General features: G+C 43.9%; 2 protein-coding genes across 3 annotated transcripts in view; both read right to left on the bottom strand.

The window, feature by feature from the left end:
- The window catches only part of LOC139392312 (peptidyl-prolyl cis-trans isomerase FKBP9-like), a 29,395-nt gene extending 25,799 nt beyond the window's left edge, over positions 1 to 3,596 (bottom strand). The window contains exon 1 of one of the 2 annotated variants that reach the window (XM_071140212.1): positions 3,486 to 3,596. Coding sequence is in view for 1 of the 2 variants with exons in the window: in XM_071140211.1 (XP_070996312.1) it covers positions 2,651 to 2,859 (209 nt within the window). In the remaining variant the exon portion in view is untranslated. Of the gene's footprint in view, positions 1 to 2,650; positions 3,014 to 3,485 lie in introns of those variants that run through there. The other variant, XM_071140211.1, reaches the window with a different exon arrangement.
- Positions 3,597 to 26,391: 22,795 nt separating this feature from the next.
- Positions 26,392 to 45,735, bottom strand: LOC139392416 (sushi domain-containing protein 5-like). The gene is made up of 6 exons (XM_071140390.1): positions 45,642 to 45,735; positions 44,153 to 44,330; positions 32,680 to 32,789; positions 30,393 to 30,581; positions 28,332 to 28,532; positions 26,392 to 28,202 (listed from the first exon to the last, which is right to left on the bottom strand). Exons 1-6 carry the CDS (start codon positions 45,733 to 45,735, stop codon positions 26,392 to 26,394), a joined length of 2,583 nt encoding a protein of 860 aa, XP_070996491.1.
- Between the last annotated feature and the right edge of the window lie 7,243 nt (positions 45,736 to 52,978).

Genomic DNA, 52,978 nt, shown 5'->3' with positions numbered 1-52,978 from the left:
TAGAACTAGCTGGTCTGTCATAATAAAGTAGAGACAGTAGATCTAGCTGGTCTGTCATAATAAAGTAGAGACAGTAGATGCAGCTGGTCTGTCATATTATAATAGAGACAGTAGATGCAGCGGGTCTGTCATAATAAAGTAGAGACAGTAGAACTAGCTGGTCTGTCATAATAAAGTAGAGACAGTAGATCTAGCTGGTCTGTCATAATAAAGTAGAGACAGTAGATGCAGCTGGTCTGTCATAATATAATGGAGACAGTAGATGCAGCTGGTCTGTCATATTATAATAGAGACAGTAGATGCAGCTGGTCTGTCATAATAAAGTAGAGACAGTAGATCTAGCTGGTCTGTCATAATAAAGTAGAGACAGTAGATCTAGCTGGTCTGTCATAATAAAGTAGAGACAGTAGATCTAGCTGGTCTGTCATAATAAAGTACAGACAGTAGAACTAGCTGGTCTATCATAATAAAGTAGAGACAGATGATCTAGCTGGTCTGTCATAATAAAGTAGAGACAGTAGATGCAGCTGGTCTGTCATAATAAAGTAGAGACAGTAGATCTAGCTGGTCTGTCATAATAAAGTAGAGACAGTAGAACTAGCTGGTCTGTCATAATAAAGTAGAGACAGTAGATCTAGCTGGTCTGTCATAATAAAGTAGAGACAGTAGATGCAGCTGGTCTGTCATATTATAATAGAGACAGTAGATGCAGCTGGTCTGTCATAATAAAGTAGAGACAGTAGAACTAGCTGGTCTGTCATAATAAAGTAGAGACAGTAGATCTAGCTGGTCTGTCATAATAAAGTAGAGACAGTAGATGCAGCTGGTCTGTCATATTATAATAGAGACAGTAGATGCAGCTGGTCTGTCATAATATAATAGAGACAGTAGATGCAGCTGGTCTGTCATATTATAATAGAGACAGTAGATGCAGCTGGTCTGTCATATTATAATAGAGACAGTAGATGCAGCTGGTCTGTCATAATAAAGTTGAGACAGTAGATGCAGCTGGTCTGTCATGATATAATAGAGACAGTAGATGCAGCTGGTCTGTCATATTATAATAGAGACAGTAGATGCAGCTGGTCTGTCATAATATAATAGAGACAGTAGATGCAGCTGGTCTGTCATATTATAATAGAGACAGTAGATGCAGCTGGTCTGTCATATTATAATAGAGACAGTAGATGCAGCTGGTCTGTCATAATAAAGTTGAGACAGTAGATGCAGCTGTTCTGTCATGATATAATAGAGACAGTAGATGCAGCTGGTCTGTCATATTATAATAGAGACAGTAGATGCAGCTGGTCTGTCATAATAAAGTAGAGACAGTAGATGCAGCTGGTCTGTCATATTATAATAGAGACAGTAGATGCAGCTGGTCTGTCATATTATAATAGAGACAGTAGATGCAGCTGGTCTGTCATAATATAATAGAGACAGTAGATGCAGCTGGTCTGTCATATTATAATAGAGACAGTAGATGCAGCTGGTCTGTCATAATAAAGTAGAGACAGTAGATGCAGCTGGTCTGTCATAATATAATAGAGACAGTAGATGCAGCTGGTCTGTCATATTATAATAGAGACAGTAGATGCAGCTGGTCTGTCATATTATAATAGAGACAGTAGATGCAGCTGGTCTGTCATAATAAAGTTGAGACAGTAGATGCAGCTGGTCTGTCATAATAAAGTAGAGACAGTAGATGCAGCTGGTCTGTCATAATATAATAGAGACAGTAGATGCAGCTGGTCTGTCATATTATAATAGAGACAGTAGATGCAGCTGGTCTGTCATATTATAATAGAGACAGTAGATGCAGCTGGTCTGTCATATTATAATAGAGACAGTAGATGCAGCTGGTCTGTCATAATAAAGTTGAGACAGTAGATGCAGCTGGTCTGTCATAATATAATAGAGACAGTAGATGCAGCTGGTCTGTCATATTATAATAGAGACAGTAGATGCAGCTGGTCTGTCATATTATAATAGAGACAGTAGATGCAGCTGGTACCTCATAATATAATAGAGACAGTAGATGCAGCTGGTACCTCATAATACAATAGAGACAGTAGATGCAGCTGGTCTGTCATAATAAAGTAGAGACAGTAGATGCAGCTGGTCTGTCATAATAAAGTAGAGACAGTAGATGCAGCTGGTCTGTCATATTATAATAGAGACAGTAGATGCAGCTGGTACCTCATATTATAATAGAGACAGTAGATGCAGCTGGTACCTCGTAATATAATAGGAACTGTTTTCTCTGAAGTGATATGTTAAATCCAGGTATTATTCAGTTCAGGCTTGGAGACTGAAGCAGAGTCTGTCTCTCTCTGAACATCTCTCTCTCTCTCTGACTGAACTGCTCTCTCTCTCTCCCCCAATTCAATTCAAAGGGGCTTTTTTGACATGGGAAACATTGTTTACATTACCAAAGCAAGTGAAATTGATAATAAACAAAAGTGAAATAATCAATCAAAAATTAACAGTAAACATTACAATCTCTCCATCTCTCTCTCTCTCTCTCTGCCTGCGTGGCTGTTTGGGCGACCCGGTAATAAAACGTGCACATGAGTTTATAGACGTGCACGCCACTCACTGCATGCAGGAACTGCAGGAAGGTAGAGGGAAAGAAAAGAAAAAACGATACCTGGAGTCAAACTTCTTTCCATCGGGGAACATGCCGTTATAGTGGTAACGGACATAGTCCCCTACTTTCACAGCGCGCCCGCACTGCTCCGGCACGAACGTTTTCTCAATCACGATGTCATCTAACGGTACCGGAGGTGCGTCACAGGCGGCAAACGCCACCAGAACCGCCAGATAGATCATCCCGTGCACGCACTGGTTCATTTTCATAGCACTATCCTTAACCAACAAAAATTAAGGTGGATAACCGTGACTTTTACGGTTGCTATTGGTCTCTTTTTCACTCTCGCAGGTTGTTTCGGTTCCTCTGATCTTCTTCTTCCCGTTCTGTCTTCTTCCCTTGAGCCCAGTCCGTTCTTGGTTTAATAGAATTGGCGCAGGCGCAGTAGCACACAGCAGATGTGTTGACGTGGAAACGGAGGGCCCAGTAGTCAGGGCGGCAGACCAAATAGACTGCATCACTACTGCAAGACCCCCACAAGACCACCACAAGACCACCAGACACAAATGTATTACTGTAGAAGTTTACATTGACACATGTAGCCTATATAGGCAAATACAGTTTGAGGGGATATTTCATGCTGGGCTATGACGGGGTGGGGGTGTGGTGGTGGGCCAGTGTGTAAGTATTTTTCAGGGGATTTTTCTCCCCCCCTTTAGCTCTCTGGAATGTCTCGACGTGGCAGGGGAGAGGGAAAGCCGCAGACTACAGGCACAATTCGAATTAGTGGGTGATAGAATATGCTACTTTTCTAACATATAATCTATACTAAACATATAGCCGAACACAACCGAACAAGCAATTTCATGTTGCCTATTGAAAGTTGTAAACTCACCATTCACCTGGCCACTTCTCATTGTCTCTGCGTGAAATCAATCACATTCCGTTGTGTGGCCATTTGGCATTTGGTTTGGTGCAATAATGGAAAACACTTCATATGTGACTTTGTGACACTCATTTACATAGAGGTTAATAAACTACGGGTTAGTGCAGTGGTGTGGTTTTCCCCAACCAGTGTTACTGCAGTAATTAGGGGAGGTGCACGGAGCCCTGCCCGGAGTAGTCCGGGGAGGGAGAGTTGTGTCGGGATAAATGGTAGGGGGAGAGGCGGTCCTTGTCCCACGCAAGGCACAGAGCAGAATAGAATAGAGACGTAGATTTAGGCCATCCGTCCAACCTTTACACATAAACTAAATACGGCAACCTCCAGCACTCTCTCTTCTTTTCGCGTTTTCAGTTAATACGAGAAATACAGCTTTACGAGTTTCCCGCGACATGACGGGTAGACTCCGCGTATAAATACTACGCTGGATCAGTACACCGGAGAGAAATGGCAGGAGACAGTAGACTACCTCGAGGTGTCTCTCCGGTTGTACCGACTGCTCAGGGACAGCGAGGCCTTCTGCCAATTCAACTGCAGCTCCGTGCGGCTGGAGAACGAGGATAAGTTTACCGACTTCCCAGAGGTGCGAGTGATCGGTAACGTTATGAAGAGGGCGGGCGCAGTGACTGAAGCGGTGTAAACAGCGGCTGCCCGCCTTCAGACAGACCATGCCCAGCCGGGACACCGTGGAAGCGTTCGAGAAACGAGAACCCTATAAATACCCGCAGTTCGCCTACTTCAAAGTGAATGAAATCAGTGCTGTTCTCTGCTGTATGGAACAGAGGAGCGCTGATCTCAATCTGTAGAGCTGCCTGTCTCTTAACTAAAAAACAACTAGAACTGAATACATTTGGTATATAAAAAAAGTCGTTTTTAAATTGTAGGTTATATATTTTTGAAATGAAGTGTTTTTCAATTACTTTTGGAACCATGTAGATGAGTGTACACTCTTACAAAAAAAGGGTTCTGGATAGAACCAAAAAGGGTAATAAGGTTCTAAACTCAGCAAAAAAAAGAAACGCCCCTTTTCCAGGACACTGTCTTTCAAAGATACATCGTAAAAATCCAAATAACTTCACAGATCTTCATTGTAAAGGGTTTAAAAACGGTTTCCCATGCTTGTTCAATGAACCATAAACAATTAACGAATGTTGTTAAGACACTAACAGTTTACAGAGGTAGGCAATTAAGGTCACAGTTATGAAAACTTAGGACACTAAAGAGGCCTTTCTACTGAAATACCAAAATAAAGATGCCCAGAGTCCCTGCTCATCTGTGTGAACTTCATTTGGGTTTGCTTGTCGATATTGATTTGACGTATGTGTGTGTTTTAGGATGCGCTACGGTTCTTCAACCAGACCACCATGCAGCTACAGATGCTGGAGTTCTCCAGACAACGCCTAGCGAGTGATGAGGTGCGTGTGTGTGTGTGTGTGTGTGTGTGTGTGTTTGAGAGAGAGAGAGTGTGTCTCCATTTGTGTCTCTACTATCACTGTTGTTGGTTCTTAGCACGACATCTGTCCACAAGAGTGTCTTGGTTCTTAGCAGGGCTCTCTATGTAATATTTCTGTAAACTAGGGAGAAACCCCAGATTCCTTTCAGATCACATGACCTGTGTCCAACGGTACAATGTGACCAGTGTTTACCAGACTGCTGTATTAGACCTCACCACAGGGTGGCGCTGATCACTCAAAACAACACAGACATGTCTAATAACCATAGATGGCAGCATGACTAGTCTAGGTCAGGTGTGGCCAGCCCTCCTCCTGTATAAAGCTACCCTACTGTGTGATTTTTCTCCAGTCAAACTGTAACACACATGGTTAAGCTAATGAGCTGTTCGTTAGTACTTTGATGAGCTGAATCAGTTGTGTTAGAGCAGGACTGGAACAGAAGCCTGCACACCCAGTAGTTCTCCAGGACTAGAGCGGGAGGCCCAGATTGGAGGCTCTGCCTGATCAGAGTGTAGTTAGTCTTTATTTACATATTCATCAGGAAACAGCAGAGAATGGTTTCCCCCAGTTACAGGTTTCCCCCAGTGTTCAGGTTCAATACTAACTCTGTGATGTGATGTGATGTGTGTGTGTGTGTGTGTGTGGGGGGGGGGGTGTACAGGGGTAAGTGGAGTTTCTAGATGAGTTCCTTGATGCTTAGGATCAGTAGCACGTACTGAAAAGAAAGAAAGAGGAAAACACTAAACTAAACGACAGAAACAAGCGAAGACAGGAGGTTTTCCCAGCATGCAGCGGGGTAATATGACATTTTAAATAATTATTTGTATATTTCTGGATCATGAGCACTACCGTACAGTACAGAGGTGTGGCAGTGAGTGATACTGTGGTATTAAATTGATGATGATGATGATGATGATGATGATAATAATGTAGCCATTCACCTCTGCTCTGTCTATTGCCCATGTTTTTAATCAAACTGATCACTGCCTTACAGGGGAGGCTGGTGAGGGGAGGACGGCTCATAATAATGGCTGGAACGGAGCGAATGGAATGCCATCAAACGCATAAAAACCATGTGTTTGATACCTTTCCACTCATTCAGCTCAAGCCGTTACTACAAGCCCGTCCTCCCAAATTAAGGTGCCACCAACCCCCTGTGCTGATTTTACAAGCAAATATAGAAATATATTCACATGGTTCTTTTACAATAAAATCCCATGGTGAAACCCAGCCCCCCTCCAGTGGTCATTGCTGTCTGTTTGGTATTAAAGTCACAGGGTCCGATTCAACCATTCCTACGCAAGCCATTCATACCCACTTCTCTGTACTTGCTATTCAGATTTACCGTATACAAGTGCGTAAAGGGCCTTGCAGGCGTGGTTCCCTTTGCGCGCGGAATAAAGTTCATTCAACGGTTAAAAAACCCTCCCACTTGCTGGCCAACTGTTTTTCCCCGTGTAGTTTTCATTCAATAGGATATTCAGTACATTTATCTATAGCCATCTGTCACGTTCTGACCTTTATTTCCGTTGTTTTGTCTTTATTTAGTATGGTCGGGGCGTGAGTTGGGGTGGGCAGTCTATGTTTGTGTTTCTATGTTTTTTCTATTTCTGTGTTTGGCCTGGTATGGTTCTCAATCAGAGGCAGCTGTTTATCGTTGTCCCTGATTGAGAACCATATTTAGGTAGCCTGGGTTTCACTGTTGGTTTGTGGGTGTTTGTTTCCGTGTGTGTGTTTGTCGTTTATTGTTTTTGTATTTCATAGTGTTCAGTGCTTTTCTTATTAAAATCGTCATGAACACTTACCACGCCGCATCTTGGTCCGATCCTTACTTCTCTTCAGACGAAGAGGAGGAAATCTGCCGTTACACCCTCCCTTTAAATGTGGTGTACCTTTAATTATATATATCTCCACAGACTCACTAGAATATATTGAGAGAATGGGTTCAGAATATTAGAGATCAATGTAAATACAGGCCATGTAAATACACACCATTAAAATACAGGCATATTCATCTCATTTTCAGCATCAATTGGTAGATTTTTAAAACATTACTCTGATCTTGATTTCTGAAAAAAAAAAGTTGAGAGCCTTTACGCACAAAATATATCGGTGAATCAAAAATACAGTAGTTTGATTCATCCTGAAAGTTGCCATAATGCATTTTTCAAACCATTAAATATTTGAAGGAGAGAAAAGGTGTACAATAAGAATTTAACAATTGTCCTATAAATCTACTCTAATAATCCTCATTAATCACGGAACTGTGATGAAAACCATCGTGAACCACGCACCAGGCTCCGGGTTTAAACTTATATTTATAGTCTGTGTTACATAATTATTAAAATAGGCTGCATTTCTCAAATGATTGCACATCTTGTAATGCATTAGTCTAATATTGATCCACTATTGCTAATGATCCTCAGCAACAACCACACGAACGTGACAGAAGAAAGAAACTTATGATGCAACGGAATGACGCGAAATGCAAGGAGACTAACACTAAAGTCAGTGAACGTTATACACGTGCAGTTGAAGTCGGAAGTTTACATACACCTTTGCCAAGTACATTTAAACTCAGTTTTTCACAATTCCTGACATTTAATCCTAGTAAAAATCCCCTGTCTTAGGTCAGTTAGGATCACCACTTTATTTTAAGGATGTGAAATGTCAGAATAATAGTAGAGAGAGTGATTCATTTCAACTTTTATTTCTTTCATCACATTCCCAGTGGGTCAGAAGTTTACAAACACTCAATTAGTATTTAGTAGCATTGTCTTTAAAACTTCTTATGGCTCAAATCCCGTTACCGGGATCGATTTGACAATAGCCAGTGAAAGTGCAGGGCTATATTGTCAACCCCTACTTCCTAGTAGGCTCACTACAGGAAAAATAGGGATACATACACTAAAAATCCCAGACAACATATCAACTACCTCAGTCCAAAATTCTTCGGGGCTCTGAAGTCGGTCTTTAGGAGCTTTCTGGTAAAATCAAGACACAGTTTTGTGCGTCTATCAGCTGCACAAGTGGAGGGTATGGAGTACCTCTGGGTACCCCTCAGCGAAGAAGACTTCCTGACTAGATTGGTAACAAACACACATATTATACACACATATTTCAGCACAGATGCGCACACACACACACAGACAGACATACTGTAACGTCTGCTTCCAGCTCACACTCTCAAACACATAGATCCCCTGAACGCAGCTCACTCTCCAGATCCCGATCACCTGAATTATGATCACCTGTTCACACACCTGTATGTCATTATCACACACTATTTAGTTCAGTTCTTTGCAACCCATCATTGTGAGGTATTGTTTGTTTTGATACACAGTCTAGTCGTAGCGCTGTTTATTTCCGTATCAGTACTCCCATGTATCGTAGTTTTTGGCCATCCGCTGCTTTTTTTGTTGCTTATTTCTGCCTGTACTTTTGCCCATCAGATTTCCTGTCATCAACCTCTTGCCTGATCTCCCGGACTACGTTATTAGCCGTTCCCTTCCTGTACTGTTACCTTTTTGGAGTCCCTGTGTATGACCTTCTGCCTGCCCCTGGACCCAGCTACCTGCCTCCTCCTGTGTATGACCTTCTGCCTGCCCCTGGACCCAGCTACCTGCCTCATGTGTATGACCTTCTGCCTGCCCGTGGACCCAGCTACCTGCCTTAATGTGTATGACCTTCTGCCTGCCCCTGGACCCAGCTACCTGCCTCCTCCTGTGTATGACCTTCTGCCTGCCCCTGGACCCAGCTACCTGCCTCATGTGTATGACCTTCTGCCTGCCCCTGGACCCAGCTACCTGCCTCATGTGTATGACCTTCTGCCTGCCCCTGGACCCTGCTACCTGCCTCCTCCTGTGGTCCTTTACTAATAAACACCTTCTGGGCTTGAAACCAGCACTGTGTCTCCCATCGTACTCATTACACGTACAGTGCATTCGGAGAGCATTCAGACCCCTTGACCTTTTCCACATTTTGTTACGTTACAGCCTTATTCTAAAATTGATTACATTTATATTTTCTAGACTTCTTGGGTATGACGCTGTAAGCTTGGCACACCTGTATTTTGGGAAGTTTCTCCCATTCTTCTCTGCAGATCCCCTCAAGCTCTGTCAGGTTGGATGGGTAACGTTGCTGCACAGCTATTTTTAGGTCTCTCCATAGATGTTTGATCAGGTTCCAGTCCGGGCTCTGGCTGGGTCACTCAAGGACATTCAGAGACTTGTCCCAAAGCCACTCCTGCTTTGTCTTGGCTGTGTGCTCAGGGTCCAGTGGTCCAATTGTCACACTTTCAAATTACTTATATTATGCAGACGGCACAATTTTCTTGTTTTTTAAATTCACAAATAGCCATGGGCACACTCCAATAATCAACATAATTTACAAACAAAGCATTTGTGTTTAGTGAGTCCGGCTGATCAGATGCAGTAGGGATGACCAGGGATGTTATTTTGGTGTGAATTTGACCATTATCCTGTCCTGCTAAGCATCCAAAATGTACCAAGTACTTTTGGGTGTCAAGGAAAATGAACTCAGCAAAAAAAGAAACATCCTCTCACTGTCAACCTCGTTTATTTTCAGCAAACTTAACATGTGTAAATATTTGTATGAACATAACAAGATTCAACAACTGAGACATAAACTGAACAAGTTCCACAGACATGTGACTAACAGAAATGGAATAATGTGTCCCTGAACAAAGGTGGTGTCAAAATCAAAAGTAACAGTCAGTATCTGGTGTGGCCACCAGCTGCATTAAGTTCTGCAGTGCATCTCCTCCTCATGGACTGCACCAGATTTGCCAGTTCTTGCTGTGAGATGTTATTCCACTCTTCCACCAAGGCACCTGCAAGTTCCCGGACATTTCTGGGGGGGAATGGCCCTAGCCCTCACCCTCCGATCCAACAGGTCCCAGACGTGCTCAATGGGATTGAGATTCGATCTCTTCGCTGGCCATGGCAGAACACTGACATTCCTGTCTTGCAGGAAATCACGCACAGAACGAGCAGTATGGCTGGTGGCGTTGTCATGCTGGAGGGTCATGTCAGGATGAGCCTGCAGGAAGGGTACCACATGAGGGAGGAGGATGTATTCCCTGTAATGCACAGTGTTGAGAATGCCTGCAATGACAACAAGCTCAGTCCGATAATGCTGTGACAACGCCCCAGACCATGACGGACCCTCCACCTCCAAATCAATTCCGCTTCAGAGTACAGGTCTCGGTGTAATACCCTGACTACACCGCGAGCGTTGCAGGCGTTGCAAAAATAAATGTAGGAATATATGTTATTCAATTATTGCACCCACACTGCTCATGCGCGGCAACGAGCGTGCAACGATTCCTATTTCTGACGCAGATCGCGCTGCAAGTTCTGCCTCTCCCATCTCCTCATTGGTTTACAGAAGCAGGTACCCACGTGCCATCTCCTCATTGGTTATACCCACGTGGGTGATTGAAAGACGAACTGTTTTGCTGTTTGGCTCCAACCATCTTCCCATCAATTTTAACCATCTTCCCTGTCCCTGCTGAAGAAAAGCAGGCCCAAACCATGATGCTGCCACCACCATGTTTGACAGTGGGGATGGTGTGTTCAGCGTGATGAGCTGTGTTGCTTTTACGCCAAACATAACGTTTTGCATTGTTGCCAAAAAGTTCAATTTTGGTTTCATCTGACCAGAGCACCTTCTTCCACATGTTTGGTGTGTCTCCCAGGTGGCTTGTGGCACACTTTTTATGGATATCTTTAAGAAATGGCTTTCTTCTTGCCACTCTTCCATAAAGGCCAGATTTGTGCAATATACGACTGATTGTTGTCCTATGGACAGAGTCTCCCACCTCAGCTGTAGATCTCTGCAGTTCATCCAGAGTGATCATGGGCCTCTTGGCTGCATCTCTGATCAGTCTTCTCCTTGTATGAGCTGAAAGTTTAGAGGGACGGCCAGGTCTTGGTAGATTTGCAGTGGTCTGATACTCCTTCCATTTCAATATTATCGCTTGCACAGTGCTCCTTGGGATGTTTAAAGCTTGGGAAATCTTTTTGTATCCAAATCCGGCTTTAAACTTCTTCACAACAGTATCTCGGACCTGCCTGGTGTGTTCCTTGTTCTTCATGATGCTCTCTGCGCTTTTAACGGACCTCTGAGACTATCACAGTGCAGGTGCATTTATACGGAGACTTGATTACACACAGGCAGATTGTATTTATCATCATTAGTCATTTAGGTCAACATTGGATCATTCAGAGATCCTCACTGAACTTCTGGAGAGAGTTTGCTGCACTGAAAGTAAAGGGGCTGAATAATTTTGCACACCCAATTTTTCAGTTTTTGATTTGTTAAAAAAGTTTGAAATATCCAATAAATGTCGTTCCACTTCATGATTGTGTCCCACTTGTTGTTGATTCTTCACAAAAAAATACAGTTTTATATCTTTATGTTTGAAGCCTGAAATGTGGCAAAAGGTTGCAAAGTTCAAGGGGGCCGAATACTTTCACAAGGCACTGTATATCCTAGGACAAATTAACGAGTAACAGCAAGCTAGCAAATAGGACAAATTAGCTAGCAAGTGCAAGCTAACTAGCTAAATTGCCATACATGTTTAATGCTTTCGATCTGTCCCCAAATGAATGTCATTGGTTCAGTTTGTTTTGATATTTTAACCTGTGTGTCGTGATCGCGTTTGGTGTAGGGGGACAAAACAAATGTATGCACGGTAACGCACGATGGCGCACGCACGCAGCCGGTTTGGGTTCCGTGTAACGGTCTTTCCTTCAACGATAAACGTGAATCCGACCATTACCCCTGCTAAGACAAAACCGCGACTCGTCAGAGAAGAGCACTTTTTGCCTGTCCTGTCTGGTCCAGTGACGGTGGGTTTGTGCCCATAGGCAACATTGTTGACGGTGCTGTCTGGTGAGGACCTGCCTTACAACAGGCCTACAAGCCCTCAGTCCAGTCTCTCTCAGCCTATTGCGGATAGACTGAGCATTGATGGTGGGATTGTGCATTCCTGGTGTAACTCGGGCAGTTGTTGTTGCCATCCTGTACCTGTCCCGCAGGTGTGATGTTCGGATGTACCGATCCTGTGCAGGTGTTGTTACACGTGGTCTGCCACTGCGAGAACGATCAGCTGTCCGTCCTGTCTCCCTGTAGCGCTGTCTTAGGCATCTCATAGTATGGACATTGCAATTTATTGCCCTGGCCACATCTGCAGTCCTCATGCCTCCTTGCAGCATGCCTAAGGCACGTTCACGCAGATGAGCAGGTAACCTGGGCATCTTTCTTTTGGTGTTTTTCAGAGTCAGTAGAAAGGCCTCTTTTGTGTCCTAAGTTGTCGTGTCTTAACGACCATTCCACAGGTGCATGTTCATTAATTGTTTATGGTTCATTGAACAAGCATGGGAAACAGTGTTTAAACTCTTTACAATGAAGATCTGTGAAGTTATTTGGAATTGTACTAATTATCTTTGAAAGACAGGGTCCTGAAAAAGGGACATTTCTTTTTTTGCTGAGTTTATATAAAGTAAAAAGTACATTATTTTATTTAGGAATGTAGTGGAGTGTCGTGTCTTTACTATCATTAACTGAAGACTTATAGTTTTTATTAAAGATTCTCTGTAATTAGTATTACGCGATCAAACTGATTAGTCATGTAACTGTAATTAACTAGGAAGTCGGGGCACCAAGGAAAATATTCAGATTACAAAATTATAATTTCCTAATATAACCTTTCAGATATTTTCATATCTAATCAAGAGTCTTCTGATTAAGGAATTATTTACTTTACCTCACGTCAGTCTCATTCCAAACGTCGTAAATTGTTGGTTATCTGCACAAACCCAGTCTTCATTATGAGTCATCCATACATCAATTGTCTTAAATCCTTTATTTATTAACTAACTAAACAATCACAGAAGTGCACACACAAACAAACAGAGTAAATATGGTTACAAGACATGATAGGTAGAATGTGGGCTAAACCGGCATGGCGGCTTGTTAGACAAAAGGGGAAGTGGGGTCGACTAAGAAGTCACTACAGACTGATAATTATAACAATTTAAATGCTAATCCTTTGCACATGAACGCTCACTCATTCGGGAACAATTGCAATCAATATATATTTACTCTCAGTGTGTCGTCTTGATCACTGTTGAAAACTTTGTTTATTTTGTAGAATTCTCTCTCTCTCTCTCTCTCTCTCTCTCTCTCTCTCTCGGTTAGAGGGGATAGTTCAGAGTGACATTCATTCATGTTGTTGTAGAATGGGTGTTTTGGCGGTTGTCATTCTTTGCGTTCAATGATACCAAATTCCTAGGTGCATACTAGTAACTAATATCAAAGACTTGTTCTTATTCTGTCGGTGTCGATAGTCTAAGAGTTTAACCACGTGGTATGGTTAAAAGATTCAGCAATGGTCTGCAACTTTTGTCCCCTCGTGATGGAGAAAAACATGGTCTACTGAGAATTTCTCAAAGTTGGGGTTTTATTCGGAATTGCAGAAAAGGGCTGTCCCAGGATGCCCGACCCTAACTGGGCTCATGGGCGGTCCTCTGATTTAGTTAAACTCAAAAGGGAATTTGAGTTTCCTTCATTAAACAGTCCAAAATCACATTACACAATTATACAAACAGTATCATCCTCACTCATTCATCTTTACAACAATTAGATGTAATCCTCATATCTGAGGCTATTATATAAACAGCGTTATGGTAATGTTGCTGCACCGTCTCCCATGAGCTTCAACAAAATGTAACAAAAGGACCAGTTCGTAGCTGGATTCTTCACCCATCTTTTATACCTTCTCCGGAACATAAATGTTGTTCGGACCTCAAGTTCTGTGAGGTGGAAGAAATTCCTTTGTTCTCTATGAAAATTCACTCTGTCGTTATACTGTGTGGCCATGAGGAGATCCTCTCCTCAGGAATTTACAACCTCTCTCTGACCACAGCAGTCTGGTTGTAGGAGCAGAGAGCGGGGGATGGTGCTCGCTGTACCCAAAGAGGGTAATGTCATGACAGGAGTAAAAGTAAAAGTTGTCAAAAATATAAATTGTAAAGTACAGACACCCCAAATAACTACTTAAGTAGTACTTTAAAGTATTTTTACTTAAGTACTTTACACCACTGCAGGGTCGTTGTCCTGTTGGAAGGTGAACCTTCGCCCCAGTCTGAAGTCGTGAGTGCTCTGGAGCCGGTTTTTATCAAAGATCTCTCTGTACTTTTCTTTGATAATCTTTTCTGACTAGTCTCCCTGCCACTGAAAAACATCCCCACAGCATGATGCTGCCACCACCATGCTTCACCGTAGGGACGGTGCCAGGTTTCCTCCAGACTTGACGCTTAGCATTCAGGCCAAAGAGTTCAATCTTGGTTTCATCAGACCAAAGAATATTTTTTCTCGTGGTCTGAGAGTCCTTTAGATGCCTTTTTGGCAAACTCCAAGCGTGCTGTCATGTGCCTTTTACTCAGGAGTGGCTTCTGTCTGGCCACTGTACCATAAAGGCTTGATTGGTGGAGTGCTGCAGAGATGGTTGTCCTTCTGGAAAGTTCTCCCATCTCCACAGAGGAACTCTGGAGCTCTATCCGCGTGACCATCGGGTTCTTGTTCACCTCCCTGACCAAGGCCCTTCTCCCCCGATTGCTCAGTTTGGCCGGACGGCCAACTCTAGGAAGAGTCTTGGTGGTTCCAAGCTTTCTCCATTTAAGAATGATGGAGGCCACTGTGTTCTTTGGGACCTTTATTGCGGCAGACATTTTTTGGTACCCTTCTCCAGATCTGTGCCTCAACACAATCCTGTCTCGGAGCTCTACGGACAATTCCTTCGACTTCATGGCTTAGTTTTTGCTCTGACATGCACTGCCAACTGTGGGACCTTATGTAGACAGGTGTGTGCATTTCCAAATCATGTCATATCAATTGAATTTACCATAGGTGGACTCCAATCAAGTTGTAGAAACATCTCAAGGATGATCAACGTAAACAGGATGCACCTGAGCTCAATTTCGAGTCTCATAGCAAAGGGTCTGAATAGTTATTGAAATAAGATATTTATGTTATTTTTAATACGTTTGCAAAAATGTCTAAACCTGTTGTCACTTTTATGTTATGGGGCATTGTGTGTTGATTGATTAGGAAAAAATATAATTTTATCAATTTTAGAATAAGGCTGTAACGTAACAAAATGTGGAAAATGTCAAGGGGTCTGAATACTTTCCGAAGGCCCTGTATACCAGTGGCGTAACGCAGTTGCTCAGGGCTCCCTGCAACGTTCGAGGTCCAACCCCCCCCAAAAAAATATATAGCATTCCTATTTTGGGGATATTTACTTTTTTGGCATTGGTCAGAGAAAAATGTACAGTTTTATAGCTAATCTCATGCTATTTTACACATTTTGCCATGAAGCTGAGAGGACATTTAGCTGTTTTAGAGCTTATTTCCTGATATTCCACAGATTTTGACATGAGACTGAGAGGACAATTTGCAGTTTTAAATCTAATTTCCTGTAATGTACAAAAACAAATCATGGCTTCAAACAAAGGCTGTTGAAGAACTTTGCGCACCGTTTTTGGGAAACGTGTCATTCAGTACAAACCGTTACTCAACGTAGCAAACGTTGAACCAAACTGAAAGCACCCCTGGGATGATAAAGTATTTTAATACGACTGTGTACACAGCTTCTGGCAAATACAAATAAATGATACAAAGAAACAAAATAAGTTCAATATTTACCAGAGATGAACAATGAGCCCAATGTCTGGATTTGTGTAAGGTATTGAATGTCTGCTATAAAACAGTGGATCGACAAACACACTGAAACAGACTTCCAGACTACAGACAGAGGAGCAGCAGACTTCCAGACTACAGACAGGGGAGCAGCAGACTTCCAGACTACAGACAGGGGAGCAGCAGACTTACAGACTACAGACAGGGGAGCAGCAGACTTCCAGACTACAGACAGGGGAGCAGCAGACTTCCAGACTACAGACAGGGGAGCAGCAGACTTCCAGACTACAGACAGGGGAGCAGCAGACTTCCAGACTACAGACAGAGGAGCAGCAGAGGACCCTTCACCATCAGAGGTGAGTACAGTTAATCATCGTTCACCATGACCATCGTTCACCATGACCATCGTTCACCATGACCATCGTTCACCATGACCACCGTTCACCATGACCATCGTTCACCATGACCATCGTTCACCATGACCACCGTTCACCATGACCATCGTTCACCATGACCATCGTTCACCATGACCATTGTTCACAGCATTATCTCCAGAGAGGACCTTGTCTCTCCATCTTAAAGGGATATTTCAGCCATTTTTCAGTTAAAATAATTGTTTGCAGTGGCTAACCAAAGTGCGGATTGTTGTCCCTCCTTGTTCACAGACTGCTTTCAAGGTATGGAAACAAATATGTAAATATGTACAATAGCTGAATGTTCATAACAGCTATTTTTTTGTTGTGGTGATTTTTAAGGCTTCTATCAACATAAAGTGCTGGCTTGTTGTCAGGCCTGTTAAGAGTTTGTATTCCTCTCTATGTTTTCACATGGGATTGACAACGTTAGTGGTTTGGGGCTTTCTTCTTCATTGCACCCTGGGTATGGAGCTGTTTCCAGAGATGTCGGAAGAGAAGATGACACTCGGACTGTTGTAACTAATGTGCTGGGTGAGCAACATCAAGAATGCTCCAAAGACAATGACTTAGTTATAATCTGCTGCCCACATATTATACAGTATGATTCCACATATTATACAGTATGATTCCACATATTATACAGTATGATTCCACATATTATACAGTATGATTCCACATATTATACAGTATGATTCCACATATTATACAGTATGATTCCACACATTATACAGTATGAATCCACATATTATACAGTATGATTCCACATATTATACAGTATGATTCCACATATTATACAGTATGATTCCACATATTATACAGTATGATTCCACATATTATACAGTATGATTCCACATATTATACAGTATGATTCCACACATTATACAGTATGATTCCACATATTATACAGTATGATTCCACACATTATACAGTATGAATCCACATATTATACAGTATGATTCCACATATTATACAGTATGATTCCACATATTATACAGTATGATTCCACATATTATACAGTATGATTCCACATATTATACAGTATGATTCCACATATTATACAGTATGATTCCACATATTATACAGTATGATTCCACATATTATACAGTATGATTCCACATATTATACAGTATGAATCCACATATTATACAGTATGATTCCACATATTATACAGTATGATTCCACATATTATACAGTATGATTCCACATATTATACAGTATGAATCCACATATTATACAGTATGAATCCACATATTATACAGTATGAATCCACATATTATACAGTATGATTCCACATATTATACAGTATGATTCCACATGTATCCAATCTAAATGATTTTGCATTACATTTAACATGCATGTATACGTAAAGGGTCATTCTTGAACTACGGTGGCATTTGCAGTGGCCCTTATTGCCTTTGCAACCACAAACAACACTTTAAAATGACAAATAGTTATCTTGTCACATGTTTTGGTTTATGACTGTTTATCAATGATAAAACAAACTTTAGTTTTTAAGTACTTACTGTAGGGCAAGCAAAATGTAATGAGTAGCACGACATGTTTGGGATTTATAGATATCTATGTATTATTTTGAATGCTAGAAAGTAAACAAAAGTATTTGATACATTGTATAGGTCAACAAAAAATGAAGGCTATTAAAAAACAACAACACGTATCTCCCTCACTAGCTTTAAGCACCAGCTGTCAGAGCAGCTCACAGATTACTGCACCTGTACATAGCCCATCTATAATTTAGCCCAAACAACTACCCCTTCCCTTACTGTATTTATTTATTCATTTATTTTGCTCCTTTGCACCCCATTATTTCTATCTCTACTTTGCACATTCTTCCACTGCAAATCTACCATTCCAGTGTTTTACTTGCTATATTGTATTTACTTTGCCACCATGGCCTTTTTTTTGCTTTTACCTCCCTTATCTCACCTCATTTGCTCACATTGTATATAGACTTGTTTATACTGTATTATTGACTGTATGTTTGTTTTACTCCATGTGTAACTCTGTGTCGTTGTATGTGTCAAAATGCTTTGCTTTATCTTGGCCAGGTCGCAATTGTAAATGAGAACTTGCTCTCAACTTGCCTACCTGGTTAAATAAAGGGGAAATAAATTAAATAAATTAACATTTTATAAATATAATGGGTCCCTAAGTTATATGTCATTAGTGTTACCGGCTTGAAAATCACTCATTACAAAGATATATTTAAAAAAAAATGTTAGCTGATCACACCCTTTTGTGTCATACATCTGAGGACTCCATGGATCATTTGGAATGTCTAAATTAAAGGTGTCATTAGTGTTACTCAATTTAAATGAGGGGAAATTACACTGAGATAATATCATTTTGGCAAATTATTTTTAAAAGTTTAATTTCCTTTGATTTGAGCATCTGTGGGCTCCATTTTAAGAAAAATCCTCAATTACCAAAAATGTTTCATTGGTGTTACTGTAACGGTTTTCTTCCGTTGAAGGAGAGGAGGACCAAAATGCAGCGTGGTTAGTGTTTAATATAGACGATAAATGAGAACACTACAAAATACAAAACAACAAATGTGAAAACCGAAACAGTCCTATCTGGTGCATAGACACAAAGACAGAAGACAAACCCCAACACAAAACAGGCTACCTAAATATGGTTCCCAATCAGAGACAATGACAAACACCTGCCTCTGATTGATAACCATATCAGGCCAAACAACAAACCCAACATAGAAACACAAAACATAGAATGCCCACTCAGCTCACGTCCTGACCAACACTAAAACAAAGAAAACACAAAAGAACTATGGTCAGAACGTGACAGTTAGCGTCATTGGTGTTACCGTCATTGGTGTTACTACTCCTACCGGTGGCACAATGTTATCAAATCAAATTGTATTTGTCGCAGAATACAACAGGTGTTGTTGACCTTACTGTGAAATGCTTACTTACAAGCCCTTACCGCCTCCTTTAACCATCTCCATATCATAATGGGAACAAATAAGGTTAAGGTCATTAAGCTGATATTTTAGAATGGGGCGGCAGGGTAGCCTAGTGGTTAGAGCGTTGGACTAGTAACCGGAAGGTTGCAAGTTCAAAGGTACAAATTTGTTGTTCTGCCCCTGAACAGGCAGTTAACCCACTGTTCCTAGGCCGTCATTGAAAATAAGAATTTGTTCTTAACTGACTTGCCTAGTTAAATAAAGGTAAAACATTTTTAGAATGGGAAGATGAACCCAAATGCATTTTGATGTATAATGGAGCCTCAGCGCCATTTATCACACAGTGGTGAGAAAAAACCCACTCGGGGAACATTCTCTCTGTCTCGCTCTTACTCTGTCTCTCTCTCTCTCTCTCTCTCTCTCTCTCTCTCTCTCCACCATCCCATCTCTCTCTCTCTCTCTCTCTCTCTCTCTCTCCACCATCCCATCCCATCTCTCTCTCTCTCTCTCTCTCTCTCCACCATCCCATCTCTCTCTCTCTCTCTCTCTCTCTCTCTCTCTCCACCATCCCATCTCTCTCTCTCTCCCTCTCTCTCTCTCTCTCTCTCTCTCTCTCTCTCTCTCTCTCTCTCTCTCTCTCTCTCTCTCTCCACCATCCCATCTCTCTCTCTCTCTCTCTCTCTCTCTCTCCACCATCCCATCTCTCTTTCTCTGAATTCATACTTCTCTCCTGAGTTCGGGAAACCCTGGACAGAGATGTCACGAAGAGACCAGGAAGCAGTAGACATCAGCCAATGAGGACATCTGAGCAGTTTATACATTCTGTCAATACTAATTATATTATGGTCTGGACACCTGTGTGGGTAACAAACTGAAATAACCAGTCAGTCAGTCAGGAAGGTTTAAAGCCTGTGGTGTTTGGTTATTTTACTCCTACAGAACAGCACTTAAAGCCTCATTACAAAAACACACTGTTATTGACATAAAACACACTCTCTTTTGTCTCCACCAAATCAGTATGCCTCTTCAAAACACACAGTTTACAAAAAAAAAACCCCACCTCATAGACATTTAATATTGAATAGCATATAGATACTAAATCAGAACACTATGGCTGCCATTTTCCTCAAACAATTAAACACACACAGTTATCAGATGATGAAAAGAACTGTAAAAATTGTAAAAAGATGGGATGTTATGGCACTTTATCCAAGGCCAGGTCTGAATAACGCCGGTAGAAATATTATGTATGTATTATTATAAAATGTGTTTTTGTGCCGTTTTACTTACTTAAACTGCTTCTGTCATGGACATTGTTAAAGAAACTACAACAAAGACAATCCTAACCCTTATCCGACAGCCACGCTGCAATCCCACTGTATAACACCATAATCAATCCCACATCCCAATGTAAACACATACAACATTTATATAACACGATAATCAATCCCACATCCTAATGTAAACACATACAACATTTATATAACACGATAATCAATCCCACATCCTAATGTAAACACATACAACACCATAATCAATCCCACATCCCAATGTAAACACATACAACACGATAATCAATCCCACATCCCAATGTAAACACATACAACACGATAATCAATCCCACATCCGAATGTAAACACATACAACACCATAATCAATCCCACATCCCAATGTAAACACATACAACACCATAATCAATCTCACATCCGAATGTAAACACATACAACACGATAATCAATCCCACATCCCAATGTAAACACATCCCTGTGTCTTCAGTCCTCTGTTTCAACTCTTTTCCTGCATAAAGATTTTACAAGTTGCTGACTGACTTAGTGGGTATTTTCTGTATTTGACTCAAACATAAAGGTCAACATAAAGGTCAATAGAGGTCAACATAAAGGTCAATAGAGGTCAACATAGAGATCAATTGAACTCAAAATGACAAAAAAAAAATACCTTCTGTGTGTAGTAGGTCTCTGTCTGCCTGCGTGTCTATCGGTCTGACTGTTCCTGTCTGTCTGTGTTGCCATGGTAGCATCAGTTCGTTTGATGTTCTGATCTCTCGGCGGCGTCTCCCAACACAGTCTGGAAGCCTTCAAACACGTCACACCGCCGGTCAGCACATCACACCAGTGTGAGACACACACATGCATGTGCACACACTCACACACACACACACACACACACACACACACACACACACACAAACACACACACACACACACACACACACACACACACACACACACACACACACACACACACACACACACACACACACACACACACACAGGCCAGATTATGCCTCTAGCCCCCCTGTCTCTGTCTCTGAGCTGAGACTGCAGTCTGGACTCCTACTCTAAATCTCTCATCAGCAGTCTCTGTCAAAAATCAACACACCCACTATCCAGACAAGAAGTCTCTATATGTTTGATTTCCTCTCCTCTCCTCCCCTCTCCTCTCATTAAACATCACCTCTCCTCCACTCTCTTCTCCTTAACTCTCCACTCTACTCTCCTTGCCCCTCTCCTCTCCTTAACCCAGCCCTCTCCTCCAATCTCCTCTCCTTATCCCTCCCCTCTCCTCTCCTCTCTTTATCCCTCTCCTCTCCCTTCTTCTCCTTATCCCTCTCCTCTCCTTACCCCTCTCCTCTCCTTATCCCTCTCCTCTCCTTACCCCACTCCTCTCCTTACCCCTCTCCTCTCCTCTCCTTACCCCTCCACTCTCCTCTCCTCTCCTCTCCTTATCCCTCTCCTCTCCTTATCCCTCCCCTCTCCTCTCCTCTCCTCTCCTTATCCCTCTCCTCTCCTTACCCCTCCACTCTCCTCTCCCTTCTTCTCCTTATCCCTCTCCTCTCCTTACCCCTCTCCTCTCCTTACCCCACTCCTCTCCTTACCCCACTCCTCTCCTTACCCCTCTCCTCTCCTTACCCCTCCCCTCTCCTCCACTCTCCTCTCCTTACCCCTCCACTCTCCTCTCCCTTCTTCTCCTTACCCCACTCCTCTCCTTACCCCTCTCCTCTCCTTACCCCTCCCCTCTCCTCCACTCTCCTTACCCCTCTCCTCTCCTCTCCCTTCTTCTCCTTACCCCACTCCTCTCCTTACCCCTCTCCTCTCCTTAACCCTTCCCTTTCCTCTCCTTACCCCTCTCCTCTCCTTAACCCTTCCCTCTCCTCTCCTTACCCCTCTCCTCTCCTTACCCCACTCCTCTCCTTACCCCTCTCCTCTCCTTAACCCTTCCCTCTCCTCTCCTTACCCCTCCCCTCTCCTCCACTCTCCTTACCCCTCTCCTCTCCTCTCCTCTCCCTTCTTCTCCTTACCCCACTCCTCTCCTTACCCCACTCCTCTCCTTACCCCTCTCCTCTCCTCTCCTTAACCCTTCCCTCTCCTCTCCTTACCCCTCTCCTCTCCTTAACCCTTCCCTCTCCTCTCCTTACCCCTCTCCTCTCCTTACCCCACTCCTCTCCTTACCCCTCTCCTCTCCTTAACCCTTCCCTCTCCTCTCCTTACCCCTCTCCTCTCCTTACCCCACTCCTCTCCTTACCCCTCTCCTCTCCTTACCTCTTATCCTCTCCCCTCATTACCCCTCCTCTCTTCTCTCCTTACCCCTCTCCTCTCCTTAACCCTTCCCTCTCCTTACCTCTCATTACTTCTCTGCTCTCCTTACCTCTTCTCCTCTCCCCTCCTTACCCCTCCTCTCTTCTCCCCTCCCCTCCTTACCCCTCCTCTCTCCTCTCCCCCCCTCTTCCATCTCCTCTCTACCCTGCACTGATTGTCTAATAACATATCTCACCTCTTACTAACCCCCAGAAATGTACACACATCCATCCATACAAAAAAATACACTTTATTCACACCATAATATGGTGCCTGTCTAAGTGTTCTCTTACAAGCAACAATGGTTCATTATATAGTTCATTCGTGTGTATAGTAGAACTTTATGGGTTATTTCTGTTTTATAACATGGAATTGTTGAATACTAAATTCTGATTGGCTAGCTGGACTGATGGTTTGTTTACCAAAGCAAGTGTGCAAACCACTTGTAGCTATCAAGTAAACAAGCTAGCTACTGCAGTGGATGTTGAACACATTTCTACCAGCAAAAAAATAAACATTTTCTAGTGGTAAATTTGTTCCATTATAGCCATGGTATAAAATGGATAATGAACTCAGGGCTCTATGCATTCTCTGGAAGATAATGTAACTCAGTGGAAGGTCAGTTCAGCCCCCCGCCAGCTAGATAACGCCTTCCAACGCCGTTCATTATTTCCCCTAGAACGCACAGCCCCTCGTTGATGATCCTGTATCTATTATTTTCTACTTCCTGCCTTTAGGTTGAAGATGCCCAGGTCAGGACGACATAATAATTATATGCAGAAAGAAGCTTGAGAAAATAAACAGGTTCATGGGGACCGGCGCCGTTGACAACGAGCATCTCTGGTCCTTTAGTTAAGGACTCTTTCACATTTTATGCATTGAGTTACGGGATATTATATGTGTAATTGTCTTATCCTTGGTGTTTAGGTTGTGTTAGTGGAGGTTTAGACATTGGAACAGCTCCTTGGTCGAGTTCATTAGGGCACACTGTGGCAAAACGTTTTCCAGTGGATAAACGGAAACATTATGGGACAAGGTCAGATGATCCCTCCAGGTTTCAGTCCATTTTCTTCCATTTAAGTGCCTAATAAATAGGCCTCTGCGTGCATTCACTCAGATCAGAGCAGCAACTTCGACAGGATTTTCAAATGCTGATTTCATGGTGAGAAACAAGGATTCCTTACTATCACGTACAAGGTTACACAGCTACATAGCAACAATGAGCCTTAGTAACACAACATAACACCGTTATATTGGGAAACAAGGATTCCTTACTATCACGTACAAGGTTACACAGCTACATAGCAACAATGAGCCTTAGTAACACAACATAACACCGTTATATTGGGAAACAAGGATTCCTTACTATCACGTACAAGGTTACACAGCTACATAGCAACAATGAGCCTTAGTAACACAACATAACACCGTTATATTGGCTCACACAAGAGCAGAGAAGTCGACATAACAACAAAGTAAGCAGTAACATGGTAATTATTATGGTAATTACACAGGAACATGGTAATTATTATGGTAATTACCCAGGAACATGGTAATTATTATGGTAATTGCACAGTAAGATGGTCATTATTATGGTAATTACACAGTACGATGGTAATTACGCTGTAAAATGGTAATTATTATGGTAATTACACTGTAACATGGTAATTATTATGGTAATTACCCAGGAACATGGTATTTACACAATAACACAGTAATTATTATGCTAATTACACAGTAAGATGGTAATTACACTGTAACTGGTAATTCTTATGGTAATTACACGGGAACATGGTGATTATACAGTGACATGGTATTTACACTAACAAAGTAATTACACTGTAACATGGTAATTACACAGGAACATGGTAATTACACTAACATGGTAATTACACAGGAACATGGTAATTACACAGGAACATGGTAATTACACTGTAACATGGTAACTACTATGGTAATTACCCAGGAACATGGTAATTACACTAACGTAGTAATTACACTGTAACATGGTAATTATACAGTAACATGGTAATTATTATGGTAACTACACAGTAACATGGTAATTACACAGGAACATGGTAATTACACTGTGACATGGTAATTATTATGGTAATTACACGGGAACATGGTAATTACACACACATATGGTAATTATTATGGTAATTACACAGGAATGTGGTAATTAAACAGTAACATGGCAATTACACAATAATAACAGTAACAATTCTGTACCTCAATGACCCAGAGTTCTGGAGGAGAAGTCCTGCTAGGGTTCACAAAGCATAGCCCCTACGCCCCACCCTCACCCTCAACCCACCCTCACCCTCACCCTCAACCTACCCTCACCCTCAACCCTTCCTCACCCTCAACCCACCCTCACCCTCAACCCTTCCTCACCCCCAACCCTTCCTCACCCCCAACCCTTCCTCACCCCCAACCCACCCTCACCCTCACCCTCAACCCACCCTCACCCTCAACCATTCCTCACCCTCAACCCACCCTCACCCTCAACCCTTCCTCACCCTCAACCTTTCCTCACCCTCAACCCTTCCTCACCCCTCAACTCATTCTTCTGTCTCTGCAGGTGTAATGTGTGTCTGTTCAACTCCCCCCCCAAATACCCTCACCCACATCATCCTCCCTACCCCCTACTCTCAGTATCTCTACTGTCTCTCTTCATCACCCTCCCTACCCTCTCACCTCTACTCTCAGTATCTCTACTGTCTCTCTCTTTATCACCCTCCCTACCCTCTCCCCTCTACTCTCAGTATCCCCACTGTCTCTCTCTTCATCACCCTCCCTACCCCCTCCCCTTTACTCTCAGTATCTCTACTGTCTCTCTCTTCATCACCCTCCCTACCCCCTCCCCTCTACTCTCAGTATCTCTACTGTCTCTCTCTTCATCACCCTCCCTACCCCCTCCCCTCTACTCTCAGTATCTCTACTGTCTCTTTCTTCATCACCCTCCCTACCCCCTCCCCTCTACTCTCAGTATCCCCACTGTCTCTCTCTTCATCACCCTCCATACCCCTCCCCTCTACTCTCAGTATCTCTACTGTCTCTCTTCATCACTCTCCCTACCCCCTCCCCTCTACTCTCAGTATCCCCACTGTCTCTCTCTTCATCACCCTCCCTACCCCCTCCCCTCTACTCTCAGTATCCCCACTGTCTCTCTCTTCATCACCCTCCCTACCCCCTCCCCTCTACTCTCAGTATCTCTACTGTCTCTCTCTTCATCACCCTCCCTACCCCCTCCCCTCTACTCTCAGTATCCCCACTGTCTCTCTTCATCACCCTCCCTACCCCCTCCCCTTTACTCTCAGTATCTCTACTGTCTCTCTCTTCATCACCCTCCCTACCCCCTCCCCTCTACTCTCAGTATCCCCACTGTCTCTCTCTTCATCACCCTCCCTACTCCCTCCCCTCTACGCTCAGTGTCTCTACTGTCTCTCTCTTCATCACCCTCCCTACCCCCTCCCCTCTACTCTCAGTATCTCTACTGTCTCTCCTACCCCCTCTCCTCTACTCTCAGTATCTCTACTGTCTCTCTTTATCACCCTCCCTACCCCCTCCCCTCTACTCTCAGTATCCTCACTGTCTCTCTCTTCATCACCCTCCCTACTCCCTCCCCTCTACTCTCAGTGTCTCTACTGTCTCTCTCTTCATCACCCTCCCTACCCCCTCCCCTCTACTCTCAGTATCCCCACTGTCTCTCTCTTTATCTTAGACTTTCTGTTGCATCTCTATCTGTTGTCCATGTCTGTTCTGACCCTTCCCGTTCATCTCGTACATCGAGCTCTTCTGCTGTTTTCGCCGGTAACACCACGCCCCGATGGTGGCTGCCACGGCAACCGCGCACACGGCAACCACAATGGCTGCAACCGTGGAACCCCTGCCGGAGGAGGGAGGAGGGGGAGGAGGGCAGTCCTCCTCACCCCCAGTACACCCTGTCTCCCCCGTCTCACCTTCGCTCTCCCCCTCCTCACCCTCCATCTCCCCGCTGTGTCGAGTCAGGTTGTGCTGGGCCGAACGTTCCTCCTCGTCGATGACGTCATCAGTCCACGCTGTGGGGACGGGGCCGTGCTCCAGGAAAGGGTGCACGTGATTCGTGGTTTCCCAGGAGTCTGTGGGAGAATGCCTGGCTGTGTTGCCGGAGGCAACGTCATCCAGTGATGATGTCTGAGAGGGGGTGGCGTAGTCGGCTGAATGTGAATCTGAAGCCGTGGCCTCGGGGGAGAGAGGTAGGTCGGGTGAGGCTGTAGGGGTGAGTCCTCCCACCAAGCCCTGGTCCTGATCCTGCTCTACAGGGTTCGCCCCCTGTGTGGGGGACAGGGGGACCTGGGGGACTCCAGTGAACGGGGTGGGACGACTCAACTCCACCTCATTGGGCCGGTCAGTCACCCCGACAACCACAACACCCTTCTCTTCCTCCTCAAGCTCCACCCCTTCCTCTGAGGATCCACCGCCCACTTTATCAGCGTCGGTCTCCTCCTGACTAACAGGGTAGCCGTCCAACCAGGTCTCGTCTGAGCTGGCTGTGGGTTTTGCTCCCGTCTCCTCATGAGTTACGTTCTGAGGCTCGCCTGTTGTCATGCCGACTGGGGGGATCACATAGTCATCATAATCATGGTCGTCGTAGAGATGGTCGTGACTGTTATGGTCACTACGATCATTTTCATGTTCACTCTGGTCTTCATCAAGGTGATCATGGACATGGCCGTGGTCGTCATGGTGATCGGTTACATCACCGCGGTCATGACCTTCGTGGTCTTCGTGGTCATCATGTGCACCGTGGTTTTGATCCTCCTCGTGTTCACCCACGTCATAATGCTCCTCGCCCACGTCATCATACCGACCAGCCTTCTCATGGTCATCCTCCACGTGTTCTCCTTGGGCCTCACGGTGGGCGTCTTCACTGCCATAGCTTTCATGGTCACCATGATCATTGTGGTCAAGGCGTTCGACGACATGGTCTTCACCCTCAGAGCTTTCATCGTGGCCAGGATCTGTTTGACCGTCGTGGTCATAGTGGTTACGTTCACGTTGATCGTCATGTTCACGGTCAATATGTTCACGGTCAACGTCATCTTCGTGGTCATCATGGTCGTCGTGGTGATGGTCATCATGGTCAACGGGGTCAATTGGTTGTTGGAAGTGGCCCTCATGGCTGTCATAATCCTCCGTCTCCCCCGGTTGGCTGTCGTCTTGCTTGCTCTCCATTAATTCGCTGCCGGACGCCCTGACACGGTTGTCCCCCTCAGTGAGTGTGTCCTGTGTGACTAGCGGGTGGGTGGGTTCCACATGTCCTGCCTCCTGGATGGCCTCTGAGGGGAACCAGAACAGGTGCTTCTGAGATATCAGGGAGACTGGCGCCTCAGTCACCTCTGACACGCCCATCTCCTCCACCTGCTCCTCCTTCTCAACGGGAGGGTCTGTCGACTCTTCCACCTCTTCCTCCATTCCTCCCCCCACCTCCTCCCCTTGCTGTTCCTCCTCTCCCAAAGACTGCTCCTCTCCTCCTGCCGCCTCCTCTCCTCCTGCCGCCTCCTCTCCTCCTGCCTCCTCCTCCTGCTCCTCCTCTCCCAAAGACTGCTCCTCTCCTCCTGCCACCTCCCCTCCTCCTGCCTCCTCCTCCTGCTCCTGCTCCTCTTCTCCCTCCACACTGAAGCTGGCCTCTTGTTGCTCCTGATCGCTGTGCTCCTCTTCTTCTGTGTCCACCTCCTCCTCTAGCAGTTCCTCCTCTGTGTTCTCCTCCTCTGTGTTCTCCTCCTCTGTGTTCTCCTCCTCTGCAGGGGTGTCGTAGGAGAGGTGGTGATCGTGATCAGTGAACTTATCTTCATAGTCGATGTGTGTCTCTGTCTTGTCTGTAGAAACAGAGAGGGGGAGTGAGGCGAGAGAGAGAGAGAGAGAGAGAGAGGGGGAGTGAGGCGAGAGAGAGAGAGAGAGAGAAGGGGAGTGGGGAAGCTGGTTGAGAGAATGCCAAGAGTGTGCAAAGCTGTCATCAAGACAAAGGGTTGCTACTTTGAAGAATCTCAAATATAAAATATATTTTGATTTGTTTAACACTTTCATGGTTACTGCATGATTCCACATGTGTTATTTCCTAGTTTTGATGTCTTCACTATTATTCTACAATGTATAAAATAGTAAAAATAAAGAAAACCCTCGAATGAGTAGGTGTTCTAAAACTTTTGACCAGTAGTGTATTCACACAAGCACTGGTATGTAACTCTTCTCCTATGCTGAGTCTCCTCCTTACACATCTGAATAGCCAATATATCTCTGTTGCTGTACAGAACTTTAGTGATGCCTGTTCTCTCTCACTTCATCTGACCTGACCTCGGCCCAAATTCCTCACTCCTCCCCAACTCACGGCTGTCCTGTTGACTTGTACCAGACTGTGGCCCTTCTCCTCACCGTAGGATACCTGATGTCTAACAATAACATGTTCCGACAGAGTGTAAACGTGCTACATTCCCCTCTCTCCCTCAGTGACAGGAATAAGGATAATTCATATTTTCAAGCTTAGAAGTCAGAACCAATCAATGTACTGCACCTTCATACCTGCTGTACGCTGAGTACACGACAAATACAATTAGATTTAGATGAGATTTGTTTTTTTATCTCTCACTCACAACTGGGACACTGTTTTGTAACATGCGGAAGGAAGCCAGACCCTAGGCCTAGCAGAGGTCTGAACGGCTACACTATTGTCACGCCCTGACCTTTTTATGTCTCTATTTTGGTTTGGTCAGAGTGTGAGTTGGATGGGCATTCTATGTTCTTTTTTCTATGTTTTTGAATTTCTTTGTTTTTTGCCGGGTATGGTTCTCAATCAGGGACAGCTGACTATCGTTGTCTCTGACTGGGAACCATACTTAGGTAGCTTTTCCCCACAGGGGTTTTGTGGGTAGTTATTTTCTGTTTTGTGTTTCTGCACCTGACAGGACTGTTTCGGTTTTCATTCATTCTCTTTGTTAATTTTGTTATTTAGTGTTAATTTAGTCATTTAGTGTTAATTTAGTTATTTAGTGTTAATTTTGTTATTTATTCAGTTCAAATACAAGTATGAACACTTTTCCACACTGCACCTTGGTCCTCTCCTTTCATCAGCCGTGACAACTATTCCCTATGTAGTGCACTACTTTAGACCAGAGCCCTATTCCCTATGTAGTGCACTACTTTAGACCAGAGCCCTATTCCCTATGTAATGCACTACTTTAGACCAGAGCCCTATTCCCTATGTAGTGCACTACTTTAGACCAGAGCCCTATTCCCTATGTAGTGCACTACTTTAGACCAGAGCCCTATTCCCTATGTAGTGCACTACTTTAGACCAGAGCCTTATTCCCTATGTAGTGCACTACTTTATACCAGAGCCCTATTCCCTATGTAGTGCACTACTTTAGACCAGAGCCTTATTCCCTATGTAGTGCACTACTTTATACCAGAGCCCTATTCCCTATGTAGTGCACTACTTTATACCAGAGCCCTATTCCCTATGTAGTGCACTGGCCTGAACAAAAAGTATTGCACTTGACCTTCACATGAAATGCATGGAACTGAAGGCATGACTAATAACCAGGAAGTGAAGCGTGCAACCTCATCACAACTTCCTGTGGAGCCCAGAGGTCACGGCTCTAAGTTGAGAGGTTAGATACACACACACACACAGAAACAGGATTATATAGGCACCCCCTAATTAGTACATATTATACACTTACATTTGCTACAAAGCTGTACCAGTCCATACCACTCTCCACAGGTGTCACACAGCAGACTGAATGCTGAGTGGCCGCTGGGCATCACATGACCAGGAAGACAAGAGTACAGCAGCTCGTCCCCCATCTCAAACCCTGTGTGGCCCTGGAGACGCGTGTTGGGGAACGCAGGGGGATCGCCACATGGTCCACCTGACAGGTATAACATTACCAGGTTAGGTTATATCACAAGGATGTTATGCCACAGTTATACACACTGTTATTGTAAGTTATAACATACAGTGTTGGGTCTGTCCTTTCCCTCAGTAGGAGAGACAGGGGCTGGTTGTCACGGATTGGTTGGCTCACAACTGGAGTCTGATTGGTTGGCTCACAACTGGAGTCTGATTGGTTGGCTCATAACTGGAGTCTGATCGGTTGGCTCACAACTGGAGTCTGATTGGTTGGCTCACAACTGGAGTCTGATCGGTTGGCTCACAACTGAAGTCTGATTGGTTGGCTCACAACTGGAGTCTGATTGGTTGGCTCACAACTGGAGTCTGATTGGTTGGCTCACAACTGGAGTCTGATTGGTTGGCTCATAACTGGAGTCTGATTGGTTGGCTCACAACTGGAGTCTGATTGGTTGGCTCACAACTGGAGTCTGATTGGTTGGCTCACAACTGGAGTCTGATTGGTTGGCTCACAACTGGAGTCTGATGGGTTGGCTCACAACTGGAGACTCAGATTGGTTGGCTCATAACTGAAATCTGATTGGTTTGCTCATATCTGGAGTCTGGAGGGTCCTCAAAGTTATGTGGCATGTACAACACGTCTGATCTCTAATGAAGAGGGTACATATTTCAAATGTTCTTGCCTATTTCCTCTCCTCTCCTTGTGGTTTTACAGGTCCCACAGTAACTTTCCTGTTCCTCAGTTCAAAACCCAAACATCAGTCTTGGGAGTAGTCCAACAGCGGGCCGGTCCAAAAACAACCTCTCCATCCCCTTCTGTACTGGAGAGGTAGGTGTATGTGTAATGGAGGTAAACCACATTTGGGTGATGGCTAACCTGAGGATTTAGCTCAGTGGGCTAACACAATCTGGTAGCACACAAATGAACCAGGTTCAAGGTGGGTCGATCACTTAAGCAGCACTTAAGTGGAGAACACTGTAAATACAACACTGTATATACAACACTGTAAATACAACACTGTATATACAATACTGTAAATACAACACTGTATATACAACACTGTATACAACACTGTATATACAATACTGTAAATACAACACTGTATATACAACACTGTAAATACAACACTGTAAATACAACACTGTATATACAATACTGTATACACTGTATATACAACACTGTAAATACAACACTGTATATACAATACTGTATATACAACACTGTAAATACAACACTGTATATACAACACTGTAAATACAACACTGTATAAACAACACTGTAAATACAACACTGTATATACAATACTGTATACAACACTGTATATACAATACTGTATACAACACTGTATATACAATACTGTATACAACACTGTATATACAACACTGTATATACAACACTGTAAATACAACACTGTAAATACAACACTGTATATACAATACTGTATACAACACTGTATATACAATACTGTATATACAATACTGTATATACAACACTGTATATACAACACTGTAAATACAACACTGTAAATACAACACTGTATATACAATACTGTATACAACACTGTATATACAATACTGTATATACAATACTGTATATACAACACTGTATATACAACACTGTAAATACAACACTGTAAATACAACACTGTATATACAACACTGTATATACAACACTGTAAATACAACACTGTAAATACAACACTGTATATACAACACTGTATATACAATACTGTATACAACACTGTATATACAATACTGTATATACAATACTGTATATACAACACTGTAAATACAACACTGTATATAGACATAATATGGCATTTGAAATGTCTTTATTCTTTTGGAACTTCTGTAATGTTTACTGTAAAACATGTATTGTTTATTTCACTTTTGTTTATTATTGATTTCACTTGCTTTGGCAATGTAAACATCTGTTTCCCATGCCAATAAAGCCCCTTAAATAGAAATGACATTGAGAGAGAAGATGGAGGGAGTGGAGAGGTGTGGGAACATGACCTCTTTCAGTCGTCGTCAGTAAACATCTTAAGGCAGAGAATTGCGGAATGTGAGTGTGTGTGTGTGTGTGTGTGTGTATGAGTGTGTGTGTGTGTCCTGACCTTTGTCTTTGACACAGAACACATCCAGGTGTGTGTTGTCCTCTGCAGCGTTCTCTATCTTCACATCCACTGCCTTCAGAGCACTGCCCTGATTACTGCACACTGTAGTCCTGGAGAAACACATTGCTGCGTGATGACATCATGTTCCAGAAACATACATCATCAGCCAAACATCCTATACATCCTGCTATATCAGCAGCCCTGATAGAGGTGTGACTACATCTAGACAGGATAAATATCATATATCAGCAGCCCTGATAGAGGTGTGACTACATCTAGACAGGATATATATCTTGCTGTATCAGCAGCCCTGATAGAGGTATTTAAAAAAAATGTTTAACCTTCAATTAACTAGGCAAGTAAGTTAAGAACAAATTCTTATTTTCAATGACGGCCTAGGAACAGCGCCTGAACGACAGATTTGTACCTTGTCAGCTCGGGGGTTTGAACTTACAACCTTCCGGTTACTAGCCCAACGCTGTAACCACTAGGCTACCCTGCCACCCCATGACTACATTACAGGATATATATCCTGCTGTATCAGCAGCCCTGATAGAGGTGTGACTACATCTAGACAGGATAAATATCATATATCAGCAGCCCTGATAGAGGTGTGACTACATCTAGACAGGATATATATCATATATCAGCAGCCCTGATAGAGGTGTGACTACATCTAGACAGGATAAATATCATGTATCAGCAGCCCTGATACAGGTGTGACTACATCTAGACAGGATACATATCATATATCAGCAGCCCTGATAGAGGTGTGACTCCATCTAGAAAGGATAAATATCATGTATCAGAAGCACTGATAGAGGTACAGTATGAGATTGTTCGCGGAAATGCGGTCACTGGTCGAGTGTGTGTAGCTAGCGACCTAGTTTAAATATCAACAGTACTGCCACAGCAACATAACATTGGATTAACACTTGGTTTACATCATCATCAATATTCGGTCTGGTTGGCTGCTCAGCAGAACTTCATTTATTTTCTCATAGAATCAAATCATTTCAAATCAGGAAGGATGCTGGAGGTGCTGCAGTACTTCTGATAAATTGAAATAACTTTGTCAAAGTTATAGAATTAATGTGGTCTTTTCAGAAAGAAATTAAATAATTTACTCCACCGTGAGTAGGCCTATAAGGATCAATCGCTTATTTAAAAAAAAAAAAAGTTGCCTAGCTGTGGATTGTGTGTAGCCCAATAACAAGGCATAGCCTACAGTCAGGAATGAAGGGCAAATCTGTCAGTGAGCAGGAGACAAAACAGGCCTTTCACAATACTTCAAATCCAATTGCGGGAAACCACATGTTGGAAAGCAAATGGCTCCTGCTGAAAAGAGAAGACTCTAATCTGTCTCGCCGACATAAAAACCAGCAAACAGTGCTCTGACGTAATGCACGTAGCGCTATGGAAAACTACCGATGGAGCGTTAAGCCGGAAGTATTCGAATCTGAAGCTCCATATGGCTGAATAGGGCTGAATGGCACCAAAAATGGTCGATGTAGTCGTTTTCACCCTGCCTGAGAGAGTCAACCCAACCCGGCCCGAGCCTCCTCACAGTTAAATAAAAATAAATAAATAAAATAGCCTGTCTGCCATGATTAGTCTGTATGATGGCAACTGTAGTAGTCAGAATGGATCACTATTTAATGAATTATCTCCATTCGGTTAAAATATGTATTTAACCTTTATTTAAACGAGGCAAGTCAGTTAAGAACAAATTATTATTTACAATGACGACCTACCAAAAGGCAAAAGACCTCCTGCGGGGACGGGGGCCTGGGATAAAAAATAATAATAAATAAAACATAAAATAAATATATATATATATATATATATTAGGACAAAACACGCATCACAACAAGAGAGACAACACAACACTACAGAAAGAGAGACCTAAGACAACAATATAATAAAGTATCAACACAACATGGTAGCAACACAACATGGTAGCAACACAACATGGTAGCAGCACAAAACATGGTACAAACATTATTGGGCACAGACAACAGCACAAAGGGCAAGAAGATAGAGACAACAATACATCACACAAAGCAGCCACAACTGTCACTAAGAAAGTCCATGATTGAGTCTTTGAATGAAGAGATGGAGATAAAACTGTCCAGTTTGAGTGTTTTTTTGCAGCTCGTTCCAGTCACTAGCTTCAGCGAACTGAAAAGAGGAGCGACCCAGGGATGTGTGTGCTTTGGGGACCTTTAACAGAATGTGACTGGCAGAACGGGTGCCAGTCACATTTATGTGGAGGATGAGGGCTGCAGTAGATATCTCAGATAAGGAGGGAGTGAGGCCTAAGAAGGTTTTATAAATAAGCATCAACCAGTGGTTCTTGTGATGGTTATACAGAGATGACCAGTTTACAGAGGAGTATAGAGTGCAGTGATGTGTCCTATAAGGAGCATTGGTGGCAAATCTGATGGCCGAATGGTAAAGAACATCTAGCCGCTTGAGAGCACCCTTACCTGGCGATCTATAAATGATGTCTCCGTAATCTAGCATGGATAGGATGGTCATCTGAATCAGGGTTAGTTTGGCAGCTGGGGTGAAAGAGGAGCGATTACAATAGAGGAAACCAAGTCCAGATTGAACTTTAGCCTTGTCAACGTGGCAGTTCTGCTCCTCTGATTCAACCCCCTTGTCAAAATGAAGGTGTGTTTCTGAAATCCAATGCAAAATGCTCATTCAAATGTCCAGAGATGCCAGAGTACATTTTCTAAGAAAAAAAAAATAATTTATGGGGGGAGTCACTCGAAAAATTCAAGTTGTGCGTATGAATCATTGGGCGTAAATGTTTGACCAGACTGCATCGGATAGATGAGCTACACATACAGAGACAGAGACTGTTTCTCTCACTCGGATGCTTTCTCAGGGTGAGATACATTCAGCCTCCTTGGGAATTGAAGGAAAATTATGAAACAGAGAAAAATAAAATAAATTATTTTTATGAAGGTACACAGAGAGTACACAGCGGCAGAATACCTGACCACTGTGACTGACCCAAACTTAAGGAAAGCTTTGACTATGTACAGAGTGAGCATAGCCTTGCTAATGAGAAAGGCCGCCGTAGGCAGACCTGGCTCTCAAGAGAAGACAGGCTATGTGCTCACTGCCCACAAAATGAGGTGGAAACTGAGCGGCACTTCCTAACCTCATTAGAGACACATATTTCCCTCAAATTACATATCTACTGGGTGAAATACCACAGTGTGACATCACAGCAGCAAGATTTGTGACCTGTTGCCACAAGAAAATGGCAACCAGTGAAGAACAAACACCATTGTAAATACAACCCATATTTATGTTTATTTATTTCCCCTTTTACTATTTACACATCGTTACAACACAAAATATAGTCAATATGACATTTGACATTACTCTTTTGGAGGGGGGGGGGGCTTCCATGAATACACGCCACCATCTGTCCTATATCTAGGATGTCACGATGGTCGTAAGGAGCGGACCAACATGCAGCGTGGTATGTGTTCATGATGATTTTTTAATTAAAGAAAAGCACTGAACACTGAACACTGAATACAAACTATACAAAACAATAAAAACGAATAACGACCGTGAAGCTATAATGAGAAGTGTGCTGACACAAGCAACTAACAGACAATCACCCACAATGACAAAACAGGCTACCTAAATATGGTTCCCAATCAGAGACAACGACTAACACCTGCCTCTGATTGAGAACCATATCAGGCCCAAACACAGAAACAGACAAACAAGACATCCAACATAGAATGCCCACTCGGATCACACCCTGACCAAACAAAACATAGAACATACAAAGCAAACTATGGTCAGGGTGTGACAAGACCTGGGTTCAAATACTATTTGACATCCTTTGACATAGGAAATAATTTAGATTAACCACCTTTTTTTGTTGTTGACACAAAACTACCTTCATACTTCCACTCATTTATTTCCAACCGGTACCCCGGTTACATTCAGAACGGTCCCTTGACACTTGTGGGGGGGGATGCAGAGCAAAAATGGAGAACAACACCGTGTTCGTGAGAATCTCCTCTTTCCATAGCGGTGTCATATTGTTTGTAGGCCAAACGGTTCGGACGCTACAGACAGAAGTTGGCACATCAGTGGTATAAAAAGAAGAGGCAATGTTAGTTAGGGGCTTATTGAAGAGTGTGTGTGTGTGTGTGTGTGTGTGTGTGTGTGTGTGTGTGTGTGTGTGTGTGTGTGTGTGTGTGGGTCGGTGTGTATGTGTGTGTGTGTCGGTGTGTATGTGTGTGTGTGTGTCGGTGTGTGTGTGTGTGAGTCGGTGTGTGGGTGGGTGTGTATGTGTGAGTGTGTGTGTGTGAGTATGTGTGTGTGTGTGAGTGAGTGTGTGTGAGTGTGTGTATGTGTGTGTGTGTGGGTGGGTGAAAGGAATGAGGTGGAGGACGGTGATGTCTACCTCCTGCCTCTGACACCTTCTTGCTGACGATGAGTCATGACACCGTGTGTCTGAAAGTGACCTGTTTTGTGACCCTGTCGTGAAATACCTTCCGGTCTAAACATAGTGAACGGGGTGCTCCTTTGTAGCTCTGTTGATAGAGCATGGCCCTTGTAACCCCAGGGTAGTGGGTTCAATTCCCAGAACCACCTGTATGTAAAATGTATGTACGCATGACTGTAATTCCCGTTGGATAAAAGCATATGCTAAACATTTTTTATTTTACTAGGCAAGTCAGTTAAGAACAAATTCTTATTTTCAATGACGGCCTAGTGGGTTAACTGCCTGTTCAGGGGCAGAACGACAGATTTGTACCTTGTCAGCTCCGGGGTATGAACTTGCAACCTTCCGGTTACTAGGCCAACGCTCTAACCACTAGGCTACCCTGCCGCCCCATATATATGGCACATATATATATATATAGGGGTAAACAGTGGGTCTAAAAGCTAACGTCCATTTGTTTTAAGGCAGTCAACATTTAAAATGTTTTTTATTTTGACCAGTTTCCATAGTAACCCTTATCAGAAGAGAGAAGAATGCGGCGTGTAAAATTATGGGTTGGACACAGTAGTGGTGCATGGGGGGAAAAAAATCACTGGGATAGCCAACCTCCCCCCCACACCCTGTTGTTTGCTCTATAACGTGTTAGTTCATATGCCTTGACACTGTGATATAGAGGCCTGAAGGCAGAGACAATAAGAAGACACAGTGGCAGAATAAAATTCAGCAAGACCTTAGTTTTATCACAAAACAAGATAGCAGGCTCTGTCCAGTGAAGTCCACAAAGCATATTGTATGTAACAGACAGTTACATGACCTAGAGCATGGTCAAGCAAGTTAATGTTTCCCACATTTTTGGACCACTAAACAACTATTGATTTAGAACCACAGAGAGTTACTGCAAGTTGCAAGGAAAACAGCAGCGCCCTCCACTAATCCAACACCATCAAATCACCTCTTCTTTGTCTAATACAGTAACGACAAAAAGATACCAAAAACAATTTAGTCCAATCAACGTCAGCTAAATATGATGTGACTGTCCATGGTTCTGATTTCTGTGTGTGTGTGTGTGTGTGTGTGTGTGTGTGTGTGTGTGTGTGTAAGTAGAAAAACATGTTGACTCACCCTACTTGTAGAGAAACACCAATGCCGCCCTCCTCTTTCATGTTGACGAAACGGTCTTTCACTCTGTGATACAGTACGGGAATGTAGTTTTTGTTGTCCTAGTCTACCTGGCTAAAATGCTTGCTCACTAGCCTAACTTCCATTCATGGGCAGAGTTAAACTAGTTAACATTAGCCTTCTACATCTAGCTACATATTGATCTTCCATCCTCTCAGGCCAGGGACACAACAATGTATGAATTAATGGTTGGATCAGAATCGCTGTTATTATCATTGGCCAGTACGGAGAATGAAGTAAAACCACAAGTCCAAATCACTCTCCATCCATTGCTAATTTAGGGAAAGGACAATGTTAGCTAGCTGGCTAGCCACTGGAGGACAACAACACAATGAGATGCAACAATTCAAGTTTTTCTGTCAGTGACGTACGCTCTCAATGGGTTTTGATAGGAGTGAAGCCAAATCCAAGCTGGCTTCCCTTGAAACTTTTTTTTTGGTGCACCAGGACCAATCACAGTTGACCTTGCTCAGTTTAGCTCAATGCTGAATGGCTAATTTTTTAATAATATTTTCGTCAAGGGAGATCAGATGTCTAATGGCTTCCTTTGCGTTCAATGCTACGGGCGGCAACAATGTCATACTCGTTTGGACCAGACAGCATCAGATAGATGGCCTACACATAGAGACAGAGGTTGCTGTTTCGCTCGCTCGGATGCTTTCTCCTGTGAGTTACATTCAGACTCTTGCGAATTGAATGAAAATGATGAAACACAGAGAGCTGGAGAATTGTGTGTAGATGCAGTGCCATCGGAAAGTATTCAGACCCCTTGACTTTTTTCCACGTTTTGTGACATTACAGCCTTATTATAAAATGGATGAAATAAATGTAACAATCTCATCAATCTACACACAATAACCCATAATGATGAAGCAAAAACTGTTGTTTAGACATTTTTGCAAATGTATTAAAAATATAAAAAAACAGAAATACCTTTTATACATAAGTATTCAGACCCTTTGCTATGAGACTCAAAATTCAGCTCTGGTACATCCTGTTTCCATCAATCATACTTGAGATGTTTCTCCAACTTGATCGGAGTCCGCCTGTGGTAAATTCAATTGATTGGACATGATTTGGAAAGGCACACACCTGTCTATATAAGGTCCCACAGTTGACAGTGCATCAGAGCAAAAACCAAGCCATGATGTCGAAGGAATTGTCTGTAGAGCTCAGAGACACAGTGGCCTCCATCATTCTTAAATGGAGAAAGTTTGGAACCACCAAGACTCTTCCTAGAGCTTTGATGAAAACCTGCTCTAGAGCGCTCAGGTCCTACAGGTGTGCCTAGGCAAGTCAGTTAAGAACACATTGTTATTTACAATGACGGCCTACCGGGGAACAGTGGGTTAACTGCCTTGTTCAGGGGCAGAACAACATATTTTTACCTTGTCAACTCGGGGATTCAATCCAGCAACCGTTCGGTTACTGGCCCAACACTCTAACCACTAGGCTACCTGCTGCCTCCCAAAAAGAATGGTGTTCCAAAAAAGGTCTAGTTGCCAGGACTACAAATACAAATTCCATCTAGACACCGTTGTCCTTAAGTACACAAAAACATCTATACAGTCCTCGGCCTAAACATCAGCGCCACAGGTAACTTCCACAAAGCTGTGAACGATCTGAGAGACAAGGCAAGAAAGGCCTTCCTTCTATGCCATCAAAAGGAACATACATTTCAACATACCAATTAGGATCTGGCGAAAAATACTTGAATCAGTCATAGAACCCATTTCCCTTTATGGTTGTGAGGTCTGGGGTCCGCTCACCAACCAAGAATTCACAAGATGGGACAAACACCAAATTGAGACTCTGCATGCAGAATTCTGCAAAAATATCCTCCGTGTACAACGTAAAACACCAAATAATGCATGCAGAGCAGAATTAGGCCGATACCCACTAATTATCAAAATCCAGAAAAGAGACGTTAAATTCTACAACCACCTAAAAGGAAGCGATTCCCAAACCTTCCATAACAAAGCCATCACCTACAGAGAGATGAACCTGGAGAAGAGTCCCCTAAGCAAGCTGGTCCTGTGGCTCTGTTCACAAACACAAACACACCCTACAGAGCCCCAGGACAGCAGCACAATTAGACCCAACCAAATCATGAGAAAACAAAAAGATAATTACTTCACACACTGGAAAAACTAACAAAAAAACTGAGCAAACTAGAATGCTACTTGGCCCTAAACAGAGTACACAGTGGCAGAAGACCTGACCACTGTGACTGACCCAAACTTAAGGAAAGCTTTGACTATGTACAGACTCAGTGAGCATAGCCTTGCCTTGCTCAAGAGAAGACAGGCTATGTACTCACTGCCCACAAAATTAGGTGGAAACTGAGCTGCACTTCCTAACCTCCTTAGAGACACATATTTCCCTCAGATTACATATCTATTGGGTGAAATACCACAGTGTGACATCACAGCAGCAAGATTTGTGACCTGTTGCCACAAGAAAAGGGCAACCAGTGAAGAACAAACACCATTGTAAATATAACCAATGTTTATGTTTATTTATTTGTACTTTTAACTATTTGCACATCATTACAACACTATATAGACATAATGACATTTTAAATGTCTTTATTCTTTTGGAACTTTTGTGAGTGTAATGTTTACTGTAATATTTAATTGTTTGTTTCACTTTGGTTTATTATCTATTTCACTTGCTTTGGCAATGTTAACATATGTTTCCATGACAATAAAGCCCATAATTGAACTTCAACTGAATTGATAAGAGAGCGAGATAGAGAGAGAGAGAGAAAGCGAGGCATTTTGTGTTTAATGCTCTACAAAGTGTACTGACCACAGACCCCTAGCTCTACTACTGACCACAGGCCCCCAGCTCTATTACTGACCACAGACCCCCAGCTCTACTACTGACCACAGGCCCCTAGCTCTACTACTGACCACAGGCCCCCAGCTCTATTACTGACCACAGACCCCCAGCTCTACTACTGACCACAGGCCCCCAGCTCTACTACTGACCACAGACCCCAGCTCTATTACTGACCACAGACCCCCAGCTCTACTACTGACCACAGGCCCCCAGCTCTACTACTGACCACAGACCTCCAGCTCTACTACTGACCACAGACCCCCAGCTCTACTACTGACCACAGACCCCAGCTCTACTACTGACCACAGACCCCCAGCTCTACTACTGACCACAGACCCCCAGCTCTACTACTGACCACAGACCCCAGCTCTACTACTGACCACAGACCCCCAGCTCTACTACTGACCACAGACCCCCAGCTCTACTACTGACCACAGACCCCCAGCTCTACTACTGACCACAGACCCCCAGCTCTACTACTGACCACAGGCTCCCAGCTCTACTACTGACCACAGACCCCCAGCTCTACTACTGACCACAGACCCCCAGCTCTACTACTGACCACAGACACACAGCTCTACTACTGACCACAGACACTGGCATTGCTAACGTCTCCCCTGTCCATCATTCCATATCTAATGTGTCCCCTGCTCATCACTCCATGTGTCTCTTCTGTCTTTTCTCTTTCCATGTCTGTTTTTCTCTACCACCATGTCTCCCTACAGCTAATTATCTCTCTCTCTGTCGGAGCTGTGTGTCATGTTGCTGTGGCGACAGAGGTGTAAATGGAGTTGGCTGTCAGCATGACACCCTGGCTCAGAATTCCCTCCTCCTGTATAGAAGAACAGAGGAGCCTTTCTCTCTCTCTCTGTCTCTCTCTGTCTCTCTCTCTGTCTCTCTCTGTCTCTCTCTCTCTCTCTCTCTCTCTCTCTCCCTCTCTCTCTCCCTCCCTCTCTCTCTCTCTCTCTCTCTCCCTCCCTCCCTCCCCACCTACCTACATGACTGAAAGAGCTGCAAAATCTGGACCCCTACAAATCAGTCGGGCTGGACAATCTGGACCCTCTGTTTCTAAAATGATCTGCAGAAATTGTTGCAACCCCTATTACTAGCCTGCTCTTCGAAAGCAAAGTTAACAAACAGATTACCGACCATTTCGAATCCCACCGTACCTTCTCCGCTATGCAATCTGGTTTCAGAGCTGGTCATGGGTGCACCTCAGCCACGCTGAAAGTCCTAAACGACATCATAACCGCCATCGATAAGAGACATTACTGTGCAGCCGTATTCATCGACCTGGCCAAGCCTTTCGACTCTGTCAATCACCACATTCTTATCGGCAGACTCAACAGCCTTGGTTTCTCAAATGATTGCCTCGCCTGGTTCACCAATTACTTCTCAGACAGAGTTCAGTGTGTCAAATCGGAGGGCCTGTTGTCCGGACCTCTGGCAGTCTCTATGGGGTTGCCACAAGGTTCAATTCTCAGGCCGACTCTCTTCTCTGTATACATCAATGATGTCGCTCTTGCTGCTGGTGATTCTCTCATCCACCTCTACGCAGACGACAGCATTCTGTATACTTCTGGCCCTTCTTTGGAAACTGTGTTAACGAGCCTCCAGACGAGCTTCAATGCCATACAACTCTACTTCTGTGTCCTCCAACTGCTCTTAAATGCAAGTAAAACTAAATGCATGCTCTCTCAACCGATTGTTGCCCGCACCTGCCCGCCCGTCCAGCATCACTACTCTGGACGGTTCTGACTTAGAATATGTGGACAACTACAAATACCTAGGTGTCTGGTTAGACTGTAAACTCTCCTTCGAGACTCACATTAAGTATCTCCAATCCAAAATTAAATCTAGAATCGCAAAAAGCATCCTTCACTCATGAGGCCAAACATACCCTCGTAAAACTGACCATCCTATCCTACCGATCCTCGACTTCGACGATGTCATTTACAAAATAGCCTCCAACAGTGCCATCGGTTTTGTCACCAAAGCCCCATATACCATCCACCACTGCGACCTATACGCTCTCGTGGCTGGCCCTCGATTCATACTCATCGCCAAACCTACTGGCTCCAGGTCATCTACAAGTCTCTGCTAGGTAAAGCCCCGCCTTATCTCAGCTCACTGGTCACCATAGCAGCACCCACCCGTAGCACGCGCTCCAGCAGGTATATCTCACTGGTCACCCCCAAAGCCAATCCCTCCTTTGGCCGCCTCTCCTTCCAGTTCTCTGCTGCCAATGACTGGAACTAACTGCAAAAATCACAGAAGCTGGAGATCATATCTCCCTCACTAACTTTAAGCACCAGCTGTCAGAGCAGCTCACAGATCACTGCACCTGTACATAGCCCATCTGCAAATAGCCCATCCAACTACCTCATCCCCATACTGTATTTATTTATCTTGCTACTTTGCACCCCAGTATCTCTACTTGCACATTCATCTTTTGCAAATTAATCCCTCCGGTGTCTAATTGGTATATTGTAATTACTTCACCACCATGGCCTATTTATTGCCTTACCTCCCTTATCTTACCTCATTTGCACATGCTGTATATAGATTTTCTTCAACTGTATTATTGACTGTATGTTTTGTTTATTCCATGTGTAACTCTGTGTTGTTGTTTGTGTCGAACTGCTTTGCTTTATTCTTGTCCAGGTCACAGTTTTAAATGAGAACTTGTTCTCAACTTGACTACCTGGTTAAATAAAGGTTAAAAAAAATAAATAAACATCTTTCTCTATCGGATGTCAATTTCTCCCTCCCTCCCTCCCTCCCTCCCTCCCTCCCTCCCTCCCTCCCTACCTTCTCTTTGTCTCCTCTAAACGTCAGTCTTGCTTCACACATGTTCTCACAATCCTGATACTTGCCACACCTAAAACATGTCAGTGTGTGGTTGTGTGTGTGTTTCTGTGTGTGTGTGTGTGTGTTTCTGTGTGTGTGTTTGTGTCTTACCCCACGAAGCCCCCGTCCAGCCATCCTCTTGTGCAGGCAGAGAAGGAACACTCCACCACGGCGTGACGCAGCTCCTCGGTCGACGCAAGCCGGGCATCATGGACAGCACACGCATGTTCTGCCTCGGCCAATCCCCCAGAGTCAGACGTGTTTCTCTGGTCCAATAGAAACACACGACCTGGGGAGAGAACACCTTTACAGCTGGAACACAGCAGATACCATGGTATGGACTGTAAATCAGTAGTTTAACACCTTTACAGCAGGAACACAGCAGATACCACGGTATAGACTGTAAAATCAGTAGTTTAACACCTTTACAGCAGGAACACAGCAGATACCATGGTATGGACTGTAAATCAGTAGTTTAACACCTTTACAGCAGGAACACAGCAGATACCATGGTATGGACTGTAAATCTGTAGTTTAACACCTTTACAGCAGGAACACAGCAGATACCATGGTATGGACTGTAAATCAGTAGTTTAACACCTTTACAGCAGGAACACAGCAGATACCACGGTATAGACTGTAAAATCAGTAGTTTAACACCTTTACAGCAGGAACACAGCAGATACCATGGTATGGACTGTAAAATCAGTAGTTTATAAAATCAGTTGCAACAGTTATAAAAACAGTTACACAACTGTTTTAACTATCTATAAAATTAATAGTATATTAACTACTTTAAAACCTGTTATAAACCCTTCACATTAGATAACAGAGTTCCCCATCACGGATCATAACTACAGTGCAGATCCAGGATCAATTTATCTGGTTCTATCATTTTGGGACACAGACAGCAGGGAGCGCTGCCCCCTAGTTACATCATCTGTTATAGGAGGAGGATTCGCTATATATTGTACGAACTGCAGCGGCCACCCCTATACAGACCATCATCATCATCATCATCATCATCACTATGGCTATCTGTGTTCAGATTTCAAAGAAATGTCATCATTAATTCAATAGGGTTACTTTGACAATTAACATTTCTTGAGATTTTTTTATCTTTTTAGAATTTTTAGAATTCAAAGAAAGCTGTGTGAGTTGTAACATGTCTGTATGAGTGAGTGCAGAGAAAGACACACAAATCATTCATATCTCACTGCAGAGAGGAGAGAGAGAGAGAGAGAGAGAGAGAGAGAGAGAGAGAGAGAGACTTCCAACACCAAATCAAAATCCTGCTCGCACAGGTTTATTAATACAGACCATGTATTATTAATACTATATGCATAAGCTTTTTGTAGCAGCATTGTTCAATTCTAAGCACCAGTTTCAACCAGGATGGAATACAATAGGTTGTTTAAAAAGTGTATCCTCGACCAAACGTTCCAGCCCTGAAGGCAGAGGTTCCACTCCCTCTTCAGATGTCCGGTTGGACGCGAGACCCCCAGATGTTGACAGCTGCCCAAGGTGCGCCAGATGTGACCAAAACCGACACCATTACTAATTGGACAGGGCGTCACAACCCATGTAGAAAAAAACTTACCGTCAGCGTGAACGACAGAAACCACCGTTAGCCAAACCAAGCATCCAAACATGGACGAGAAAACCAGGTTTTGGTCAATGCGTCGTGCCATCATTCTCTGCGCGCTCTGATTCTTTTGTTTACCGAAAAAAAGATTCAAAAGTTTTAAAGGAAATAAATCTCCCTTGGTGAGTTGGTGTGACAGGAGGGAGCAGCGGTTCCGTTATTTCCCTCCCGGTGGCAGACAGACTGAGAGAATCTGGAGTTGAACTTGTTGACACGAAACGGCAAACGGAAAGGAAAATGACGGTTGGTTCGGTTTATCTCCCCAAATAGTGCCTTCGCGAGCAGATGGAGCATCGGCACGAAAACTCACGTGTCCCCGTCAGTAAATACGTGACGGCTCCCCAACCTGAAGTCTGGGCAGCAGCGCGAGCTGAGGAACACCAACCGTCAAGCAAGCCGGGTGTGCGTCTTTACGCACCGAGAGAGAGAGAGAGAAAAAAAACACTTTCTCTGGTGTGGATGTCGCGAGGCAACTTGCATATTTTTTCAGTTATTACATCCTCGAAAACTCATGCTCAAAAGTGTCTATGTTTTCGTCCCCCTCTTCCCTAAAGGAGCCTCGAATAACCTTTTGGGGTTCAAAAGATTGCAGCTGTGGGGGAACCTTTTTAGGTCAAAAAGGCAAAGCGAGGAAACCACTCTGAAAAGGTTATTTGAGAAAACCCCTGTGATAAAGCATTAGAAGTGGCAATCGGAAGGGAAAAAAATGGGCTCTATTTTTGAATTTACAGGAACCCTTTGTTACATTAAAAAAAAACGTAACTAACCAAAGGTGCAAATATGAACCATTGCCTTGCAACTCCAGGGTACCTCGGATCACCACTAATTCTCAGAGTGTAGGAAAACCGTTATTTAATCCACACCTGAGAACTGTTTTATATGTTGGCATATAGGCTTACAAGTGTTTATATTTACACATGTTGTATTTACAATGTGTGGAATAATCTGCAATAGCCTACACCATTCTGTTATGATGTGGGGAAATATTCTTCATGACACTTGCATCGCCATTTTCTTTCCACCACGGATATTCTCTGGCCCTCTGGCTTGCTATAATTGAGGTGACTGCTCCCCCTGTCCCAGCTCTAGGTCCAGAGCTCTCTCTCTCTCTCTCTCTCTCTCTCTCTCTCTCTGTGTCTGCTTTTACTGTGATAGAAAGATGGACGGCCATCTCCCTGAGAGACCAGCACCCTGCATCCAGGGCATTGTCTTGGTTAGTCTGTGCAATGAGATAACACACACACACACAGTTGAAGTCGGAAGTTTACATACACCTTAGCCAAATACATTAAAACTCAATTTATCACAATTCCTGACATTTAATCCCAGCAACAATTCCCTGTTTTAGGTCAGTCAGGATCACCACTTTATTTTAAGAATGTGAAATATCAGAATAATAGAATAATTATTATTATTATTTATTTCAGTTTTTATTTATTTCATCACATTCCCAGTGGGTCAGAAGTTTACATACACTCAATTAATATTTGGTAGCGTTGCCTTTAAATAGTTTAATTTGGGTCAAACGTTTCGGGTAGCCTTCCACAAGCTTCCCACAATAAGTTGGGTGAATTTTGGCCCATTCCTTCTGACAGAGCTGGTGTAACTGAGTCAGGTTTGTAGGCCTTCTTGCTCGCACACGCCTTTTCAGTTCTGCCCACAAATGTTCTATAAGATTGAGGTCATGGCTTTGTGATGGCCACTCCAATACGTTGACTTTGTTGTCCTTAACCTGTTGCGACTCTAGGGGAAGTATTTTCATTTTTGGAAAAAAAACATTCCCGTTTTAAACGGGATATTTTGTCAGGACAAGATGCTAGAATATGCATATCATTGACAGCTTTGGATAGAAAACACTTTCCAAAACTGTTTCCAAAACTGTAAAGATATTGTACTCCAATACGTTGACTTTGTTGTCCTTAAGCCATTTTGCCACAACTTTGGAAGTATGCTTGGGGTCATTGTCCATTTGGAAGACTCATTTGCGACCAAGCTTTAACTTCCTGACTGATGACTTGAGATGTTGCTTCAATATATCCACATCATTTTCCATCCTCATGATGCATCTATTTTGTGAGGGGCATCAGTGCCTCCTGCAGCAAAGCACCCCCACAACATGATGCTGCCACCCCCATGCTTCACGGTTGGGATGGTGTTCTTTGGCTTGCAAGCCTCCCCCTTTTTCCTCCAAACATAACGATGGTCATTATGGCCAAACAGTTCTATTTTTGTGTCATCAGACCAGAGAACATTTCTCCAAAAAGTACGATCTTTGTCCCCATGTGCAGTAGCAAACTGTAGTCTGGCTTTTTTATTGCGGTTTTGGAGCAGTGGCTTCTTCCTTGCTGAGCGGCCTTTCAGGTTATGTCGATATAGGACTCGTTTTACTGTGGATGTAGATACTTTTGTACCGGTTTCCTCCATCATCTTCACAAGGTCCTTTTGCTGTTGTTCTGGGATTGATTTTCACTTTTCACACCAAAGTACGTTCATCTCTAGGAGACAGAACGCGTCTCCTTCCTGAGTGGTATGACGGCTGCGTGGTCCCATGGTGTTTATACTTGTGTACTATTGTTTGTACAGATGAACGTAGTACCTTCAGGCATTTGGAAATTGCTCCCAAGGATAAACCAGACTTGTGGAGGTCTACCATTATTTTTCTGAGGTCTTGGTTGAATTATTTTCATTTTCCCATGATGTCAAGCAAAGAGGCACTGAGTTTGAAGGTAGGCCTTGAAATACATCCACAGGTACACCTCCAATTGACACAAATGATGTCAATTAGCCTATCAGAAGCTTCTAAAGCCATGCCATCATTTTCTGGAATTTTCCACGCTGTTTAAAGGCACAGTCAACTTAGTGTATGTAAACTTCTGACCCACTGGAATTGTGATACAGTGAATTATAAGTGAAATAATCTGTCTGTAAACAATTGTTGGAAAAATGACTTGTGTCATGCACAAAGTAGATGTCCTAACCGACTTGCCAAAACTATAGTTTGTTAACAAGACATTTGTGTGGTTGAAAAACGAGTTTTAATGACTCCAACCTAAGTGTATGTAAACTTCAGACTTCAACTGTGCATGCACAGATACTTTTAAAGTTTAAGAAGCACCTAGAATCAAACACACTCAACCTAATTCAATGGCTCTAAGCTATACTGAGTGTCGTGAATGGGGGTTGGATATGAGATGGGGTTGTATTCTCCAATGAAGATTTTTCGGTTAACGGCTGATTATGATGTCATTTCAACTAGTTTTCAACCTGTTTCTCATTACATTATTTCAATCAGATTCAACCAGGGAGGGAAGGTAGGAGGGAGGGAGGGGTGGGAATTGGAAAGCTGATATTACTACTCAGACCAGTGTCTCCCTAGGGAGGAAGGAAGCGAGGGAGGTGGGAAGAGGGAGGGGAGAGTGTTATGTCTTATTAATTTGTCTCTATTTGCTTACCTCTTCCCTTCTCCCCTTTCTTTCCAGTCCTCCTTCCTCCTGCCCTGTCTCTCCAGTCCTCTTCCCTTCTCCCCTGTCTTTCCCTCTCCAGTCCTCCTTCCTCCTCCCCTGTCTCTCCAGTCCTCCTGCCCTGTCTCTCCAGTCCTCCTGCCCTGTCTCTCCAGTCCTCCTGCCCTGTCTCTCCAGTCCTCCTTCCCCCTGCCCTGTCTCTCCAGTCCTCTTCCCTTCTCCCCTGTCTCTCCCTCTCCAGTCCTCCTTCCTCCTCCCCTGTCTCTCCAGTCCTCCTGCCCTGTCTCTCCAGTCCTCCTTCCTCCTGCCCTGTCTCTCCAGTCCTCTTCCCTTCTCCCCTGTCTCTCCCTCTCCAGTCCTCCTTCCTCCTCCCCTGTCTCTCCAGTCCTCCTGCCCTGTCTCCCCAGTCCTCTTTTCTTCTCCCCTGTCCCCAGTCCTCTTCCCTTCTCCCGTCTCTCCAGTCCTCCTCTCTTCTCCCATGTCTCCAGTCAAATTCACTTTTCTTTCTCTCTCCCCCCTCTCCCTGTTCCATCCACCAAACTTTTTTCTCCCTCTCCATCTCTCTCTCCTGTTCTATCTCCATCTCTCACTCATGTTCTATCTCCATCTCTCACTCATGTTCTATCTCCATCTCTCTCTCATGTTCTATCTCCATCTCTCTCTCATGTTCTATCTCCATCTCTCTCTCCTGTTCTATCTCCATCTCTCTCTCCTGTTCCATCTCCATCTCTCTCTCCTGTTCTATCTCCATCTCTCACTCATGTTGTGTTTGCCACCCATGGGACATTCTCTGAGATTAGAGTTAGATAAAGAGGAATGATAGAGGGATGGAGTGGGAGAGAGGATTCACCACAGACTCAGAGGGGGATCCTCTGACACACATCCTCTGACACACACCTTGGATATTTATTGAGAGAAAACAAGGGAATGTTTGATGAAAAAGAGAGAGATGAGTGAGAGGTAGCAGCGAGAAGAGAGACAATGAATCACACCTGTGCGATTTGACAGAAGAGGGTGAGAATTACATTGCAAGTGTCCAGGGGACTGTCAGTTTACAACAGCTATGTACGTTAATATCTCTCATGCACACACACACACACACACAAACGCTCACACACACACACACCCAAACACCAAAATACACACAAACACACACAAACACACACAAACGCTCACACACACATCTCAGTGTTGCAATTCTATGTGACTGAGGAGGAGTTGCTTAGGAATACAGGGCAGTGTCTCTGTTTGGTCTCCTTGGTAACAGCCTCCTGAGCAGGCCTGGTGATTGGATCTGGGATTTCAGGGAGTGGCTCCAGCCTGGGTATGTGTGTGTGTGTGTGTGTGTGTGTGTGTGTGTGTGTGTGTGTGTGTGTGTGTGTGTGTGTGTGTGTGTGTGTGTGTGTGTGTGTGTGTGTGTGTGTGTGTGTGTGTGTGTGTGTGTGTGTGTGTGTGTGTATTTTGGTGTTTGTGTGTGTTTGGGTGTGTGTGTGTGTGTGACTGTGAATGAGCCACACAATACCGCTCTCCAATCTTTAGATTTATACTCCAAGAAAAACCTCCACATTTTAAAATATATCAAATCTGAAATATAGCAACGTCCTTGTTCTAAATGAGTATATTTATTTAAACTACCATCAGACATTCTACACCAGGCTGCCAGGCCAGCCAGGACTGGAGGAGAACAGTTCTATTTAAAGAAGACAGTTAATTAATGAGACTTGTACTGAGGCATTCTTAATTATCAAAGTATGCTGAGAGTGGAGGAGGGGACTGGGGTATACGCCTGTATACGTGAACACACATGGTCGCACACAGACACACACACACACACATGCACTCACATGAATGCACGCACACACACACACCTTCCCTATCCACCCATCTATCCTCCTCCATGTTTGAAGGTGTGATCTTCATACACTAGGAATTAGGCAGAGATACTGGTGTGACCTTCATACACTAGGAATTAGGCAGAGATACTGGTGTGATCTTCATACACTAGGAATTAGGCAGAGATACTGGTGTGACCTTCATACACTAGGAATTGGGCAGAGATACTGGTGTGACCTTCATACACTAGGAATTAGGCAGAGATACTGGTGTGATCTTCATACACTAGGAATTAGGCAGAGATACTGGTGTGACCTTCATACACTAGGAATTAGGCAGAGATACTGGTGTGATCTTCATACACTAGGAATTAGGCAGAGATACTGGTGTGATCTTCATACACTAGGAATTAGGCAGAGATACTGGTGTGATCTTCAAACACTAGGAATTAGGCAGAGATACTGGTGTGACCTTCATACACTAGGAATTAGGCAGAGATACTGGTGTGATCTTCATACACTAGGAATTAGGCAGAGATACTGGTGTGACCTTCATACACTAGGAATTAGGCAGAGATACTGGTGTGATCGTCGTACACTGGGAATTAGGCAGAGGGACTGGTGTGATCGTCGTACACTAGGAATTAGGCAGAGATACTGGTGTGATCTTCATACACTAGGAATTAGGCAGAGATACTGGTGTGATCGTCGTACACTGGGAATTAGGCAGAGGGACTGGTGTGATCGTCGTACACTGGGAATTAGGCAGAGATACTGGTGTGATCGTCGTACACTAGGGATGAGGCAGAGATACTGGTGTGATCGTCGTACACTAGGGATGAGGCAGAGATACTGGTGTGATCGTCGTACACTAGGAATTGGGCAGAGATACTGGTGTGATCGTCGTACACTAGGAATTAGGCAGAGGGACTGGTGTGATCGTCGTACACTAGGAATTAGGCAGAGATACTGGTGTGATCGTCGTACACTAGGAACGGGGCAGAGAGACTGGTGTGACTGTCGTAGACTAGGGATGAGGCAGATGGACTGGTGTGACTGTCTTACACTAGGAACGGGGCAGATGGACTGGTGTGACCGTCGTACACTAGGAACGGTGCAGAGAGACTGGTGTGACCGTCGTACACTAGGAACGGGGCAGAGAGACTGGTGTGACTGTCGTAGACTAGGGATGAGGCAGATGGACTGGTGTGACTATCTTACACTAGGAACGGGCAGATGGACTGGTGTGACCGTGGTACACTAGGAACGGGCAGATGGACTGGTGTGACCGTCGTACACTAGGAACGGGGCAGAGAGACTGGTGTGACTGTCGTAGACTAGGGATGAGGCAGGTGGACTGGTGTGACTGTCTTACACTAGGAACGGGGCAGAGAGACTGGTGTGACCGTGGTACACTAGGAACGAGGCAGATGGACTGGTGTGACCGTCGTACACTAGGAACGGGGCAGAGAGACTGGTGTGACTGTCGTAGACTAGGGATGAGGCAGGTGGACTGGTGTGACTGTCTTACACTAGGAACGGGGCAGAGAGACTGGTGTGACCGTGGTACACTAGGAACGGGGCAGATGGACTGGTGTGACCGTGGTACACTAGGAACGGGGCAGAGAGACTGGTGTGACTGTCTTACACTAGGAACGGGGCAGAGAGACTGGTGTGACTGTCGTACACTAGGAACGGGGCAGAGAGACTGGTGTGACCGTTGTACACTAGGAACGGGGCAGATGGACTGGTGTGACCGTCATACACTAGGAACGAGGCAGAGAGACTGGTGTGACCGTGGTACACTAGGAACGGGGCAGAGAGACTGGTGTGACCGTCGTACACTAGGAACGGGGCAGAGAGACTGGTGTGACCGTGGTACACTAGGAACGGGGCAGATGGACTGGTGTGACCGTGGTACACTAGGAATGAGGCAGAGATACTGGTGTGATCTTCAAACACTAGGAATTAGGCAGAGGGACTGGTGTGACCTTCAAAC

Source organism: Oncorhynchus clarkii, chromosome 32 (assembly GCF_045791955.1).
Source record: "Oncorhynchus clarkii lewisi isolate Uvic-CL-2024 chromosome 32, UVic_Ocla_1.0, whole genome shotgun sequence".
NCBI lineage: Eukaryota > Metazoa > Chordata > Actinopteri > Salmoniformes > Salmonidae > Oncorhynchus > Oncorhynchus clarkii.
Note: the sequence above shows the minus strand (reverse complement) of the source record. Positions and strands in the feature narration are given on the sequence as shown.

Bases quoted from the DNA above. Each gene is read 5' to 3' on its own strand.
- LOC139392416 (XM_071140390.1), bottom strand. From the start codon at position 45,735: ATGATGGCACGACGCATTGACCAAAACCTGGTTTTCTCGTCCATGTTT. The intron at 44,331-45,641 runs GTAAGTTTTTTT...TTCTCTCCCCAG, and splicing joins TTCTGTCGTTCACGCTGACG to GTCGTGTGTTTCTATTGGAC. The intron at 28,203-28,331 runs GTGTGGAGGGAG...AGGCGGCAGGAG, and splicing joins GCAACAAGAGGCCAGCTTCA to GAGAGGAGGCGGCAGGAGGA.